This window comes from Tachyglossus aculeatus, chromosome 2 (genome assembly GCF_015852505.1).
Source record: "Tachyglossus aculeatus isolate mTacAcu1 chromosome 2, mTacAcu1.pri, whole genome shotgun sequence".
NCBI classification, from domain to species: Eukaryota; Metazoa; Chordata; class Mammalia; order Monotremata; family Tachyglossidae; genus Tachyglossus; species Tachyglossus aculeatus.
In genome coordinates, this window is record NC_052067.1 from 228,551 (window position 1) to 282,159 (window position 53,609).

At 52.9% G+C, this 53,609-nt stretch overlaps 3 protein-coding genes across 4 annotated transcripts; all 3 read left to right on the forward strand.

The window, feature by feature from the left end:
* Window positions 1-3,519: 3,519 nt before the first annotated feature.
* On the forward strand, window positions 3,520-5,491 carry CLDN12 (claudin 12). Its single transcript, XM_038769214.1, has 2 exons — window positions 3,520-3,554; window positions 3,889-5,491. The coding sequence occupies exon 2, from the start codon at window positions 3,938-3,940 to the stop codon at window positions 4,676-4,678; it is 741 nt and encodes a 246-aa protein (XP_038625142.1). The 5' UTR covers window positions 3,520-3,554; window positions 3,889-3,937; the 3' UTR covers window positions 4,679-5,491.
* Window positions 5,492-11,126: 5,635 nt separating this feature from the next.
* Window positions 11,127-20,372, forward strand: LOC119949047 (pituitary tumor-transforming gene 1 protein-interacting protein-like). Of its 2 annotated transcripts, XM_038770547.1 has the most exons (6): window positions 11,127-11,336; window positions 13,640-13,693; window positions 16,154-16,206; window positions 17,503-17,611; window positions 18,653-18,746; window positions 19,641-20,372. In XM_038770547.1, the coding sequence occupies exons 1-6, from the start codon at window positions 11,159-11,161 to the stop codon at window positions 19,702-19,704; spliced, it is 552 nt and encodes a 183-aa protein (XP_038626475.1). In that variant the 5' UTR covers window positions 11,127-11,158; the 3' UTR covers window positions 19,705-20,372. The 2 variants fall into 2 exon arrangements, with proteins under 2 accessions (XP_038626475.1, XP_038626476.1); XM_038770548.1 differs by lacking the exon at window positions 13,640-13,693.
* Window positions 20,373-21,892: 1,520 nt separating this feature from the next.
* Window positions 21,893-40,782, forward strand: LOC119948132 (pituitary tumor-transforming gene 1 protein-interacting protein-like). Its single transcript, XM_038770040.1, has 7 exons — window positions 21,893-21,950; window positions 24,494-24,546; window positions 27,440-27,548; window positions 29,902-30,010; window positions 30,903-30,968; window positions 36,194-36,240; window positions 40,067-40,782. Exons 1-7 carry the CDS (start codon window positions 21,923-21,925, stop codon window positions 40,114-40,116), a joined length of 462 nt encoding a protein of 153 aa, XP_038625968.1. The 5' UTR covers window positions 21,893-21,922; the 3' UTR covers window positions 40,117-40,782.
* The last annotated feature ends 12,827 nt before the right edge of the window (window positions 40,783-53,609 follow it).

Genomic DNA, 53,609 nt, shown 5'->3' on the forward strand with positions numbered 1-53,609 from the left:
CCAGAGAAGTGAAGTGACTTGCCCAAGGTCCCACAGCAGACAAGTGGCGGAGCTGGGATTAGAACCCACAACCTCTGACTCCCAAGCCCAGGCTCTTTCCACTGAACCACACTGCTTCTTTATATATAGTTGGTACAGCATTGAAATTATTCAGAAGGGAACAATACAGGATAAATAGTATAGGCAGCAATAAGCCAATCAATCAATCAATCAATCGTATTTATTGAGCACTTACTTTGTGCAGAGCACTGTACTAAGCGCTTGGGAAGTACAAGTCGGCAACACATAGAGACAGTCCCTACCCAACAGCGGGCTCACAGTCTAGAAGGGGGAGACAGAGAACAAAACCAAACATACCAACAAAATAAAATAAATAGAATAGATATGTACAAGTAAGATAAATAAATAAATAAATAGAGTAATAAATATGTACAAACATATATACATATATACAGGTGCTGTGGGGAAGGGAAGGAGGTAATCAATCAATCAATCAATCGTATTTATTGAGCGCTTACTATGTGCAGAGCACTGTACTAAGCGCTTGGGAAGTACAAATTGGCATCACATAGAGACAGTCCCTACCCAACAGTGGGCTCACAGTCTAAAAGGGGGAGACAGAGAACAGAACCAAACATACCAACAAAATAAAATAAGTAGGATAGAAATGTACAAGTAAAATAAATAAATAAATAAATAAATAGAGTAATAAATATGTACAACCATATATACATATATACAGGTGCTGTGGGGAAGGGAAGGAGGTAAGACGGGGATGGAGAGGGGGACGACGGGGAGAGGAAAGAAGGGGCTCAGTCTGGGAAGGCCTCCTGGAGGAGGTGAGCTCTCAGCAGGGCCTTGAAGGGAGGAAGAGAGCTAGCTTGGCGGATGGGCAGAGGGATTGGGGGCATTCCAGGCCCGGGGGATGACGTGGGCCGGGGGTCGATGGCGGGACAGGCGAGAGCGAGGTACAGTGAGGAGATTAGTGGTGGAGGAGCGGAGGGTGCGGGCTGGGCAGTAGAAGGAGAGAAGGGAGGTGAGGTAGGAGGGGGCGAGGTGATGGACAGCCTTGAAGCCCAGGGTGAGGAGTTTCTGCCTGATGCGCAGATTGATCGGTAGCCATTGGAGGTTTTTGAGGAGGGGAGTGATATGTCCAGAGCGTTTCTGGACAAAGATAATCCGGGCAGCAGCATGAAGTATGGATTGAAGTGGAGAGAGACACGAGGATGGGAGATCAGAGAGAAGGCTAGTGCAGTAGTCCAGACGGGATAGGATGAGAGCTTGAATGAGCAGGGTAGCGGTTTGGATGGAGAGGAAAGGGCGGATCTTGGCAATGTTGCGGAGCTGAGACCGGCAGGTTTTGGTGACGGCTTGGATGTGAGGGGTGAATGAGAGAGCGGAGTCGAGGATGACACCAAGGTTGCGGGCTTGTGAGACGGGAAGGATGGTAGTGCCGTCAACAGAGATGGGAAAGTCAGGGAGAGGACAAGGTTTGGGAGGGAAGACAAGGAGCTCAGTCTTCGACATGTTGAGCTTTAGGTGGCGGGCGGACATCCAGATGGAGATGTCCTGAAGGCAGGAGGAGATGCGAGCCTGGAGGGAGGGGGAGAGAGCAGGGGCAGAGATGTAGATCTGGGTGTCATCAGCGTAGAGGTGATAGTTGAAGCCGTGGGAGCGAATGAGGTCACCAAGGGAGTGAGTGTAGATTGAGAACAGAAGGGGACCAAGCACTGAACCTTGGGGAACCCCCACAGTAAGAGGATGGGAGGGGGAGGAGGAGCCTGCAAAAGAGACTGAGAAAGAACGACCTGAGAGATAAGAGGAGAACCAGGAGAGGACGGAGTCTGTGAAGCCAAGGTCAGATAACGTGTTGAGGAGAAGGGGGTTAGGGGAAGGGAAGGAGGTAAGATGGGGGGGATTGAGAGGGGGACGAGGGGGAGAGGAAGGAAGGGGCTCAGTCTGGGAAGGCCTCCTGGAGGAGGTGAGCTCTCAGTAGGGCCTTGAAGGGAGGAAGAGAGCTAGCTTGGCAGATGGGCAGAGGGAGGGCATTCCAGGCCCGGGGCATTTCCCTAGATCCCTCCTTGTGGGCAGGAAATGTGTCTGTTTTTTATTATATTGTACTCTCCCAAGTGCTTAGTACAGTGCTGTACACACAGTAAGTGCTCAATAAATATCAATGAATGAATGAATGAATGAATTCTCTGGGTGATTAAATCCCACTGAACAGTAGGGCCAGGGGGCCTGATTAGATCAGTAGCTTCATCTTGTCTTCGGGTTATATGCTGCTCCTTTCAGAAGACCAAAGAATAGGAAGAAGTTGTGTTAGTGAAGTGCTTGCCTTGAGTTAATCAAGCACACCCAGAGGTGATCAAGCAGGCTTAGAGAGAAGGGGCAAATCAATCAATCAATCATATTTATTGAGCGCTTACTGTGTGCAGAGCGCTGTACTAAGTGCTTGGGAAGTACAAGTTGGCAACATATAGAGACAGCCCCTACCCAACAGTGGGCTCACAGTCTAGAAGGGGGAGACAGAGAACAAAACCAAACCTTGACCATTGTGCTTCCGCACCCTAAGCGGTTCAGGAGGCCTTGGGGTTGGGCTCCCTTCCCCATTTGCCTGACCTTTACTCTGTTTTTCCCAGTGGGCTAGTGCTGTGTTTTGGCCCAGACTGCATCCAGGAACAATAATAGTCATTCAGTCATATTTCTTGAGCGCTTACTGTGCAGAGCACTGTACTAAGTGCTTGGGAGAGTAGAAGCAGCGTGGCTCAGGGGAAGGAGCCCGGGCTTTGGAGTCAGAGGTCATGGGTTCAAATCCCGGCTCCACCACTTGTCAGCTGTGTGACTTCGAGCAAGTTACTTCACTTCTCTGGGCACCAGTTCCCTCATCTGTTAAATGGGGATTGACTGTGAGCCCCCCGTGGGAAAACCTCATCACCTCGTAACCTCCCCAGCGCTTAGAACAGTGTTTTGCACATAGTAAGTGCTTAATAAATGCCATTATTATTATTATTACTACAGTGTAACAATAGATACATAATAATAACAACAGTTACGTGACCCCCGAGGAGACTAAGCCCCACTTTTCCTCATCTCCCACTCCCTTCTGCATCTCTCTGACTTGCTCCCTTTGCTCTTCCTCTTCTCCCAGCCCCCCAGCACTTATGTATGTATTTGTCATTTCATATATTTATATTGATGTCTGCCCCCGCCCCAAACTTTGAGCTCATTGTGGGCAGAGATTGTCCTTCTTTATTGTTGTACTGTACTTTCCCAAGTACATAGTACAATGCTCTGCACACAGTGTTTAATCAGATTGAGTGAATGAACAATTATAATAATACCTATTAATCGTAGTAATAATAATAATAAATTGTGGAATTTGTTAAGCCCTTACCAGGTGCCAAACACTGTACTAAGTGCTGGGAGAGAGACAAGATCTTCAGGTCGGATACAGTCCCTGTCCCCCGTGGGGCTCAGGAGGGAGAACGTTTTACAGATGAGGAAACTGAAGCCCAGGGAAGTGAAGTGACTTGCCCAAGGTCACCCAGCAGGTAAGTCAGTCCTGGGGATGCTGAGAGGGTCCTTGTGGCCGAAAGCCGGTAGAGTGGGGACGGAGCGGGGAATTGGGCGTAGGCCCTTGGGACCAGAAGGACGCTATAAGGGATGACTCTGCTCCCCAGCCTCCCGGCCATCACCCCTTAGAGATGAGGGGCGGACATTTGCATTCTTCAGCGAGGGAGTGGATTAACACCAAACCCGAGTGGTCGGGCACCCGTCTCAGGGAGGCGGCCGGCATGTGTCGGGGTAGAACGTCGGTCTCCACGGGGCCCCTCTGACCAGAAGCTGCTCACGACCCTGAGCTTGACGTCCGTGTTTTGTCCACAGCTCTCCGGCCCAGCTTCTGTCGACGGCCCGCCCACCCTCCCTGTCCGCCATGGGATGTCGGGACGTCCATGCGGCCACAGTGCTCTCCTTCCTCTGCGGCGTGGCCTCGCTGGCCGGGCTGTTTGCCGCCATGCTGCTGCCCAACTGGAGGCGGCTGAGGCTGATCACCTTCAACAGGAACGAGCGCAACCTGACTGTGTACACGGGGCTGTGGGTGAAATGCGCGCGCCAGGACGGCGCCCGCGACTGCCTCATGTATGATCCGTCCTGGTACGTGTCCGTGGACCAGCTGGACCTGCGCGTGCTGCAGCTGGCCCTCCCCACCAGCGGGCTGGTGGCCATGGGAGCGCTCCTGCTGGGGCTGGTAGGGATGGGCGGCACGGCCTTCCGCCCCAGTCCGCCCAGCATCCAGCGGGCCCGCTGCCTCATCAACAGCGCGGGCTGCCACTTGGTGGCCGGTCTGCTCTTCCTGCTGGCAGGCGCCCTGAGCCTCGCCCCATCCATCTGGGTGGTCTTCCACACGGCCCGACTGAACCGGCAGTACGAGCCCGTGTTCTCTTTCGACTACGCCGTGTACGTGGCGGTGGCCAGCGCGGGCGGCCTGTTCCTCACCGCCCTTCTGCTGCTCGTGTGGTATTGTGCCTGCAGGGTGCCACCCCCGTCCTTGTGGCAGCCACTGTACCCGCACCCGCACGCGCCCGGCGCCCACACCTATGCCCAGCCCTACTCGTCCCGGTCCCGGCTGTCAGCCATCGAGATCGACATTCCCGTGGTCTCACGTGCAACCTAAGCCCGGCTTGGAGCGAGGGTTCCCGGGCTCTGGACTCTCCCGGACATCCCGTTCGACTCCCTCCCGCCCAGCTCCGACCCTACCTGCGCCGGTTCTCTTTCCCTAGCCCCGGAGAGGCAGCTTCCACCTCCATGCAGATCCGATTGGCTGAGTCTGGAAGGGTCAGGCTGGGCTGACTGGGAGCAGTCGCTGAGGCCGGTTTGGGAGGTGGTCCTTGACTGACCCCAAGCCACCCACTCCCTGCCCCCTTTCACGCCCTGCCCCCTGGGACTCCTCATCCCCTTCCCGCCAGACCCCTGGCCCCTGAAACCTGACTCTCTTTGGAGCCGGTGGTTTCCTCCTCGCCACCATCTCCCCTTGCCGCTGGCAGAGCCCAAGGATCAGCCCAAACGTGCCCACCTACTTGGCTCCAGGTCTGCCGGGGAGGTGGAGCTGGCTCCAGAACAGCAGGGGAGGAGGGCCTGGCTCCGGCTGTGCTGGACCCTATGGTGTGCGTGTCTGTGCTTGTGTGCATGTGTGTGTACATGTAGGTGTGTGACTGTGTCAGTGTACCATGGTGCATTTGAGTGTGTATGTGAGACAGTCCAGCATTCAGTATGGTGTTTGGCACGTAGTAAGCATTTAACAAATACCATTTTTAGAAAAGTGAGAGACGGAGCAAGTATGCCCGAGTGTGTGAATGTGAAGGAGGGATTTTTGCAAACTTGTTGGCTCTCTGATCCACTTTAGGCTCCACTTTGTGCACTGTTTGCTGATGGATCTTTTCTTGTGAGAGTTTTTTTTTGGTTCAATAAAAGTGTTTTCTCCCGAGAATGCTTTTCTTCAAACTAAATGTATTCCACAGGTGGGGGTTTATGTTCTGGAGGCGGCAGCAGTGCCATATGGGAAGTGGGTCACTGCTTTAAAATCCTCCATCACCTTGCCCCCTCCTACCTCACCTCGCTTCTCTCCTACAACACAACCCATATACGTCGCTCCTCCTGTGCTAACCCCACTGTGCCTTGAGAAGCAGCGTGACTCAGTGGAAAGAGCACGGGCCTTGGAATCAGAGGTCGTGGGTTCAGATCCCGGCTCCGCCACTTGTCAGCTGTGTGACTTTGGGCAAGTCACTTCACTTCTCTGGGCCTCAGTTCCCTCATCTGTAAAATGGGGATTAAGACTGTGAGCCCCCCCGTGGGACAGCCTCATCACCTTGTAACCTCCCCAGCGCTTAGAACAGTGCTTGGCCCATAGTAAGCGCTTAATAAATGCTATCATTGTTATTATTGATCTCGCCTGTCTCACTGCCGACCCCTGGCCCATGTCCTGCCTCTGGCCTGGAGTGCCTTCCCCCCTCAAATCCCCCCCACCCCAGCCCCACAGCACTTATGTATAGATCAGTAATTCTGTTTATTTGTTTTGATGTCTGTCTCCCCGCAGCTAGACTGTGTGCTGGTTGTGGGCGGACATCAAAACAAGTAAACAGGCATCAATATAAATAACTACAATTATAGATATACACATAAGTGCTGTGGTGGGGGGAGCAAAGGGAGCGAGTCGAGGTTATGCAGTAGGGAGGGGGGAAGAGTGGACTGAATCTGGGAAGGCCTCTTGGAGGAGATGCACCTTCAGTAAGGCTTTGAAAGGGGGAAGAGTGATTGGCAGATTTGAGGAGGAAGGGCATTCCAGGACACAGGTAGGATGCGGGCCAGGGTTTGACGGCAAGACAGGTGAGATGGAGGCACAATGGGAAGGTTAGCACCAGAGTGTGCGGGCTGGGTTGTAGAAGGAGACAAGGGAGGTGAGGTAAGAAACGGCAAGGTGATGGAGAGCTTGGAAGCCAATAGTGAGGAGTTTTTGTGTGATATGGAGGTTGATAGGAGATTTGTGAGGAGGGGACTGACATCCCCGGAACATTTCTATAGAAAGATAATCCAGGGTGCAGAGTGAAGTATGGACTGAAGTGGGGAGAGGCAGGAGGTTGGGAGGTCAGAAAGGAGGCTGATGCAGTAATCCAGTCGGGATAGGATGAGAGATTGTACTAACGTGGTAGCGGTTTGGATGGAGAGGAAAGGGTGGATCTTGGGGATGTGAAGGTGAGACTGGCAGGATTTGGTGACGGATTGGATTGAATGAAAGAAGAGTTGGCTGGCTAGTTTGTCTGCTGGCTGGCCGGCCTCTATCAGAACCCAGGGTGGGGCTTTGCCACGCCAAGGGATTTGCTTAGCGGCTCAGCCTCTGGTGGGGCAGGGAATGCAGCGGTCACTGTCTTCAGCACATCAATCAATCAATCAATCAATCAATCAATCAATCGTATTTATTGAGCGCTTACTATGTGCAGAGCACTGTACTAAGCGCTTGGGAAGTACAAATTGGCATCACACAGAGACAGTCCCTACCCAACAGTGGGCTCACAGTCTAAAAGGGGGAGACAGAGAACAGAACCAAACATACCAACAAAATAAAATAAGTAGGATAGAAATGTACAAGTAAAATAAATAAATAAATAAATAAATAGAGTAATAAATATGTACAGCCATATATACATATATACAGGTGCTGTGGGGAAGGGAAGGAGGTAAGACTGGGGGATGGAGAGGGGGACGAGGGGGAGAGGAAAGAAGGGGCTCAGTCTGGGAAGGCCTCCTGGAGGAGGTGAGCTCTCAGCAGGGCCTTGAAGGGAGGAAGAGAGCTAGCTTGGCGGATGGGCAGAGGGAGGGCATTCCAGGCCCGGGGGATGACGTGGGCCGGGGGTCGATGGCGGGACAGGCGAGAGCGAGGTACAGTGAGGAGATTAGTGGTGGAGGAGCGGAGGGTGCGGGCTGGGCAGTAGAAGGAGAGAAGGGAGGTGAGGTAGGAGGGGGCGAGGTGATGGACAGCCTTGAAGCCCAGGGTGAGGAGTTTCTGCTTGATGCGCAGATTGATCGGTAGCCATTGGAGGTTTTTGAGGAGGGGAGTAATATGTCCAGAGCGTTTCTGGACAAAGATAATCCGGGCAGCAGCATGAAGTATGGATTGAAGTGGAGAGAGACACGAGGATGGGAGATCAGAGAGAAGGCTGGTGCAGTAGTCCAGACGGGATAGGATGAGAGCTTGAATGAGCAGGGTAGCGGTTTGGATGGAGAGGAAAGGGCGGATCTTGGCAATGTTGCGGAGCTGAGACCGGCAGGTTTTGGTGACGGCTTGGATGTGAGGGGTGAATGAGAGAGCGGAGTCGAGGATGACACCAAGGTTGCGGGCTTGTGAGACGGGAAGGATGGTAGTGCCGTCAACAGAGATGGGAAAGTCAGGGAGAGGACAAGGTTTGGGAGGGAAGACAAGGAGCTCAGTCTTCGACATGTTGAGCTTTAGGTGGCGGGCGGACATCCAGATGGAGATGTCCTGAAGGCAGGAGGAGATGCGAGCCTGGAGGGAGGGGGAGAGAGCAGGGGCAGAGATGTAGATCTGGGTGTCATCAGCGTAGAGGTGATAGTTGAAGCCGTGGGAGCGAATGAGGTCACCAAGGGAGTGAGTGTAGATTGAGAACAGAAGGGGACCAAGCACTGAACCTTGGGGAACCCCCACAGTAAGAGGATGGGAGGGGGAGGAGGAGCCTGCAAAAGAGACTGAGAAAGAACGACCGGAGAGATAAGAGGAGAACCAGGAGAGGACGGAGTCTGTGAAGCCAAGGTCAGATAATGTGTTGAGGCTCTTACCATGTGCAGAACACTGTACTACGTGCTTGGGAGGGTAAAATATAACAGAAGTGGTAGACACATTCCCTGCCTACAGCGAGCTCACAGTCTAGAGGGGGAGGCAGACAGTAATACAAATAAAAAAATTATGGATTTGTATATAAATGCTGTGGGGCTGAGAAAGGGGTGAATAAAGAGAGCAAGTCAGGTTGAAGCAGAAGGGAGTGGGAAAAGAGGAAATAATTATATTAAGTGCTTCCTAGGTACCAGGCACTATACTAAGCACCGGGGTAGATAATAATAATGATGGTATTTGTTGAGCACTTACTTTGGGCTAAGCACTGTACTAAGCGCTGGGGTGGATATAAGCAAATGGAGTTAATAATAATAATAATGGCATTTATTAAGGGCTTACTATGTGCAAAGCACTGTTCTAAGCGCTGAATTGGACACAGTCCCTGTCCCATGTGGGGCTCACAGTCTCAATCCCCATTTTACAGATGAGGTAATTGAGGCACAGAGAAGTGAAGTGACTTGCCCAAGGTCTCATAGCAGACAAGTGGTGGAGCTGGGATTAGAATCCTTAACAATAATAATAATAATAATAATAATAATAATGGTGGCATTTATTAAGCGCTTACTACGTGCATAGCACCATTCTAAACGATGGGAAGGTTACAAGGTGATCAGGTTGTCCCACCAGGGCCTTACAGCCTTAATCGCCATTTTGCAGATGAGGGAATTGAGGCACAGAGAAGCTAAGTGACTTGCCCAAAGTCACACAGCTGACAAGTGGCGGAGACAGGATTTGAACCCCTGACCTCAGACTCCAAAGCCCATGCTCTTTCCACTGAGTCACGCTGCTTCTCACTTCTCACCCTTGACCTTCTGACTCTCAGACCTGTGCGCTCTGTCCACTAGGCTCTTGGAGGAGATGTGCCTTCAATAAGGCTTTAAAGGTGGAGCGATTAATTGGCGGCTACGATGACATTGGGTCCCTACCCTGAGCTGGGTGTTGTGCTGGGCGGCTACCCTGTGCGGAGCTGGGGGGGATGGGGGACGGGGGAGGGAGGGACTAGCTGTAAGGGAGCTAGTGAGATACAGGTGGGTGTCATCGGCGAAAAAATCAATCCATGGTATTTACTGAGTGCTTCCTGTTTGCAGAGTGCGGTACTAAGTGCTTGAGAGAGTACAATCAATCGTATTTATTGAGCGCTTACTGTGTGCAGAGCACTGTACTAAGCGCTTGGGAAGTACAAGTTGGCAACATATAGAGACGGTCCCTACCCAACAGTGGGCTCACAGTCTAGAATGGGGAGACAGAGAACAAAACAAAACATATTAACAAAATAAAATAAATAGAATATGTACAAGTAAAATAGATAGAGTAATAAATACGTGCAAACATATATACATATATACAGGTGCTGTGGGGAAGGGAAGGAGGTAAGGCGGGGGGGAGGGGGAGGAGGGGGAGAGGAAGGAGGGGGCTCAGTCTGGGAAGGCCTCCTGGAGGAGGTGTGCTCTCAGCAGGGCCTTGAAGGGAGGAAGAGAGCTAGAGGGCATTCCAGGCCCGGGGGATGACGTGGGCCGGGGGTCGGCGGCGGGACAGGCGAGAACGAGGCCTAACGGTGAGGAGATGAGCGGTGGCAGAGGAGCGGAGGGTGCGGGCTGGGCTGGAGAAGGACAGAAGGGACGGGAGGTAGGAGGGGGCGAGGGGATGGAGGGACAGCCTGGAAGCCCAGGGGGAGGAGTTTCTGCCTGATGCGTAGGTTGATATTTATTGAGTGCTTACTGTGTGCAGAGCACTGTACTAAGCACTTGTGAAGTACAAGTTGGCAACATCTAGAGACGGTCCCTACCCAACAGCGGGCTCACAGTCTAGAAGGGGGAGACGACAGACAACAAAACATTAACAAAATAAAATAAATAGAATCGTAAATGCGCCTGCGCGTTGTGTCTGGACGGGCGCGTGCCCGCCCTCTCAGGGCTCCTTCAGTCCCCCCCCCGCCCCGCCCCTCATTCATTCATTCAATCGTATTTATTGAGCGCTTACTGTGTGCAGAGCACTGGACTAAGCGCTTGGGAAGTCCAAGTCGGCAACATCTAGAGACGGTCCCTACCCAACGGCGGGCTCACGGTCTAGAAGGGGGAGACGACAGACAACAAAACAAAACATTACTTCCCAAGCGCTTAGTCCAGTGCTCTGCACACAGTAAGCGTTCAATAAATACGATTGATTGATTAACCAAATAAAATAAATAGGATAGTAAATGCGCCTGCGCGTTGTGTCTGGACGGGCGCGTCCCCCCCGCCCCTCGTTCATTCATTCAGTCGTATTTATTGAGCGCTTACTGTGTGCAGAGCACTGGACTAAGCGCTTGGGAAGTCCAAGTTGGCAACATAGAGAGACGGCCCCTACCCAACAGCGGGCTCCCAGTCTAGAAGGGGGAGACGACAGACAACAAAACAAAACATTAACCAAATAAAATAAATAAAATAGTAAATGCGCCTGCGCGTTGTGTCGGGACGGGCGCGTCCCCCCCGCCCGTCAGTCATTCATTAATCGTTACCTACTGAGCGCTCACTGTGTGCAGAGCACTGGACTAAGCGCTTGGGAAGTCCAAGTCGGCAACATCTAGAGACGGTCCCTCCCCAACGGCGGGCTCACGGTCGAGAAGGGGGAGACGACAGACAGCAAAACCAAAGCCATTTACAAAATAAACGGAATGCTCGCGCCGTCCCCTCCCCCGCCCCGCCCCGCCCCGCCCCGCCCTCGCTGCGCCGCTCCGGGAATCGAAACTGGCCGCCCAAGCCACGGGCCGCCATGCAGCGGGGGGCCCGAGCCGCCCGGAGCCGCCTCCACACCTTCTCCTTCTTCCTTCCCCTTGTCCTCCTCCTCCTCCTCCTCGTCGGGGCCAGGGCCGGGGCAGGACCCGCGCGGCCCACCCAGGCCAAGGGCCTTCAGGCACCGGGACAGGAGGTCGTCGGGGCCGGGGGGCAGGGTAAGGGGGTCGTCGGGGCCCGGGGGGCAGGGTAAGGGGGTCGTCGGGGCCCGGGGTCAGGGTCAGGGGGTCGTCAGGGGTCAGGGTTAGGGGGTCGTCAGGGCCGGGGGTCAGGCTTAGGGGGTCGTCGGGCCGGGGGTCAGGGTTAGGGGGCTGTCGGGGGCGGGGGTCAGGGTTAGGGGGTCGTCGGGGCCGGGGGTCAGGCTTCGGGGGTCGTCAGGGGTCAGGCTTAGGGGGTCGTCGGGGCCGGGGGTCAGGCTTAGGGGGTCGTCAGGCCGGGGGTCAGGGTCAGGGTTAAGGGGTCGTCGGGGCCGGGGGTCAGGGTTAGGGGGGGTCGTCGGGGCCGGGGGTCAGGCTTAGGGGGTCGTCGGGGGTCAGGGTCAGGGGTCGTCGGGGCCGGGGGTCAGGGTTAGGGGGGTTGTCGGGGCCGGGGGTCAGGCTTAGGGGGTCGTCGGGGGTCAGGGTCAGGGGTCGTCGGGGCCGGGGGTCAGGCTTAGGGGGTCGTCGGGGCCGGGGGTCAGGGTTAGGGGGTTGTCGGGGCCGGGGGTCAGGGTTAGGGGGCCGCCGGGCGTCAGGGTTAGGGGGTCGTCGGGGACGGGGGTCAGGCTTAGGGGGTCGTCGGGGACGGGGGTCAGGCTTAGGGGGTCGTCAGGGCCCTCATTCGGGAACGCACGAAGCCGGCGCCCCCGAATGATAGTAATTATGGTATTGGCCTAAGCGCTTACTATGTGCCACTTCCTATGTAGCAGTACTATGTACTACTTCTCTAATAATAATAATGATGGCATTTGTTAAGCGCTTACTATGCGCAAAGCACTGTTCTAAGCGCTGGGGGGGAATACAAGGTGATCAGGTTGTCCCACGTGGGGCTCACGGTCTTAATCCCCGTTTTACGGATATGAGGGAACTGAGGCTCAGAGAAGTTAAGTGACTTGCCCAAGGTCACACAGCAGACATGTGGCAGAGCTGGGATTCGAACCCATGACCCCTGACTCCACAGCCCGGGCTCTTTCCACTGAGCCACGCTGCTTCTTTTAGACTGTGAGCCCACTGTTGGGTAGGGACTGTCTCTATATGTTGCCAACTTGTACTTCCCAAGCGCTTAGTACAGTGCTCTGCACACAGTAAGTGCTCAATGAATACGATTGATTGATTCTCTACTTACCAGAGGAGCAGCGTGGCTCAGTGGTAAGAGCCCGGGCTTTGGAGTCGGATGGGTTCAAATCCCGGCCCTGCTACTTGTCAGCTGTGTGACTTTGGGCAAGTCACTTAACCTCTCTCTAAACTCTCGGAAAGTGTAATTCGGCAAGAAATAGAGACAGTCCCTACCCAGCAGCGGGCTCACAGTCTAGAAGGGAAGAGACAAGCAGCGTGGCTCAGTGAAAAGAGCATGGGCTTTGGAGTCGGAAGTCATGGGTTCAAATCCCGGCTCCGCCACTTGTCGGCCGTGTGACTTTGGACAAATCACTTCGCTTCTCTGGGCCTCAGTTACCACCTCTGTAAAATGGGGATTGAGACTGTGAACCCCCCGTGGGACAAACTGATTACCTTGTAACCTCCCCAGCGCTTAGAACAGTGCTTTGCACATAGTAAGCGCTTAACAAATGCCATTATTATTATCTCTGGGCCTCAGTTCCCTCATCTGTAAAATGGCGATTAAGACTGTGAGCCCCCCGTGGGACAACCTGATTACCTTGTATCTACCCATCGCTTAGAACAGTGTTTGGCACATTAGTAAGCGCTTATCAAATACCAACATTATTATTATTATTATGTGCCAGGCACTGTGCTAAACGCTACCAAACCCTCGGCACCGCCTTTGGTTCCCTGGCAGCGGCTGCTGCTGTCTGTGTATCGGTATGGAGGTCTCTCTCCCCTCCCTCTAGGCTGTGAGCTTGTTGTGGGGCAGAGATCGTCTCTCTTTATTTCTGTATTGTACTTTCCCAAGCGCTTAGTACAGTGCTCTGCACACAGTAGATGCTCAATAAATACGATTAAGTGAATGAATGACTGTAATAAAACTTTTTTAAATGGCATTTTTTAAAAAAGTTTTATTACAGTCATTCATTCACTCAGTCGTATTTATTGATTGATTTCTTGATAGGCACTTACCATGTGACAAGTGCTGAGGTCTTGGCTTGTCTTATGCTGTGGAGTTGTCTACGATCCATAGCGACTCCGTGGACACCTCTCTCCCAGAACGCCCCACTTCCATCTCCAGTCGTTCTCGTAGTGGTGGTGTATCCGTAGAGTTTTCTTGATAAAAATCCAGAAGGGTTTTACCATTGCCTTCTTCCACACAGTAAACTTGAGTCTCCACCCTGGAATCTCTCCCATGCTGCTGCTGCCCAGAACAAGTGAGTTTTGACTTGTAGCGGATGGCCTGCCACTCGCTAGCCACTGCCCAAGCTAGGAATGGAATGGGAAGGCCCCTGCCGGACTCTACCTCCCGTAACCGAGACTGATAGAGTACTGGAAACTCTCCAGGTGTGATGCTGAGAGGGGAAGCGCTGGGGTAGGTGCAAATTAATCAGGTTGGGCACAATCCCTACCCTATGTAGGGCTCATAATCTTAATCCCCATTTTACAGATGAGGTAACTGAAGCACAGAGAAGTGAAGTGAGTTGCCCAGGGTCCCAGGTCCTCTGACTCCCAGGCGTCTGGCTCTATCCAATAGGGAACACTGCTTCCCGTGGAGAACAACAACAATAGTAATCAATTAATCTTTCTTAATGAGCACTTACTGTGTGTGGAGTGCTGCACTAAGCAGGGCATTCCAGGCCAGGGGAAGGACATGGGCCGGGGGTCGATGGCGGGACAGGCGAGAATGAGGTACAGTGAGGAGGTTAGTGGCAGAGGAGCACAGGGTGCGGGCTGGGCTGTAGAAGGAGTGAAGGGAGGTGAGGTAGGAGGGGGCGAGGTGATGGACAGCCTTGAAGCCCAGGGGGAGGAGTTTTTGCTTGATGCATAGGTTGACAGGCGGCCCCTGGAGATTTTTGAGGAGGGGAGTGACATGCCCAGAGCGTTTCTGCACAGAGATGATCCGGGCAGCATAGTGAAGTATAGACTGAAGTGGGGAGAGACAGGAGGATGGGCGATCAGAGAGGAGGCCGATGCAGTAATCCAGTTGGGATAGGATGAGAGATTGAACCAGCAAGGTAGCGGTTTGGATGGAAAGGAAAGGGCGGATCTTAGCGATGTTGTGGAGGTGAGACCGGCAGGTTTTGGTGACGGATTGAATGTGTGGGGTGAACGAGAGAGCGGAGTCGAGGATGACGCCAAGGTTACGGGCTTGTGAGACGGGAAGGATGGTAGTGCCGTCTACAGTGACGGGAAAGTCAGGGAAAGGGCAGGGTTTGGGAGAGAAGATAAGGAGTTCAGTCTTGGACATACTGAGTTTTAGATGGCAGGCAGACATCCAGATGGAGATGTCCTGAAGGCAGGAGGAGAGCCTGAAGGGAGGGAGAGAGAGCAAGGGCCGAGATGTAGATTTGGTTGTCATCAGCATAGAGATAATAATAACGATGGCATTTATTAAGTGCTTACTATGTGTAAAGCACTGTACTAAGCGCTGGGGAGGTTACAAGGTGATCAGGTTGTCCCATGCAGGGGCTCACAGTCTTAATCCCCATTTTACAGATGCGGTAACTGAGGCCCAGAGAAGGGAAGTGACTTGCCCAAAGTCACACAGCTGACAATTGGTGGAGTCGGGATTTGAACCCATGACCTCTGACTCCAAAGCCCAAGCTCTTTCCATTGCGCCACGCTGCTTCTCTTCTAGACTGTGAGCCCACTCTTCTAGACTGTGAGCCCACTGTTGGGTAGGGACCGTCTCTGTATGTTGCCAACTTGTACTTCCCAAGCGCTTAGCTTAGTGCTCTGCACACAGTAAGCGCTCAATAAATACGATTGAATGAATGAATGGAGAGGATAGTTGAAGCCGTGGGAGCGAATGAGTTTACCAAGGGAGTGAGTGTAGATAGAGAACAGAAGGGGACCAAGAACTGACTCTTTAGGAACCCCTACGGTAAGGGGGTGGGAGGGGGAGGAGGAGTCCGCAAAGGAGACTGAGAATGAACACCGGAGAGATAAGAGGAGAACCAGGAGAGGACAGAGTCTGTGAAGCCAAGGTTGGATAGCGTGTTGAGGAGAAGTGGGTGGTCCACCGTGTCGAAGGCAGCTGAGAGGTCGAGGAGCATTAGGATAGAGTAGGAGCCGTTGGACTTGGCAAGAAGGAGAGGCCGGGAGGGGGAATGAATAAAGGGAGCAAGTCAGAGGACGCAGAAGGGAGTGGGAGAAGAGTTTCCTCAACTGTAAAGTGGGGATTAAATCTTCCTCTCTCCTACTTAGACTGTGAGCCCCATGTGGGACAGGGACTGTCTAACCTGATAAATTTGTATCTGCTTGGGCTTGACATAAAGTAAGTGCTTAACAGATATCATTAAAAATATTACATTAAAAAAGGGTGACAAATCAGGCTGAACAAAGCCCCGACCCACACTGTAAGTGGAGGGAGAACAGGAATTGAATCCCCATTTTAAAGATGATGATGAAACAGGCCCAGAGAAGTGAAATGATTTGCCCCATTTCTTCCAGCAGACAAGTAGCAGAGGTGGGATTAGAACCCAGGTCCTCTGTTTCCCAGGCCTGTGCTCTTTCCACGCTGCTCCAGTACTAGGAGGGTATTTACTGTGCACCTGCTGTTCATTGCGCAGGGCCCTGTGCTAAGTGCTGGGACAGGCGTCCACAGGTTAGGTGCAGATATCCTTCCTCATCACCTCTGTAACCACCTTTCTGCCCCTTCTCCCTGTTCCCAGCCTGTGCTGACTTCTCCAACACCTCCTGCTACCAGTGCCTGAGCAGCTCCTCGGTCAGTGCCCGTGTCTGGAGCCGGGGCTGGGGCTGGGAGCGGGGCTTGGGGGTGGGGTTGGGCCTCGGGGTTGGGACCAGGGCTCGGGGCTGGGCCGGGTGGGACTTTGGAGGCCTGAGGACAGACGGAGAGAGACAGTCCGGGGGATAGACTGAATGAGAGGAGAGTGGACACCAAGCTAGGTGGACAGACGTCCCCTCACCCCCCAGCCCAAGCCATCCTCCACCTCTGTGGATTCTGGGCACCGGCTGTTCCTGCCACAAGCTAGCCCACCCCTGGACATCCTCCTCTGCCCCCCGAACGCCGTTGGCCCCCCTCACCCCAGCACGGCCTGGCCGTGGGCCCCCACACTGGCCGGCACTGTGAATGCTGCTGGTGGAAATCCAGGCCCGGGGCCATCTTCTAGACTGTGAGCCCGCTGTTGGGTAGGGACCGTCTCTATATGTTGCAAATTTGTACTTCCCAAGTGCTTAGTACAGTGCTCTGCACACAGTAAGCGCTCAATAAATACGATTGAATGAATGAATGAATGACTCCTACAGCTCCGTGCCACGCTGTGCCCCTCCATGCCGCTCCATGCCGCTCCATGTGCTCTGCCCAGCCAGAGCTCAGCCTTTAGGGTCTGCGGCTTAACCTACCGCCTCTGCCCAGACGGCTCACAAATCTGCCCCTTCTAGACTATGAGGCCGTTGTTGGGTAGGGATCGTCTCTATATAAGCATCACAGTAAGCGCTCAATAAATATGATTGAATAAATGATTGACTGAATGCCTCCCCAGCTCTACCTCTTTCTTAACCTCTAACATCATGTGCCCGCCCACCCACCCCCAACATGGTGCCACCTCCACCAGGAGGTCCTCCCTGGCTGAGCTTCTCTGGTGAAAGTGTACCCTGCTCGAGGGCAGGGACCAATTATTGGACTTTATTCTGTGCTCCCAGAGCCCCGAGGACAGCACTCTGCCTACATTAGAGGGGCTCAGCCAGCAGGGATGATGACTACGGTGCCGGACAGGCGGACAGATCATTTTGCTCTGAGGAGGAGGTGGGGCGGGCCATGCTCGCTCGGAGAATGTTGGGTCTGGGCTCTGATGGGTAGGAGGGGATGGGGCTGCCTGGGGTTACCGAGCCAGGGTCTAGCAGTGGACCTGGGCCGGAGAGGAGGAAGCCGAGCCTGCCCCCAGCCAGTCTCCTCGGATCCCAGCTCCACCCCGGGCCGCAGGGGGCTTGGGCTCGATGATGTGAATGAACCCCGTCTTTCCCTCCCCTCCCTGCCCCGCCTCTCTCCTTCCCTCTGCAGTGCCTGTGGTGCAGCTCGAACCGCAAGTGTCTGGACCACCCCGTGACGGCCTTCATCTCACCATCCTCCACCTGTGCCCTCCCCAAGTCCTACTGGAGTGTCTGCTGGGGTGAGTCCCCATGGGCCTAGGGTCTGGTCTGGTCAGGTCCGGTCCTCCCTGGGGTGCCAGGCTGATGGATCCGGCTCATTTTCAAGGCCCTCCCTGGGCCTGGGAACCCCATTGCCTACTTCAATCAATCAATCAATCAATCGTATTTATTGAGCGCTTACTGTGTGCAGAGCACTGTACTAAGCACTTGGGAAGTACAAGTTGGCAACATATAGAGACAGTCCCTACCCAACAGTGGGCTCACAGTCTTCAAGCCCCCCACCCAACTCTGCCTCATCCTCTGCCCTTCCCCTCCCACCCACCCCGATTCCCACTGCGATATTGGGCCGTGACCCAGGCTGTAGTCAATCAATCAATCCTATTTATTGAGCGCTTTCCCTCTTCTAGACTGTGAGCCCGTTGTTGGGTAGGGACCGTCTGTATATGTTGCTGACTTGTACTTCCCAAGCGCTTAGTACAGTGCTCTGCACACAGTAAGCGCTCAATAAATACGATTGATTGATTGATTAGTACAGTGCTCTGCACAAAGTAAGCGCTCAATCAATACGATTGAATGAATGTGTACAGCACTGTACTAAGCAGTTGAGAAAGTGCAAGATAACAGAGTTGATAGACACGTTCCCTGTCCATAGTGACCTTACAGTCTATAGGACCCTGAGGATTTCATTCAATGGTGAAGGCTGCCAGAGGGGCTGAGCAGGCCCTGCCTAGGGGGAGGGGGAGAAGGAAAGCCCCTCTCCCTTATGCCAATGCCCCACTCCACTCATTCATTCATTCATTCGTATTTACTGAGCACCTACTGTGTGCAGAGCACTGTACTAAGTGGTGGGGAGAGTACAGTACAACAATAAACAGACACATTCCCTACCCCTAACGAGCTTAAGGTCTAGAGCGGGGTCTTTGGGTGGTTGTGTGGACATTTTCTCTCTGCCTGCTCCTCCCCCAAAGGGGCAGCAATTCCTAAAGCAGAATCGCCCTGCGCTCGCTAGCCTGGTCACTCAGTTTCCCGGTGTCCAGTGTCTCTCTGGTTTTCTCTAACAGTTAGCTTGGGAGTGTTGGTCATCATTGCGGCCTGTGTCGGAGGAACCCTCCTGCTGGCCCTGCTCCTGTGCTGTTTCTGCCTGTGCTGTAGAAAGTGAGTGGCCAACTCCAGGAGCTCCTCCTGCCCACCCTGCCCCTCCTGTCCTGCGCCCCTCCACCCCAGCTCGTTTTTCCTGTTTCCTCTAAACCCACCTCCCAGCTGTATCGCACTGTCCACTCCACTCACCATTGTCACCACTTGTAGCTGGAAGTCTTCTTTTATTCCCACTCTATGTAATTATCTAAGGTCTCCCTGCCACCCCCACCTCCTCCCTGACTCAAATCCGGGGATGCTGGCCTCCGTTTCTTGCCCCGCCACCCGGATCTGGGGCTCCAGGCCTCCGTTTCCTGCCCCTGGATGGCAGTTGGAAGATGTGGGGGCGGGTGGGGTGGGGGTGCTTCCAGGAGGAGGACCGTGGCGGCATGGTGCCGGTGGCTGGGATTCTCAGTTCCAGTCTCCTGGCTCAGAGACTGATTATCCAGTTTGTGGATTATTCAAGACCTTTCTTTCTCCTCCTGCACTTCCCCCTCCTTCCTCCCTAGGCCCAGCGGAGCTAGAGAAGGCAGTCAATTTGGCGGCCCAGTTTGCTTCCAGGGAGCAGCTGGATGGTCACATTGGTGGAGGAGGAGGCTAAATGGGGTTATGGACCTCCATGGGGGTGGAACCAGGCTGGTCATTCTAGGGCTGCTGGACTAGGCCTGCACTCTTCTGGCTCCCTGTCCACGGGGCCCTTCCCTGAAGCCCCAGCTGTGCCCTGAGATCCCCAACCATCACTCCCTCCCAATTATCTGTGATCTCTTAATGTGCACTGTACTCACTGCCCCTGTCACTCGAAGCTGTTAGAGGCGCTGGGAAGGGCCCTGATCAGAGCAGTCACACTGGGCGTCCAGGGAGGGAAGTGGGCAAGACATGAGTGGAATCGCGCCTTACTGAGCTGTTTTACTCTAGGTGTAACTGTTCAAACATCATCTTCATCAGGAGCCACTACCAGGGCTTCTCCAGCTTGTCCTAGAGGCGTGCCTTGCGGTGGAGAGGTCATCGAGCAAGTGCTGTCTGCCGAGGCTGCTTCTGGGACAGGAACCTCCCCCCACCCAATTCCCAATGGTCACTCTGCTTTCCTTCCACTTGGGCTTTGGGCTGGTGTGTGGACATTTCCTTTCTACCTGGTCCTCCCCGAAAAGGAAGCCCAAAACCCAGCTGTCTCGTCGAGTCCAATGTAACCATCCCTGGGATGGTCAGCGTGGAGCCACAGTGACGGGCCATTCCGGGGGAAGGGGCAGTCACCACAACTCCAGCCTCTAGTGAAGGGGAGAGGAAGGTGGAGTCCCACAGACCCGCAACACCCCGATGGGACAGGGACCCTTGGGTCTGGCTGCTCTCCAGTGTCCTTGAGGAAAGCACAGATTCCCCCCTTATCCCCACAGCTCAGCTCCCCCGATTGCTACAGCCCTGCCAGTCATCCCCAGCCCAGTCCTCTTCCCCCTGCACCCCAGATCTGAGGGCAGGACTCAGCCATCCCCTAGAAACTGATCTGGCTTGTGAAATTTTTCCTGGAAGCCTCCTCTTCTCCTGAGCAACCCTTCCCACCGTCTGCTCATTAGCAGCCCAGGGAGGGAAGCAGAGAGGGCAGTGGATAATAATATAATACTAATAATGGCTTTTGTTAAGTGCTTACCATGTGCCAAGCACTGGGGGGTGGATACAAGGTAATCAGGTTGTCCCATGTGGGGCTCACAGTCTTTATCCCCATTTTCCAGATGAGGTAACTGAGGCCCAGAGAAGTGAAGTGACTCGCCCAAAGTCACACAGCTGAGAAGCGGCGGAGCCGGGATTAGAACCCGTGACCTCTGACTCCCAAGCCTGGGCTCTTTGCCCTGAGCCACGCTGCTTCTCCATTAAACTCCTGGCCGACCTCCCTGCCTCCCGTCTCTTCCCTCCTCCAATCGCTACTTCCCTCTCCAGCCCGGCTGACTTTCCTACAAAGTTAGTCCACATCTCCACTCCTTGAAACCCTGCGGTGGCTGCCCGTCAGCCTCCGCATCAACCGGAGTCCGTACCCTCGGCTTGAAGACAGTGGCCCAGCCCTGCGCGCCGCCGGCCCGCTCGGGCCCCCAGACGGCCTCGTCCCGCCCGTGGGACCCTGACACTCTCCCTCCCTCCCGTGGCCCCAGGCCTCAATCAATCGTATTTATTGAGTGCTTACTGTGTGCAGAGCACTGTACTAAGCACTTGGGAAGTACAAGTTGGCAACATATAGAGACGGTCCCTACCCAACAGCGGGCTCACAGTCTAAAAGGGGGAGACAGAGAACAAAACCAAACACACTAACAAAATAAAATAAATAGAATAGATATGTACAAGTAAAATAAATAAATAGAGTAATAAACATGTACAAACGTATATACATATATATGGGTGCTGTGGGGAAGGGGAGGAGGTAAGATGTGGGGGATGGAGAGGGGGACGTGGGGGAGAGGAATCAATCGTGTTTATTGAGCGCTTAAAATAGAGTAATAAATATGTACAAACATACATATATACAGGTGCTGTGGGGAAGGGAAGGAGGTAAGATGGGGGAATAGAGAGGGGGATGAGGAGGAGAGGAATCAATCAATCAATTGTATTTATTGAGCGCTTAAAAGAAATAAATAAATAGAGTAATAAGTATGTACAAACATATATACATCTATACAGGTGCTGTGGGGAAGGGAAGGAGGTAAGGCGGGGGGGTGGAGAGGAGGACGAGGGGGAGAGGAAGGAGGGGGCTCAGTGTGGGAAGGCCTCCTGGAGGAGGCGAGCTCTCAGGGAGGAAGAGAGCTAGCTTGGCGGATGGGCAGAGGGCTTGGGGGCATTCCGGGCCCGGGGGAGGAAGTGGGCCCGGGGTCGACGGCGGGACGGGAGAGAAGGAGGCCTAACGGGGAGGGGGTGAGCGGCGGCAGAGGAGCGGAGGGGGCGGGCTGGGCGGGGTGTCCCCTGTCCGCCAGGGGGCGCGCACGCTGCGACTGCGCACAGCGAGGGGGCGCCCGGAGCGCCGGAGCGACGGCGGGGCGGGCCGAGCTGGGCCGGGCCCCGGCGGACGAAGGGCTGCACCAGTGCTGGGCCCCGGAGGGCGGCGTCCGGCCTCCTCCTGCTCTCCTCCTGCCGCCCCTGCCCCTCCTCCTGCCGCCGCTCCGACCCGTGCGGGGCGCCCCCTCCGTCCCTCCCTCCGCCCTCCGCCCTCCGCCCCCACCATGGGCGCCACCGCTGCCCCGGCCCCAGGTAGGAAGGGGCCCCAGGGCCCGGGCCCGACCCGGCCGCCTCCGCCCGGACCAACTCTCCCACCCCGTCTTCCCGATGCCCCCCCATCACACACACACACACACACACACACACACACACACACACGCACACACACACTTCCCGCCCCCGCGGCGCCGGGATCGGGGAGGAAGCACCCAAGCGGCCCGGACTCCAACAAGGAAAATGAAGCCAAGTCGGGCCCGTGCCTCTCCTTCCTCTCCCCCCCGCCCCCACTTCTCCCCTTCTCCTCCACTCCTCCACACTTCCCCTTCTCCCCTCAATCAATCAATCAATCGTATTTATTGAGCAATTACTGTGTGCAGAGCACTGTAGTAAGCGCTTGGGAAGTACAAGTTGGCAACATATAGAGACAGTCCCTACCCAACGGTGGGCTCACAGTCTAAAAGGGGGAGACAGAGAACAAAACCAAACATACTAACAAAATAAAATAAATAGAATAGATATGTACAAGTTAAATAGAGTAATAAATATGTACAAACGTATATACAGGTGCTGTGGGGAAGGGAAGGAGGTAAGATGGGGGGGTGGAGAGGAGGACGAAGGGGAGAGGAAGGGGCTCAGTCTGGGAAGGCCTCGTGGAGGAGGTGAGCTCTCAGTAGGGCCTTGAAGGGAGGAAGAGAGCTAGCTTGGCGGATGGGCGGAGGGAGGGCATTCCGGGCCCGGGGGAGGACGTGGGCCGGGGGTCGATGGCAAGACAGGCGAGAACGAGGCCTAACGGTGAGATTAGTGGCAGGGGAGCGGAGGGTGCGGGCTGGGCTGGAGAAGGAGAGAGCCTCCCCTCCTCTTCTTCTTCTCCACTTCTCCCCGCTCCCTTCTTCTCAATCAATCAATCATATTTATTGAGCGCTTACTGTGTGCAGAGCACTGTACTAAGCGCTTGGGAAGTGCAAGTTGGCAACATATACCCAACAATGGGAAGCAGCGTGGCTTAGTGGAAAGAGCACGGGCTTTGGAGTCAGAGGTCATGGGTTCGAATCCTGACCCCACCACATGTCTGCTGTGTGACCTTGGGTAAGTCACTTAACTTCTCTGAGCCTCAGTTACTTCATCTGTGAAATGGGGATTAAGACTGTGAGCCCCACATGGGACAACCTCATTACCTTGTGTCCCCTCCCCAGCACTTAGAACAGCGCTTTGCACATAGTAAGCACTTAACAAATGCCATCATTTCTTTCTTTCTCCTCTTCTCCCCTTCTCCTCCCCCCTCCTTCTCCCCTTCTCCCTTCTCTCCTCTTCCCGCCCCTCTCCGGAGATTGGGGCTGACTGATCCACGGTGCTCCTGGTTAGGAAGGGGCTGGGGGGGCCGGGGAGAGGGAGGGCCGAGACTCCATCAGCCGGTGGTATTTATTGAGGGTTCAGTGTGTGCACAGCACTGGGCCGAGCGCTGGGTCGGACTGGATTTAACCGGATTCCGGGGCCGCCAGAACCGCTTGGGCAGGGTTCCCGCGGCCTGACCCAGAGCCGCACCGACCCCCTTCCCCCAACCCCCCCCTCCCACCCGGTTGCTCTCCTCCTGCCTCACCTCCCGCTCCCCTGGGGACCGGGCAGTACACGGGGGGCCAAGGGAGGCAGGGCACAGACAAGGAAAGAAGACCGGCCCCTTGCCCGCACCCAAGGTCACTCCTGCCTCTCCCCTCCCTTCCCCCAGACCCCACGATGCAGGGTTCTTCATCGGCGTGCGGGGGGGTCCCCAGGACTGCCGGTCCCTGTGGGGTATGGAGCTGGGGCCACATGCACATTCACAACACTTATGACCACGCCTGTATCTTCCGACTTGGCACCGCACCGGATAACCCCCACGCTACCCATAGGCATGGGAGCCTGGCGCCCGGTCAGACCCACTTCTGACAGGAAGGTGGGCACCAGCTTCCCAGCACCAGGTGCAGGCAGAGCCACACAGGGGTCAGTTGACCCGTTGGGGGCAAAGAGAACACAGCCGAGGGCTGCCCTGGGGGCCTGAGGACTGGGGGGCTGGAGTTCCCCCCAGGGGGACGCTGTGGCTGCTGATGTGGTGAGCCCTGACATCTGTGTGACATAGTGGTGTGGTCAGAGTGGTCATACGCCTGGCATCCCACAGCCCTATGGTCCCTCTTCCTTAATTTCCCGGTGAGCAGGTGTGGCATGAGAGTCCTAACTTCAGACTTCCCCACGAACCGCGGGGGCCCTGGCCTCAGTCACTCTTCCGATGCAAGAGGATTTGGCCAAAGCCATCCCATGGTCACCCTGTCCACCTGCTCAACATTCTGGGTACTTCAGCCGTCTCTCCCACATCCCTTTCCAGTGGGTGACTGGCGGCCTCAGGCCACCGTCCCTTGCGGAGCCCTGGTGTGGCCAGGGTTTGGAGCCCTGGCCTGGCAGGCTCCTGAAGCCTTGGTGTGGCTAGTGTCCGGAACCCAGGTCTAGCCGATGTCCCTAGGGGCTTTGCCTAGCTGGGAAGGACCCAGTAGGGGGTGAGTTGTGCTGATACTGGGGGTCAGGCCGGGTCCTGTGTTTTTTTGTAGCTTGTGCCGAGTTCTCCAAGATGTCCTGTGAAGACTGTCTAAGAAACATCTCCGTAAGTTACCTTTTGTTTGCAGCAAGCTGTTTTTCAACACGATTGTTTCACAACAGGCACAGTGGTTCATCATTAACCCGTCAGTAAGCAGTACTTGTTGAGGGCAAAGAACCGTACTGACCACTAGGGCTTAGAGTGTCAGCTCCTTGAGGGCAGGGATCACGTCAACTTAATCTCTGGTATACTCTCCCCAGTGTTTGGGACAGTGCCTTGGGCACAGCGAGCGCTCAGTAAATACCATTGACTGATGAGGCTAGTAAAGCCGAACCAAGACAAGACAGAGCTCACTGTCTAATGGAGGAGAAGGTGGACAGACTGAATTTACAAAGATTGAAGGCAGGGGGAAGAACAGGGTAAATGTCATCCTCTTCCATTTTTGAGCAGGGCTCCCTCTCCTTCTCCCCACTGCCCCCTCCATCCCTGTGCTTCACTGCCCACTTCTGAGATGAGAAAAAGAGGAAAGAATGAGACCAAACAGTAAGGCTGTTTGGCAGCACTGAACAGAAAGTGGGATTCAATTTATGTGCTCATTTCCTCTGAACCCATGCTTCCCTAGAATATAAACATCCAGCACACATTTTCAAAGAGAATGGAACATCTCGTGGGATTCAGAGATTTCCTTCTTTGGCCTCTATTTACTGCTGCATTGATGGTTTGGATTTCCTACGTCCTGTGATAATTTACTCACTTTTCGAAGGCCTCAATGGGTTCAGTCCCCAACCCTGACTACTGGTGACTTTCCCCCAATGCCAGCTAGTTTCCCAACCCCTCCCCCACAACCCCCACCACCTCCATCATCTCCCCCTCCGTCACCTCCTCCATCATCCCCCCCACCCCCACTTCCATACTAGAATCCTTTGTTCCATTGGGGAGTGGGGCAGGACTGTGGTGAGGGATTGGTACAAGGAATGTCTGGGGCAGTGCAGAGGGTTTTAGTTATTAACAAACCATGGAAGCAGGAAAAAAACCAAATACAATTGGTAAGAATTGGTCAGAGTTTGGAAAGATGCAAAAATGAATAAGAAGGATACTTGGAGAATCAATCGAGAAGTGCTGGGGTAGGGGAGGGTGCTCTCCTGGGCAGGGGCAGAGGGTCTGGTCAATCAATCAGTGGTATTTATTGAGCCTTTACTGTGGGCAGGGCACTGCACCAAGTGCTTGGAAGAGTACAGCGTATCAGAGTTGGTAGCTGCAATCCCTGCCCATGAGGACCTTAAAGCCTAGACAGCAAGGCAGATATGAAAATAAATTAAGGAGGTTTATGAAAGTTCTGCGGGGCAAGAACTTAGATCCAAGTGTATAGGTGACACAAAAGGAAGAGGGAGTAGGGGAAGTCAAGGCTTAAGTTAGAGAAGTCTTCTTGGAGGAGATGTGATGTTAATAAGGCTTTGAAGGTGGAAGAAGTGGTGGTCTTTTATATATGAAGGGGGTGGGACTTCCAGGCCTGAGGGAGGATGTGGGCAAGGAGTCAGTGGTGAGATAGATGAGATCGAGGTACAGTGAGAACGTTGACATTAGAAGAGCAGAGTGTGTGGGCTTGGTTGTAGTAGGAGATCAGCAAGCTACGGTAGGAGAGGGTGAGCTGATTGAGTGCTTTAAAGCTGATGGTAAGGAATTTCTGTTTGATGCAGAAGTGGATGGGCAACCACTGGAGGCTTTTGAGGAGTGTGGAGATGTGGGCTGAACGTGTTTTTAGGAAAATGACCCAGGCAGCAGAGTGAAGTATGGATTGGACTGGGAAAAGATAGGAGGCAGGGAGGTCAGTTTGGAGACTGATGCAGTGACCAAGGTGGGAATGACCCATGCTTGGATTATCATGCTAGCTATTTGGATAGAGAGGAAAGAGCAGATTCTAGATCTGTAAACCAGGTACCAAGGAGCAGTCAGTCATTTGTATTTTTTGGGCACTTACCATGTGCAGAGCGCTCTACTAAGTGCTTGGGAGAGTACAGTATAACAGTAGACACATTCTCTGCCCATAGCGAGTTTACAGTCTAGAGGGAAGTCTATAGCCACACTAGATGCCCTCGGGTGACACCCTGCCCTAGAGGCCCCAGTCTCAGGATCCTCTTTGTCCCCTCAGGGTCTGCTCCCTGCCCCCTGCCCCCCCGGTGACTGCTGGCGAGGGGACTGTTGTGATCAGCCTGTTTGTGGACAGAATGAGTGTCGCAGGGGTTGGGTTGTTTACAGTAGGGCCCTCCGGCCAACATGATACACTGGGCGGCCCTTAGCCAGCGGGAGCCTAGAGCCGCATCCCCCCACAACAAGCTGTGGCCAGAGCCAAGAGGGCAGGGAAGTTGCGGACAGCGGGGCACGGGGGTGGATAGATGGGTTGGGGTTATCGGTACGATCGGCTCCTCGAACCGGGAGAGTGAAGCTCCATGGGCTAGAGCTGCCTGCCCCTTGTGAGCATGGAAAAAACCCCACCAAAAGGGAAGTGGAGTCACTGCTGGTCTCCCTCACCCCCAGTGGAGCCAGTATTGCTTCTGGGCTGTCCTCACGCAAAGCTTCACTTGGACTGGACAGTGGAGGGGGTGAGGGGGAAGGGGCAGGTGTCCGTGGTGACAGCAAAGGATGTCTGTGTTCATTCTGGCCTCTCAGTGATGGCAATGTATGTATGTGCACTTGCGTGTGTGTGTGTGTGTGTGTCTATGGTAATGGTGAGGGTTGTGTGTTTATTTTGACCTTGCAGAGATCGTGGTGTGTATGTGTGTGTTTTTGGTAATGGCAAGTGTTGTGTGTTCATTCTAGCCTTGCAGTGACGGCGGGGTGTATTTGTGTGTGTGTGCGTGTATTTATGTCTATGGTACCGACAAGCGTTGAGTGTTCATTCTGGCCTCACTGTGATGACGGTGTGTGTATGTGTGTGTGTGTGTTTGTTTCCTCTCCACAGTGCCTGTGGTGCAGCACCAAGGAGACCTGCCTGGATTACCCCGTCAGCAGCCTCCTCCCTTCCTCGTCCTTGTGTCCGCTGGCGGACACTCGCTGGGCCGCCTGCTGGAGTGAGTTCTCGTCTGTTCTTCAGCCGGCATGTTGGGGCTGGCACATTGGGGCACTTTGGGATTGGCACATCGGGGCTGGCATGCCAGGGCCACCACACCAGGGCACACTGGGGCACGTCAGGGCACAGCAGGGCCGGCTCACTCTGGCCGGCAGCTGCTTCCCACTACTATGCCCCACAGAAGCAGAGACGCTCCTCTTTCTGGATTCAACTGTAGATTAGTACAGTGTTAAGCACTTAGTACAGTGCTCTGCATACAGTAAGTGCTTAATAAATATGATTGAATGAATTCCCACAGTTCCCGGAGTCAATGTTCTGAGCCCCTGCAGGCCCATGCCTTTGCCTTTGTTAAAGCCCTTGTGTCCATTCCTTTTCCCTCCCTGACTGCCTGCCCTCTTCTTCCACTTTCTTTCTGCTGGCTCCTTTCTCTCTGCTTTCAATATCTCCCATCATCCCACTGTGTCATCCAGATATCAGTCCATATCCCTTTCCCCATTCCTGTCCTCCACTTTCCCCAGCCCTTCTTTGTCCCTCTGCAATTCAGCTTCCGCAGCCTCTGCTCCACCGAAACTGACCTCCTCTTGGCCAAATCTAAGGGTATCCGCTCCTTGACCTCTCAGCTACCTCTGACATGGTGGACCAGCCCCTTGTGCTGGAAACACTATTGCACCTTGGTCTTTCTGACCTAGTCTCTGCAATCTTCTTTGTATTTCCTCCTGCCTCCAGGACATCTCTTCTTCACGGATGGCCGCCAGCACCTCAAACTGAACAGGTCCAATATCGAATTCCTCCTCTTCCCCTCCCAAATCCTCTCTTGCATCTAGCTTTCCCATCCCAGTTGACAACACCTCAGCATTATCCTTGACTCCTGTCTCTCTCTCTCGCTTTCTCTTTCTCTCCCCACATTCTTCCCCTTCCCCTATCCCTGCCAAGTATTCAGTCAATCACTAAATCCTGTGGGTTCTCTCTTCACATCTCTAGAATCCACTCCTTCCTCACCATCCAAACTGCCACCATATTGGTTCCTAGCACATGACATATCTGACTCCACTACTGCATCAGCCTTCTCACACACCATCTCTGTGCCTCCAGCCTCGACATTCTTCTGCCCATACCTCACTCGGCAATTTTTTTGAAACATCATCTTGTGCTTGTCTCCCCGATCTGCAGAAACCTCTCTCCCTCACAGTCATCCTCGAGGTCCTGCTGCCACATCCCAACTCGCAAACTTTGTTCCTCCTACTGGGCTTCATTGTCATCTCTCCCACCATCTCCCTCATGCTCATATGCTTCCCCCTCAAATCTGGCAGATAACTGCTCTCCTCACCTTCAGAACCCTTTTGAAATCACGTTTCCAGGCGGCCTTCACTTATTAGTCTGCTATCACCCTCACTGCCACTTCGGCACTTCCACCTCCCCTAGGCATCCCCTCCCACCTCAGTCATTGCCCTTATGTACATATCTTTATATTCTGTTGCTTTCTTCCACCTGTAAGTGATTTTAACATCTGTCTTCCATGGCCAAATTGTAAGCTTCTCAAAGGCAGGAATCATTTTTACTTCTCATTTTATATTCTCTCACATTCTTAGTAAGTCCTTTCCCCAGTGTAAGGGCTCAGTGATTAATTCTAATTGATGTATTGAGAAGAGGTATCTTGTCCCCCTTTTACAGGGGGTGACTTGAGGTCCAGAGAGGTAAAGTGACTTTCCCAAGGTCACCCAGCAGTGAAATTGCAAAGTTGGGCCTAGAACCTGGATCTCCTGACTCCTAGGCCTATGTTTTCCTACTGGGCCAAGCTGCCTATGATCAAATAAATACACATTCATGAGTTTCGAAGGCAGGAGTAGCCCAGGGATACTGAGAGTGGGTGTTGGGTTGAAACGATGAGGTTGTAGGGAATTAATCAGGGTGGGGGTTCCTGAAGGAGGTGGGATTTTGAAGTCAGATAGATTTGGTCAGGAAGGAAGGGAGTTCCGGGTGGTGGGGTGGTGGGCTGGAGAGGCAAGAGGGCAGTTTGGGGAGGTGAGCTGGGGGTGGGCGGAGGGTAGAGAGTGAAGGGTGTGGAGCAATGTGTGCTGAATGACAGTCTGAGCAACAACAAGGGGACTGATACAGCAGTGGGATCATGTTATGACCAGCGTTTGGGTCCTGGTGGGCAGGCATTTGGAAATGGGAGCCGTGTAGGAAGAGTCAGTAGGATTTTGCTCTTGTTTGAAGGTAAGAGCTGAATGCCTGCGAGGGGTTCAGGAATTCCCTGAGCTTGGGGATGGAGTGAGGAGGAGTGGAAAGGAACCATGGGTCACCAGGGAAGATGAGCTGACATTCTGAAGGAAGTGCACTTGGCTATTTTGCAGTCAACCTGGAAGCACTGGTCATTGCCATGTCTGTGATCGTGGGGATCCTTCTGTTGTCCGTGACCATATGTTGCTGCTACTGCTGCTACTGCAGAAAGCGGGCAAGGAGGTGAGTCCTGTCTCTCGCTGCCAACTGGCTGAGCCAGCCCCTCGACACATTTGGACTCATCCTCGTACTCTGTTGCAACTTATTTTAACGTCAGTCTCTTGGACAAGGTGCAAAGATCCTTGAGGGCAGGGATTGTGTCTACCCACTCTATTGTCTTCTCTCCCAAGCACTCAGTACAGTGCTCTAAACACTCAGTAAATACCCTCAATTGCTTGTGCATGCATGATCTCTGTCCCTGAGGAAGACATCCCTGTTGGTTAAGCTCACCCATGGGTATGTGTGGCTGAAGAGGCTGGGTAGAACCGGGGCTTGTCCAATCTGTCTTTCAGGTGGGGAGCCCAGGACAGTCCCAGTGCCTAGTGCCCACAGCTCCTTCCAGCTGTGAAGGGACTTCTGGGAGTCCATACCAGAGTCTGTCCTGAAGCTCTTAGATTTGGGACCCCAGAAGACTCGGGCATCATCTGGGTGCAGCTAGGCAGTCTCGCCTCTCCATGGATTGTCTGTCGAAGTTCAGAGTGGCGAGTCGTCCTATCCCGTCTTTCCTCACCAACCCCGTGAGAGTGAGTTTGAATTTGCAGGTTTGCCATTTAGGGACCACTCAGACCTTCTCTTTGGATCGAACCAGATAAATAATATTTTCACCAGCTGTAGTTGCATCACAGGATTTTTAATCTAGGTCTGCAGAGAACCTTGTTTTCCAGTCCCCAGTTTGTTGAACCCAGGGACTTCCAGTCCACCGCTCCCCCCGGGGACTTGCTGGCCGCTCCCCTGGCCGAGCCTCAGGGCTCCAGCCAATCCCAGCTCCCCTCGTCCGTTCCCTCCACGCCCCGTACAGGGCTTCCTGTGTGGCTCTGGAGGCTGGAGTGAGCTGGGTTCTCACTTCTCTCCCCAGGCTGGATGACGACGAAGACAGACTGGTCAGACAGCGAGAGGAGCGAAGAATGCAGTCCCTTCAGCGGTAAGATCTGAAACTCTGCAGTGCCCCTCGCCCTCATTCGGATTGCAGAGTAGGTATGCGCAAAGTGTTTTGGAGGAAGGGGCTGTCTAACGTGGAGCCAGGGGGCCCTGCTCCAGTGGGGGAATTCTCCAGTTGGCGCATCCTGATCATCTGTCTGCCTGTGTGTGTTCCATTCCTCTCCATTCCTCCCGGCCTGCAAGTTGACCTGAGGGAAGTTGACAGTTGGTCTCGTTAGAGCCCCCTCAGATGTCGTTCAGAACACCCCAGCCCCATCATCACACCAGGTGCCCCTCAAGCCCCTTCCTCACACCTTACTGCTACCACACAGGCAGTCATTTTGACCAACTGAGGCCTGATATGATATGACAGTTTTCAGGGTCCTTAACTCTTCTCTGTGGGTCCAGGTCTGCACCCCTTCCATGTGGACTGGCCACTGAAACAGCCGACCTGGCAACCTTTGATCCCTACCCTGACACATTTCTTTGACAATCTCTGTTCTTTGACCTTGGACATATTTCTTTCTCTGAGACAGAAAAGTAGTGGCCATTTTGCCCAGAATCTGCATTTTGGGTGGCCATTCTATCCCTTCCCCATTGTAGGGCACCCCTGTGTCCTCCACTTTGCCAAACTGTGTCACCACATTTCCTTTAAAACCCTACTGAACCTCCTCTCTTCCTCCATCCGTTCTGCCCTCCTCCCTTCTTCCCTTGCAGCCCTCCTTATTCCCCCCTTCCTGTGGCCCTTGGGCCCACATCCAGGAGAGGGCTGGGAGCTTGTTCTGGGCTTTCTGACCATTTCTGTCAGGTGCTGGTACCCTGTGCCCCAAAGGGGCTAACTCGGCCGAATTCTCAACCTTGCTCACTCCAGGTCTCTGATGAGGCCGGGGAGTTTCCCGTCTGGGCTGGAACGACTCAGAAGAGTGACTTTTTGGCCTGAGAGTTCTGGGAAGCTTTGCCCCCAGCCCCGAGCCCCCTATTCCCTCAACCCCTCAGCCCTGGGGCCCCCGTGAGCACCATTCAGCTCTCTGCCCTTTCTCCTCCGTCCTCCCATCTAACTTATTTTAGTGTCTGTCTTCCCCCAGTAGGTGTCAAACTCTATGAGGGCAGGGACCGTGTCTACCAATTCTGTGGTATTGTACTCTCCCCAGTGCTTAGACCAGTGCTGTGCATGCAGTAGGCGCTCAGTAAAGTTCACTGACTGTCTGACTGCCTACCTGATGGTCTAGGGCGAGCCTATCCCTCAGAGTTCCTGTGGCAATAGGATGCATATTCTGACCTACTCTGGGCAAGCCATCGTCTCAGTGCTTCAGGGGCCTGTGGGGGATGGAGTCATTTTGAGCCTTGTGGAGAGAAAGCAGGGAGGTGCCAGGTTGGCAGGGAGGGCAGGGAGGGCTTGAGTCACCACCCTGAGGGCCCTGGTCAGGCTAGGAGAGGGCAGAGAAGGGGCAGAGTCCTGCTTTGGCCCGGGGCAGAGAGGAGGGAGGCTTTTCGGTGGAAACAGTGTGACTTGGGGAGGGAGCTGTTCAGTCAGGGAACGGGAAACCCTATCTCGGATGCTGACTGGGGCCTGGGAGTGATGTAGGCCTGGGCTTGGGGATGCCTGCTCACTCACTTGGGACATGGCTTTCAGGAGCCAGTCAATCATTAACCAGTCAGTCAGTCAGTCAGTGGTATATACTGAGCGCTCACTCTGTGCTGAGGGCCGGCTCTTCATTCTCATTCACAGTGAGTGAGCCAGATGCCCGGGCCAAGTCTGACCAAGTCTGCCCAATCAGGACAATGAGTGAGTGTTACTACGGCAGGGGCAGGGAATAGAGAAGCTGAGTCCTTTTGGGAGCAGATCACTGGTTCTGGGAAGCTCTCACTCTGCCGCCTTTACTGTTTCTCTGATTCCTGTTCCTCCTCCTCGTCTTTTAGACTGTAAGCGCGTCCTCTAGACTGTAAGCTTGTTGTGGGCAGGGAATGTGTCTTTATTGTTATATTGTACTCTCCCAAGTGCTTAGTACAGTGCTGTGCACACAGTAAGCGCTCAATAAATACGATGGACTGACTCCTTCCCGCCCTACCTCCTTTCCCTCTCTCTTCCCCCATGTGTTCCCCCCAGTCCCACCAGAGGGCGCCCATTACCTGTCTGTGGTTTGATTTCCCCAAACTGTTTGGGCCACCCTCCCGATCTTGGGATCGCAGCTTTTGGTTTATTCATTCATTCATTCATTCAATCGTATTTATAGAGCGCTTACTATATGCAGAGCACTGTACTAAGCGCTTGGGAAGTACAAGTCGGCAACATATAGAGACGGTCCCTACCCAACAACGGGCTCACAGTCTAGAAAGGGGAGACAGACAACAAAACAAAACATGGAGACAGGTGTCAAAATCGTCAGAATAAACAGAATTATAGCTATATGCACATCAATGTTTATTCATTGAATGGAGCTGAGCACACTGTCTTCCTGGCATGTCCCTTGGAGGGCAGCACAGCACGCATTTCCCTACCCTCTCTGACCGGTCACTTCCTCTGGCAGCACCTCACCCAGAGGGATTCCGGCTTTGTTCAGCAGTCCAAGCTTTTCAGAGAAGAGGCTGACCCCCATCCCGGGAGGAAGCCTCACCTGCCTGTCTTGGGGGCGTCCACACTATCCACTGCACAGTGGCCCCAGCCCCCCCAGGGGCCCTCCCTGACTGCCCAGGGTCTTCCTGGTCACTGTGGGGGCAGGCAAGTTCCAAACTTCACGGACTGGCAGCAGGGTACCAGTCTTAGGCACCCAGGCTTTCACACTTTCCCTCCCCAGACAGACATACACAAACACACACACCGATGTTATGTGGTGGGCATTCAGTCAATTGCATTTATTGATTGCTTGTTGTGTGCAGAGCACTAAACTAAGCACTTGGCAAGAGTGTAATATAACAGAGTTGGTAGACACATTTCCTGCCCAAAGTGAGCTTCCAGACTAGAACGGGAGTTAGACATTAATATGAATGAATCAATTTTAAATATGTACATAAGGGTTGTAGGGCTGAGGGAGGGGTGAATAAAGGGTGCAAATCCAAGTGCGAGGGTGACACACTCGGGAGTGGGAGAAGAGGAAATGAGAGCCTAGTCAGAAAAGACCTTTTGGAAGAGATGTGCCTTCAGTAAGGCTTTGAAGCTGGGGAGAGGGGTTGTCTGTTGGATATGAGGAGGGTGGGCGTTCCGGACCAGAGGCAGGACTTGGGCTAGAGGCTGGCAGTGAGACAGATGAGATTGAGGTACAGTGAGAAGTTTGGAATTAGAGGAGTGAGGTGTGCAGGGTGGGTTATAGTAGAAGAGTAGCAAGGTGAGGTAGGAGGGGGCAAGGTATTTGAGCGCTTTAAAGCCGATGGTTAGTAGTTTCTGTTTGATGTGGTGGTGGATGAGCACCAGTGGAGGTTCTTGGGAGTGGAGAAGCATGGACTGAAAGTTTTTGTGGGAAAATGAAGTAGGCGGCAGAGTGAAGTATGGACTAGAGTGGGGAGAGACAGGAGGAGGCGAGTAGGTCAGCAAGGAGGCTGATGCAGTTGTGAAAACGGGATAGGATAAGTGCTTAGATTAATGTGGTAGCAGTCTGGATGGAGAAGGGCAGATTTTAGCAATGTTGTGAAGATTGAACCAACAGGATTTGGTGACAGATTGAATATGTGGGTTGAATGTAAGAAATGAGTCGAGGATAACACCAAGGTTATGGGCTTGTGAGACAGGGATGATAGTGGTGCTGTCTACAATGATGGGAAAATCACGGGGAGGATAGGGTTTGGGTGGGAAGATATGTTCTGTTTTGAACATGTTAAGTGCGGGGTGTTGGTGAGACATCCAAGTAGAGATATCTTGAAGGCAGAAAGAAATGTGATCCTGCGGAAAAGGAGAGAAGTCAGGGCTGGAGATGTAGATTTGGGACTCATCTGCATGGAGATTGTAGTTGAAGCTGTGGGAACAAATGAGTTCTCCAAGGGAGTGGATGTAGATGGGGAATAGAAGAAGACCTAGAATTGAGCCTTGAGGGACTCCCACCGTTAGGGGGTGGGAGGCAAAAGAAGAGTCCGCCAAAGAGAACGAGAATGAGTGGTCAGAGAAATAGGAGGAGAACCAGGAGAGGATGGTGTCAGGGAAGCCAAGCCTGGAAAATGTTTCCAGGAGAAAGGGGTGGTCGACAGTGTCAAAGGCATCTGAGACATCCAGGAGGATTACTATAGAGTAGAGGCCACCCATGGGCTTTCTCAAGAAGGAGATCATTGGTGACCTTTGAGAAGGCATTCATTAAGTCACCTTCCTAAAACCTGCAAGGTACTTTGTCCACAGATGTGGACAAAATGCTCTCTAAAATCAAGAGGGCTCTTCACCCTTATGCACATAAACCACTCCTTAAAACAGGCAGTGTCCCTCACACATGCCCACACAGCAATCCCTAAAATCATTAGGGATTTTCTACACATGTGCTCTTGGTTCCTCTTTCCCCCCTCTCCATACCCACACACATACACGCAGAAACACACATGAACTGGAGTGACTTTTTCCCCAGGGTAATGTGTACATTCCATCACTTGGGTTTCAGGGACAAAACTGAAAAATACACCAGTGAGGCTGAAATGGAATCTTTCTCCTTGTGTGAATTTGTGGAGTTGAGTAAGATTTCCCGCCACATGTTGGCTGTAGAGAGGAGGGTTTTTCTGCTGTGCTTCCAGTGGGATGGACTCCCTGGCAGCGGGGACTGCCGGGAGGAGACTGATAAGGCCCCTCCTGCCTCGCCGGTATTTCTGCTCATCAGTATGACCCCGATGAGCAGCCGGGCTGCTCAAAGGCAGCGATTCCAGCCGTGCAGAATAATAATGTTGGTATTTGTTAAGCACTTACTATGTGCCAAGCACTGTTCTAAGCGCTGGGGGGGGAGACAAGGTAATCAGGTTGTCCCACGTGGGGTTCACAGTCTTAATCCTCATTTACAGATGAGGGAACTGAGGCCCAGAAAAGTAAAGTGACTTGCCCAAGTCACACAGCAGACAAGTGGTGGAGCCGGGATTAGAGCCCACGACCTCCTGCCTGCTGCGTGGACTTGGGTCATCAGATTGTGGGAGGGGTGGCCGGATGGACAGCTGGCCAACCGGCCCCAGCCTGGGCCCAGAGGGTGTAGGCCCGGGCCCAGTTGTATGGTTGGGGGTTTGTATGGGGGAAACTTCAAAGGTGATGGGCCCTCCCCTTTGTCTCCCCAGGAAACACGAGAGGAAGAAACAGCACGATGAGATCCGCAAGAAATATGGTACGTCCAAGCCCGGGCACTGATCGTTTTAACTGGAGTTTCCCCCGCCCCCTCGTACCACCTCCCACCCTGCCATCCTGGATGCTGCCCACCTAGCATTGGCCCCTGCCTGCCCAGCACAGGCTCACACCTACTAGGGGGCCGGGGAGACCCGTCCTTTCCCCACTGTGCTTATGCTGACCTGCTTTAGCCAACGGGCTTAGGAGGGTCCTGCTGCCTGAAGCCTCGAGGCCATGGGCTGGGGGGGGCTTTAGGATGTCCTGAGGACCACCACCCTCTCCTCAGAGTCAAGGGCTGACCAAAACCACCCCATTAATAGTAATTTTTTTGCCAGTTTTCATCCTCCTTTCAGATCTGACTGTCAGAGTAACTGAAAGATTAGGAATTTAAGGCCTCCTGACTCCTGTCCTGACTCCCGTCATATCTGGCTGCGTGGTTGTGGGTCAGCGTAGCAGACAGCCTCACTCCCACCCCTGATCTGGGTATCCCTGCCAATCAAACCTCTCTGAGTCGCATTTGAAAATGGTCACAAAATGTTAGGGCTCAGACAAAATGTAGAAGCAGCGGGGCTTTGTGGCAAGAGCACGGGATTGGGAGTCAGAGGTCGTGGGTTCTAATCCTGGCTCCGCCACTTATCAGCTATGTGACTTTCGGCAAGTCATTTTCCTGTGCCTCAGGTACCCCATCTGTAAAATGGGGATTAAGACTGAGCCCCACATGGAACAACCTGGTTACCTTGTATCTACCACAGGGCTTAGATCAGTGCTTGGCATGAAGTAAGCGCTTAACAAATACCATTATTATCATTATTATTATTATTACCCTGCTGTTGCCCGGGGTGGGTGGGGGGGCAAGGAAGTAGGCAGTGTTGGGGAGCAAAGTGGCAGGAGCTTTGTTAACACACTGCTGCTGCCGGTGGCAGGAGACAGGTAAGTGGTGCCAGCCACCCTCTGACCAGGGGTTTAAGGAAATCTCTTTCCCACCAGCTGCCAGCCCTCCTCTCCATTGAAATGCTAATGATGTGTTTATTATTCGCCACTAGTGTCTCTCTCCTCCACCCAGGGTCCTCTGGGAGCCTGTAGGCTGGTTCTTAAGCCATCCATGGATGTTGTCTTTGTTTGGAGAGTATTGCTGGCATTTTCCTTTCCCTGAGAGAGGAGGGGAGTGGGCAAGAATGGGAGCAAGCAGTAGTAGTCAAGTGGGGTCCTAGCCCACTTAAAACCCCCAAGGAGCTCAGAAGAACTCAACTGTCCCCTTGGCCTAGCCTCACCCTTGCCATGGCTGCTAAGGTGCTGCGATTCGTCTTGTTGCTTAATGACAGTGCTGCGCAGCCACGCTGGACCAGAGCCTCTTGTCTAGTAGTTAACTCAACTGTCCTCTTGGCCTAGCCTCACCCTTGCCATGGCTGCTAAGGTGCTGCGATTCGTCTTGTTGCCTAATGACAGTGCTGTGCAGCCGCGCTGGACCAGAGCCTCTTGTCTAGTGGTTATAATAATAATAATAATAATGAGGGCATTTTTTAAGCACTTACTATGTGCAAAGCACTGTTCTAAGCGCTGGGGGTGATACAAGGTAATCAGGTTGCCCCACGTGGGGCTCACAGTCTTAATCCCCATTTTACAGATGAGGTAACTGAGGCTCAGAGAAGTTAAGTGACTTGCCCAAGGTCACACAGCAGATGTGTGGCGGAGCCGGGATTCGAACCCATGACCTCTGACTCCAAAGCCCGGGCTCTTTCCACTGAGCTATGCTGCTTGGCATCTCCACCCCTATTCCTACCCACCTCCTACTCCCACCCCACAGCTGGGCCCAGGCATTGTCCGGTTAGGGGTGTGACAAGGAGGACTGAGGTGTTTTTGTTTTTGGGGAAAATCCTTTGGAGCTGTTCTAGCTGGGGGAGACCGGTTTGGGTTCCTGCCCTCTAGAACCCCCACCTCCTCATGGCCTGTAGAGACAGGTGTTCATTCATTCATTCATTCAGTCGTATTTATTTAGCACTTACTGTGTGCAGAGCACAGTACTAAGCACTTGGGAAGTACAAGTCGGCAGCAGAGATGGTCCCTACCCAACAACGGGTTCACAGCCTAGAAGTGCTCACCCACTCACCCCACAAAGCACCCCAGAAACCAGACTGGGCTCTTGTAAGGCACCAGTCCGGGGCTTTCTTTGTGGGGCTAAAATAGTACCTACCACCTGCCCAGCACTGTATTGGACACCTGCTGCTTGCCCAGTGCTGTATAGGTGCCTGCCACCTTCACGGCACTGTATGGGGCACCTGCTGCCTGTCCGGCATTGTATGGGGTGCCTGCTGCCTGCCCAGTGCTTTATGGGGTGTATGCTACCTCCTCAGTGCTGTACAGAGTGCCTGCTATCTGCCCGGTGCTGTAAAGGGCTCCTGCTATCTGCCCAGCATTGTACGAGGCACCTGCTCCCCTGCCCAGCAGTGGAAAGGGCACCTGCCGCCTGCCCGGCACTGGACAGGGCACTTGACAGCACACAATAGGAGCACAGGGTCACGGTTTGTGTATTTTTCTGGGAAGACAAGGAGGCACTTGTGCCATGCATTTAGTTGGCAAAGAATAAGTGAGAGCAACTAAATAGCTTTCAGCCGTTCCCCCTGCCAGGGTGGCCCCTGGGAGAGTTTTCCCATGGGCTTGGAGCAGGGGTGGAACTGGCCAGAACAGAGGTTCTGTAGTCATCATTATCATCATCATCATCCTAATGGTGCTAATTATAAGGACTCCTGCTGTGCCAAGCACTGTACTAAACCCTGGCATAGATATATAATGATGGTATTTGTTAAGCACTTACTATGTACCAAGCATACTGCTGGGGTAGATACAAGGTAATCAGGTTGTCCCATATGGGGCTCACAGCCTTAGTCCTCATTTTACAGATGAGGGAACTGAGGCACAGAAAAGTTAAGTGACTTGCCCAAGGTCACACAGCAGACAAGTGGTAGAGCTGGGATTAGAACCCACGACCTCTGACACCCTAGCCCATGCTCTTTCCACGCTGCATGGGGCAGAGTCCTTGACAATCAGTCAATTGTATTTATAGAGAGCTTACTGTGTGCAGAACACTGTACTAAGAGCTTGAGAGAGTACAACATAACAATGTAACAAACACATTCCCTGCCCCTCCGTTATAGTCTAGAGGAGGAGACAGGCATTAATATAAAGAAACAAATTACAGATATGGACATACCTGTCTCACTCAAGGCTCTCAGGTCCGGCTTGGCAGCTCCTGGAGGATGGGGCAGATGTCCAAGGCTCTGGGCCACAGGCCTGCTAGGGAGAACTTAAGTCACAGCAGGGTGACCCTCTCAGGAGGAGCTGGCAACAGTAACACTCCCCTGGCTTTCATCTGGGGGGCACCCGGTGGGCAGAGCAATCGTGGCAAGAAGCCAGGTGAAGGTGCAGGGACTCCCACGGGGTGTTTGAGAGCATGCCAAAGGTTTTGGGCATCCAGCCCTGGGGCACCTGGTGGGGAGGCCCCAGTCTGTTTTCACCTCAGTGGCCACCTGGCCTGCCCCTTATCCCCCAACCCTGGGCCCGGGATTATGGCCCCGAACCCCCTCCCAGCTTTCTAGGTGCCAGTCTCACCCAGGCCCCGGAGCTTGTTGGGGTCGGAGGATGCAGTCTGCAGCTGTCGGGGCTCCGAGCTCCCAGTGCGGGGAGCCAGGGGATTGGCAGTAACAGCATCATGCCCCCCGCATACCCAGTCCCCGGGGACTGGCCCCGGCAGCACCAAGCCCCCTCACAAACTCAACGGGGGCAAGCCAGGGGACCGGTGGTGAGATCACTGTGCTCCCTTGCACCCCCAGGTCTTCTCCAGGACTCAGACCACCCTTACAGCCGCTTGGAGAACGACTAAGCCGGGAGGAGACCCATCTGGGGAGCTCACGTTCCCGTTCCAGATCCCGTTCCGCTGTCCCCGTTCTCCTGCTTTCTGGCTGGGCAACCGGCCCGCTGCAGCACACTGGGCCGGTGGGGAGGAGATTGGTGCCCAGAGAGCTTGTGTCATAAGGCACTTTAAATTGGTCATTTTAAAAATCAAGTTTCGGGGCTGGCACGTCCCTGAAAGTTTGGGTTCCTTTATCCTGCCTGTGGGTGGAGAGAATGAGTGAGAGTGTGTATGTGTGTGTGCATGTGTGTAAGTCTGAGTTTGGGCTGAGGACAACCTCCTGCCAAAATAAGCCCAACCATCCAGATGCTGGTAATCAGGAAGATTTCCCAGCTCTGAGAAGATTGCTCCTCCCTGCATCCTCCAGTTCTGGGAAATCCCTCTTGAGGGGCCCAGGGGTCCAACCACTGGGAGACCAACTCACTGCTCACAAAGGGTGTGTGCCCCCTCATCAAATCACATTTCCGAGGGATGTATGGCCCTAAAAGACGACAAGCGGAACGCTAACTCGGGGGTCCCCCTGCCGAGGAGTTGGGGGTGGGAAATGCTGACCCTGCAGCTGGATGCTCACGTCAATGCCTTTGACCTGGTTTTACTAAAAGCTGCTGCACAATAAAGCTAATTTTCCCTGAAGAGTTGTCTGCAGGATCTGTGTCTTCCCCCTGAGGCCCCAGGAAAGCTGGTATCTCAGTTCAAAACTTATTTCAGAATAAGTAGTCACAGTAGCAATATTTCCACTGCATTTTGGCTTTCAGTGAACATTCGGTCACTAGGCCAGCCCCCCACACCCCTGGTATCCTTATATCCATCCCTCCTGCTTTCCTGCAGGGAGCGTTCTTTGCCCTGAGGACCACCCTGCCCTCTCCCGCCCCCCCCCCCCCCCAAGGCCCTGTTTGGGACGGACTCTGGCATGGGAGCAGGTAGGGAGCTCAGTCCACCTGAGTCAGTCATTTGTACTTACTGAAAGCTTACCATGTACAGAGTACTGTGTTAAGTGCTTGGGAGAGTTTAGTATGAATGAGTGGAGAGTACAATATAACACACATTCCCTGCCCACAGTGAGCTTGGTGTCACCCTGCCCCTCCGCTGGCCCAGGCATAGAGCTGAGGACAAGAAGGAGGGTTGATGCTGCCCAGCGGGGTGTCCAAGGGTCAAGACTCTGCAAGGTTACACTCTACAGCAAGGCCACTGCTTGAGGATTGCTGTCCTCAGTTCCCATGGAACAAGATCTCCTGGGCCCCACCCAGCTTGGCCAATCCAGCTTGGCCCAAGCCAGTAGCCGGACTGGCTAGAGATCCCGAGTGCTTGGAAAATTGGTTGCTGAGTGGCCGGGTGTTGCCATCATGCATGGCACTCACTGGGTGCCTGTGGTGTGCAGGGCTCTGGACTGGGTTTCTGCTCCCCATCTCTCCCTTCCCATCCGAGGTTGGTGCCGGCTTTGGTGTGCTGCAGAGCACTGTTTTGGGTATTTGGAAGCAGGCGACCAGACCAGGACCACCCACCCCTGCCCCCAAGAGACTTATGACCTAATGTGGGAGATGGGAAGACACAAACTGTCTGCACAATTCTTAAGGCTTTCTCTCACTGGCCTGCCATTCTCTGTGTCTGGTAGAGGGGAAGAGGGCTTAAGCAAGGCAAGAGGGAGAGTGGAGGGATGCAATGAAAAACTTTCCACCTGTTGGGGCCGCACCTCATGGAACATGCCACCCAGGAGTAATTGAGTCCTGGGATCAATACGGTGAGAACCATCTCAGTCTGCCTTGGGTGAGTTCACCAATTCAACTACCTGGAGGCAACGAATGGGCTGGACCAGTGGGCCTCTTGACCCTACCTTCTGTCTCCTTGATTCCAACACTGCAAACTTGGTGTCATCCTCGACTCCACTCTGTCGTTCACCCCTCACATCCAGTCTATCACCAAAACCTGCTGGTCTCACCTTCACAACATCGCCAAGATCCGCCCTTTCCTCCCCATCCAAACCGCTACCTTGGTGGTTCAATCTCTCATCCTATCCCAACTGGATTACTGCATCAGCTCCTCTTTGATCTCCCATCCTTCTGTCTCTCCCCACTTCAGTCTATACTTCACTCTGCTGCCCGGATCATCTTTGTGCAGAAACACTCTGGGCATGTTACTCCCTTCTTCAAAAATCTCCAGTGGCTACCAGTCAACCTATACATCAAGCAAAAACTCCTCACTCTCGGCTTCAAAGCTCTCCATCACCTCGCCCCCTCCTACCTCACCTCCCTCCTCTCCTTCTCCAGCCCAGCCTGCACCCTCCGCTCCTCTGCCACTAACCTGTGCCTCGTTCTCACCTGTCCCGTCGTCAACCCCCGGCCCACATCTTCCCCCTGGCCCAGAATGCCCTCCCTCCACACATCTGCCAAGCTAGCTCTTTTCCTCCCTTCAAAGCTCTACTGAGAGCTCACCTCCTCCAAGAGGCCTTCCCAGACTGAGCCCCCTTTTTCCTCTCCTCCTCCCCATCCCCCCTGCCCTACCTCCTTCCCCTCCCCACAGCACCTTGTATATGTTTGTACAGATTTACTACTCTATTTTACTTGTACATATTTACTATTCTATTTATTTTGTTAATGATCAATCAATCGTATTTATTGAGCACTTACTGTGTGCAGAGCACTGTACTAAGCGCTTGGGAAGTACAAGTTGGCAACAACTTGTGCCAAAGCTAGATGATGTGCATCTAGCTTTATTTCTATTTATTCTGATGACTTGACACCTGTCCACGTGTTGACACCTGTCCACGTGTTTTGTTTTGTTGTCTGTCTCCTCCTTCTAGACTGTGAGCCGGTTGTTGGGTAGGGACCGTCTCTATATGTTGCCAATTTGTACTTCCCAAGCGCTTAGTTCAGTGCTCTGCACACAGTAAGTGCTCAATAAATACTATTGAATGAATGAATGAATGAATGAATGAATGAATCCCTAACCCCTTCCGGAGCCTGGTGGCAGATCAGCAAAGCCCAAGGAATCAAGACTGGACCTAGCTCACCCCCGCAGTGCCCTCAACAGGAGCCTTCCTGGGTGGCCCCGGCCTGGATGGTGTTTGGCGGGGCCAGCGGGGGTTGGGGGCAGACAGTGGAAAGCATGGAGAAAGCATGAGAGACTGAGATCCAAGGGGACCAGGCTCAAACTGGCCAGGAGTCGGGCTGAGGTGGAGTGCAAGGCCCCTGGTTCCAGGCATTGGGCACTGTGCCAGGCATTAGCCCAGTTAGGCTAACGGGACCTGATGCCCTCCTGGTACTGGGACTTGAAGGCCAGTGTGACAGGCCAGATTGTGCCCCAGTGGGGCCGCCCAGACCCTGGCTGATCTGGCACCTGTACTTTTGCAATTTCACTGTGGGCAGGGAATGTGTTTATTTATTATCGTACTATACTCTCCCAAGTGCTTAGCACAGTGCTCCACACACAGTAAGCATTCAATAAATATAATTGAATGAGTGAATAAATGAATTATTATTATCATCAGCACCAGGCCTCCCTCTGCCGCCGAGTCCTGGGACTTGGAAGCAGCATCCATGTAAACAAGACCCCTGTTGGGGAACTTGGTGGCTCCGGGTGGGTAGGAGGCAGGGAGTGGGGCGGTGAGGCCTCTGGGGACACCTCAACGGCCGTCAAGTTCCTGTGGACCACTGTGCAGAACCTTTATGTGCTTGGCCTTAATTCGCCACGATGCAATCCACAGTGTTTTATTATGGAATGAACAACGGGGGCTTCCCAGTGGGCAGAGGGAAGCCCACCAGTACTCCCGAGGCACAGAGCAGTGGTATGCACTGATTATAACTGTGGGATTTTTTTAAGTGCTTACTATGTGCCAAACACTGTACCAAGCATTGGGATAGATACAAGATCATTAGGGTGGATACAGTCCCTGTCCCACATGGGTCTCACATTTAAGTGGGAGGGAGAATAGGCATTTTACAGACGAGGGAGACTGAATCACAGAGGAGCGAAGTGACTTCCCCAAGGTCAGACAGCAGGCAGGTGGCAGAGTCAGAGTTACAACACAGGTCCTCTGACCCCCCCAGGCCTCTACCCTTTCCATTAACGCCATGCTGCTTCCCAAGTGAGTCCAAAACATTGAACCAAGCACTTGGGAATTCCGCCAGAAGCCCAGTGCACGTTCCCGGCCCAAAGTGGCTAATGAGGAAGATTTCATAAGCATTAGATACAATCAATAGTATTTATGGAGTGCTTACTGTGTACAGAGCACTGCACTTGGGCGAGTACAATAGAGTTAGGAAGCATGATTCCTGTCCATGAGAAGTTTACAATGCAGTAGGGGAAACAGACAGAAACAGAGAAAGCAAACATGCTTGTGGAGGTGTGCTTAAATAGTAGGCTATGTAAAGAGGTGGTATGGTCTAGTGAAGAGATCATGGACCTGGGAATCAGGAAACCTAGGTCTCAGCAAGAGTATTAGCTCTATCCCTTATCTGCAAGTATTTAGTACAGTGCTCTGCACACAGTAAGCACCAATAAATACGACTGAATAAATCTGCTGGATGACCTTGGGCAAGTCCCCCAATTTCTCTGTGCCTTAGTTTCCTCATATGTAAAATGGGGATAAAATGCCTCTTCTCCCTCTTCGAGCCCTGTGTTGGATATGATTGTATCCAAACGGATGAAATTGTATCTGGTACAGTGCATGTCATGAAATAATAATGATAAGCGCTTACGATGGAAATAAATCAGATTAAATTGAATGTTCGCTCGAATATACATCTCCGTCCATGTGCTGAGGATGGGCGGCCAGCCGGGAGCGCAGGAGGCCGGCGAAGGGTTGAAGGGTTGTGGCTTAGTGAAGTGTGGCGCAGGGAAGCAGCATGGTTTAGTGGATAGAGCCCGGGCCTGGGAGTCAGAAGGTCTTGGGTTCTAATCCCGGTCCCGCCACTTGTGTGCTGTGTGATGTTGGGCAAGTCACTTCACTTCTCTGGGCCTCAGTTCCCTCATCTGTAAAATGGGGATGGAGATGGTGAGCCCCACGGGGAACAGGGACTTTGTCCAACCCGATTTGCTTATATCCACCCCAGCGTTTAGGACCTGGTAAGTGCTGAACTCATAATTATTATTAGTGAGTGAAGGTTAGCCGGGAGGGGCTGCTGCTGGGATGAGGGGGATTCTGTGCCTCTTTCTGGCCTGTCCCGCCGTCGACCCCCGCTCCACGTCCTACCCCTGGCCTGGAATGCCCTCCCTCCGCACATCCGCCAAGTTAGCTCTCTTCCTCCCTTCAAAGCCCTACTGAGAGCTCACCTCCTCCAGGAGGCCTTCCCACCCTGAGCCCCCCCATTCCTCTCCCCATCCCCACCCCCCGGCCCCGGCCCGGCCCGGCCCGACTCGGCTGGGCCCGGCTCAGCCCGAGCCCTGTCCTGGAGTCGGATCCCGGGGGCGGGATGATGGGTGCGGCCGCTGAGCCCCCAGCCCCGCAACGAGGAAACTCCGCCTCCTTCCCCACAGTGGACCAGGAAATCTTGCCCCTGCCCCAGCCCCGGGGGTGAGTGAGGTAACCCCGACCCCAGGCCCATGGGAATCAATCAATCGTATTTATTGAGTGCTTACTGTGTGCAGAGCACTGTACTAAGCGCTTGGGAAGTACAAGTTGGCAACATATAGAGACAGTCCCTACCCAACAGCGGGCTCACAGTCTAAAAACGGGGAGAAACCCCCCCCCCCCGCTCCACCCCCACGTAGCGAAGCAGTGTGTCTCAGTGGAAAGAGCCCGGGTTTGAGAGTCAGAAGGTCGTGGGTTCTAATCCCGACCCCACCGCTTGTCAACTGTGTGACTTTGGGCAAGTCACATAACTTCCCTGGGCCTCAGTTCCCTCATCTGTAAAATCGGGATGAAGACTGTGAGCCCCATATGGGACAACCTGATCCCCTTGTATCCTCCCCACTGCTTAGAACAGCGCTTGGCACATAGTAAGCGCTTAACAAATACAAAAATTATTATTATTATTATTAACTGTGTGACTTTGGGCAAGTCACTTAACTTCTCTGGGCCTCATCTGTAAAATGGGGATTAAGAACGAGGAGACTACCCTTTCTCACCCCCTCGCGCCTCTCCTTTCCCACGTGAACAAGTATTGTATTTTCCCAAGCGCTTAGTACAGTGCTCTGCACACAGTAAGCAATCAATAAATACGATTGATGATTAAGACTGTGGGCCGCACGTGGGACAACCTGATCACTTTATATCCCCCCCAGCGCTTAGAACAGTGTGATTCACACATAGTAAGTGCTTAACAAATGCCATTATTATTATTATATTATTAATAAACAAGGACACTCGGCTCCCGCCCCGGTGAGCGAGGTAACCCCACCCTCAGACCCATGTGAATGAGGACACCGCCAGCCTCCACCCCATCTCCACGTGAACAAGGACACCCCGACTCCTCCCCAGGTGAGCGACATAACCCCGCCCCGGACCCACGTGAACGAGGAGATTACCCCTTCTCACCCCCTCCCGCCTCTCCTTTCCCACGTGAGCAAGTATTGTATTTTCCCAAGTGCGTAGTACAGTGCTCTGCACACAGCAAGCGCTCAATAAGTACGACTGAACGAACGAACCAGGACCCTCCGCCCCGCCAGGTGACCGAGTAACCCTGCTCACCGGTTGCACCTGAGGGTAAGGTAGTTCCAACCCAAACCCTCGGGAAGAAGGAGAACCCGCCCCTGAGCCTACTTGGGTGTGGAAAGCCCACCCGTGCCTCCAGTCCCACGGGAACGAACAGTGATCCGGCCCCGGCCCCGGCCCCCCAGGGAGTGAGGAAGCCCCGTCCCCGAATAATAATAATAATGGCATTTTTTAAGCGCTTACTATGTGCAAAGCACTGTTCTAAGCGCTGGGGAGGTTACAAGGTGATCAGGTTGTCCCCCGGGGGGCTCACAGTCTTAACCCCCATTTTACAGATGAGGGAACTGAGGCCCAAAGTCAGTCACACAGCTGACAATTGACGGAGTTGGGATTTGAACCCATGACCTCTGACTCCAAAGCCCGTGCTCTTTCCACTGAGCCGCGCTGCTTCTCTGATTTCACAGGAGGGTTGTAAACCCGCCTTCCAGGCCCACCTGAACGAGGAGTTCTGTCACATACTGCCCTGTGGACACCAGCCCCCAACTCTGCCCACTCTGGGGCTCCACCCTGACCCGCCCTCTCCCACTGCCTGCCTGCAACCCGCCTTCCCAATCCATCAATCGATCAATCAATAAATTGTATTTATTGAGTGCTTACTGTATGCAGAACACTGTACAAAGAGCTTGGGAGAGTACAATACAACCATATAACAGACACATTCCCAACGAACAATGAGTTTACAGTTCAGTGGGGGAGACAGACATTAATATGAATGAATAAATTACAGATATATACAAGAGATGTACAGATATATAAGTGATGTGGGGCTGGTGGGAGTGATGAGTAAAGGGAGAAAGGCAGGGCAGCACAGAAGGGAGTGGGAAAAGAGGAAATGAGGGCTTAGGGACAACCTCTAGGAGGAGAAGCTCTTTCAGTAAGGCTTTGAAGGGGGGGAAGAGTAATTGTCTGTCAGGTATGAGGAGGGAGGGTGTTCATGGTTGAGAGGTCGGCAGCAAGATATACGAGTTTGAGGTACAGTGAGAAGGTTAGTAATAGAAGAGTGAAGTGTGCGGACTGGGTTGTAGTAGAGGAGTAGTGAAGTGAGGTTGGAGGGAGCAAAGTAATTGAGTGCTCTAATAGCAGTGGTAAGGATTTTCTGTTTGATGTGAAGGTGGATGGACAACCACTGGAGGTTCTTGATTGAGGAAACATGAACTGAACGTTTTTATTGGAGAATGATCTGGACAGCAGAATGAAGTATGGACTGGCGTGGGGAAAGATAGGAGACTGGGAGGTCAGCAAGGAGACTTATGCAATAATCCAGGTGGGGAAAGGTCAAGTGATTGTATTAATGTGGTAGCCGTTTGGATGGAGAGGAAAGGGCAGATTTTAGCAATGTTATGAAGGTCGAACCGACAGGATTTAAAGATGGCTTGAATATGTGGGTTAAATGAGAGAGAGGAATCAAGGATAACGCCAAGGTTATGGGCTTGTGAGACAGGAAGGATTGTAGTGCCCTCTCCAGTGATGAGAAAGTCAGAGGGAGGATGGGGTTTGGGTATGAAGATAAAGAGTTCTCTTTTGGACATGTTAAGTTTGACATGATGGCAGGACATCCAAGTAGAGATATCGTGAAGGCAGGAGAAATGCAAGACTGCCGAGAGGGAGAGAGATCAGGGTTGGAGATGTAGATTTGGGAATCATCTTCATAGAGGTGGTAGTTGAAGCAAAGGGAGCGAATTGGCAGAGCTGGGATACGAACCCATGGCCCCTGACTCCAAAGCCTGTGCTCTTTCCACTGAGCCACGCTGCCATACCTCTTTCCCCTCCCCACAGCACCTGTATATATGTATATATGTTTGTGCAGATTTATTCCTCTATTTATTTTATTTGTACATATTTATTCTATTTATTTTATTTTGTTGATATGTTTTGTTTTGTTCTCTGTCTCTCCCTTCTAGACTGTGAGCCCGCCGTTGGTTAGGGACCATCTCTATATGTTGCCAACTTGTACTTCCCAAGTGCTTAGTACAGTGCTCTGCACACAGTAAGCGCTCAATAAATACGATTGAATGAATGAATGAATGAGATTTCCAAGGTTGTGAGTGTAGATGGAGAATAGAAGGGGACCAAAACTGAACCTTGAGGGACACCCAGAGTTAGGGGGTGGGAAGCAGAAGAAGAGCCCTTTCCTCTCCATCCAAACAGGTATGAAGGGGGAGGAAGTTCCAGGTCCGAAGGAGGACATGGGTGAGGGGTTGGTGAAGCGATAGATGAGACTGAGGCACTGTGAGTAGGTAGGCATTGGAGAAGTGAAATGTGTAGGCTGGGTTGTAGGAGACCGAGGACGAGGAGGGGGAGAGGAGGACCCGGGAAGAGGGAGAGGAGGAGGAGTCCTCGTCTCCATCCCATCTTCTGCCCTCAACCTGTAAGACCGGTTTGATCCCCATGCAAATTACTGAAGCCTGCCCTGCCCCTGATAAGAAAGCCATTTCTGGTAATCCGAGCCCTCTTTTGGTGACCACATTGCAGTGGGCACTCAGGAATAGCACAGAGCTGACCCAGACTCGGAGTGTGGAAGTGTCAGAAATGGAGATGAGGAGCCTCAAGGATGTGGGATGGCCCATTCTGGGTCACTGGCGAGAGTCAGATAGGAAGAGGGGAGAAACGGTGGTATTGAATTAATTCATTCAATCGTGTTTATTGAGAGCTTACTGTGTGCAGAGCACTGTACTAAGCGCTTGGAAAGTACAAATCGGTAACATATAGAGACGGTCCCTACCCAACAGCAGGGACACAGTCTAGAAGGGGGAGAAATGGAGTTGGACACAGTTCCTGTCCCATGAGGGGATCACAATCTCAGTCCATATAGATGAGGTAAGAAAAGTGAAGTGACTTGCCCAAGGTTACACAGCAGACAAGTGGCAGAGCCAGGATTAGAACCCATGACCTTCTGACTCCCAGGCCTGTTCTCTATCCACTACGCCATGCTGCTCCTTATGGTCTGCCCTGAATCACTGGGGAAAAATAAAGGTTAGAGAGGGGAGAGTCAGGGGTATTGGGTGATCTGTACTGGGTCACTGATGGGGATTAGTCAGGGAATGAAGAGGGCAGAATATATAAATAAATATTAAATATATATGATTATTGTATAATAATTATGGTATTTAAGTGCTTACTATGTGCTAAGTACTGTTCTAAGTGCTGGGGTAGGTACAAGGTAATCAGGTTGTCTCAGGTAGAGCTCACAGTCATAATCCCCATTTTACCGATGAGGTAACTGAGGCACAGAGCAGTCAAGTGGCTTGCCCAGGGTCACACAGCAGACAAGTGACGGAGCCGGGATTAGAACCCACGTCCTCTGACTCCCAAGGCCGGGCTCCATCCAGTAAGCCACACTGCTTCTCGGCACTTCTCTTCTCTTGAACCAGCATCAGCTCTGCACACGGTAAGTGCTCAATAAATACAATTGAATGAATCAGCCTCAGGTGTCAGGATCTCACCAAGCCCTTTGGAGAGGAAGTGGGTGGGAGAGGAGGCAAGGATTAATGTCCCCAGACTACAGGTAAGGAAACTGAGGCCCATTCCTGTCCAAACTGAAAGAATTGTTTATATAGCGTGCTGCCTTTATTTCCTCTCCAATTCTTAACCCACTACAATCAGGCTTTTGACCTCTTCACTCTACCAAACCTGCACTTCCTAAAGTCATCAACGAGCTCCAGAGGGCTCTGCTCTGTCCTAATCCTCCTTGACCGCTCAGCCACCTTTGAAACTTGTGGATCACTCTCTTCTCTTTGAAACACTATCAGGCCGTCCTCGGTTTTGCTGACACTGAACTAGCCTGGCTCTCCTCCTATCTCTCTGACCGCTCCTTCTCAGTTTCATTCAGTGTCCCCTCCTCTGCTTCTCCTCTTACTGTGGAAGATGAATGGCCTGTCCTTGCTTCTCACTGTAGACAACACTACCACCCTCCCTTTTTCACCAGCCCATAACCTTGGCTTTATCCTTGACTCATGTCTCTCATTCAATCCACAGATTCCACCTGTCACCAAATCCTGTTGGTTCTACCTTCACAATATTGTTAAAATCTGCCATTTCCTGTCCATCAAACTGCTAGTGTGTTAATAATAATCATAATGTTGGGTTGTCAAGCACTTACTGTGTGCAAAGCACTGTTCTAAGCGCTGGGGAGGTTACAAGGTGATCAGGTTGTCCCATGGGGGGCTCACAGGTTTAATCCCCATTTTACAGATGAGGTAACTGAGGCACAGAGAAGTTACGTGACTTGCCCGAAGTCACACAGGTGACAGTTGGTGGAGCCGGGATTTTAACACATGACCTCTGACTCCAAAGCCCGTGCTCTTTCCACTGAGCCACGCTGCTTCTCAATCCAAGCATTTTCCAATATTTTCCATTTTCCATAATCCAAGCATTTACCCAATCCCACCCTGATCACTGCATCTGCCTCCTGTCTCTCCCCACTCCAGTCCATACTTCACTCTGCTGCTTGGATCATTTTTCTAAGAAAAGTTCAGTCCACATCCACCCACTACTCAAGAACCTCCATCAGTTGCCCTCCTCTTCTGCGTTGAACAGAAACTCCTTTCTATAAACTTTAAAGCCATTCAATCACCCTGACCCCTCCTATCTTACCTCACTGATTTCCTACTACACCCCAGCCTGCTCACTTTGCTCCTCTAACTCCAACGTCCTCACTGTTCCTCATCTTTTTTGCTACCATCCTCCTGCTCATGTCCTACCTCTAGCCTGAACCCCCCCCCTTCATATTCAACAGACCACCATTGTCTCCATCTTCAAAACCTTATTAAAATCACTTGTCCTCCAAGAGGCCTTTTCCAACTCTGATCTCATTTCCCCTGCTCCCTCCCTTTCTGCATCTCCCTGCTCTTGGATTTGTACCCTTTATTTACCTCACCCTCAATGTTGCAGCATTTTGTATACATATACATAATTTATTTAACTGTTTGTTTCCCTGCTGTAGATTGTAAGCCCCATGTGGGTAGGTTGCCGACTTGTACTTCCCAAGCGCTTAGTACAGTGCTTCAATTGTATTAATTGAGCGCTTACTGTGTGCAGAGCACTGTACTAAGCGCTTGGGAAGTACAAGTCAGCAACATAAAGAGATGGTCCCTACCCAACAACGGGCTCACAGTCTAGAAGGGGGAGACAGACAACAAAACAAAACAAGTTTTGTACTCTCCCAAGCGCTTAGTACAGTGCTCTGCACAGATTAGTTAAAGACATGGGACAGTCTTTTAGACTGTGAGCCCACTGTTGGGTAGGGACTGTCTCTATATGTTGCCCACTTGTACTTCCCAAGCGCTTAGTACAGTGCTCTGCACACAGTAAGCGCTCAATAAATACGATTGATGATGATGATGACATGGGAGTGAGTTCTCAAGGGAGTGGATAAGATGGAGAATAGAAGGGGACTCAGAACTGAACATTGAAGAACTCGGAGTTAGAGATTGGGAGGCAGAGCCGGAGAACTCCCCTGGAGAATTCATTCACTCCCAAGGTTTCAACTACCATCTTTGTGCAGATGATACCCAAATCTACATCTCCAGCCCTGATCTCTCGCTTTACCTCTCTCCAGTCTCGCATTTCCTTGTGCCTTCAAGATGTCTCTACTTGGATGTCCTCCTGTCACCTCAAGCTTACCATGTCCAAAACAGAACTCCTTATCTTCCTACCCAAATCCTGTCCTTCCCCCGATTTTCCCATCACTGGAGACAGCACCACCATCCTTCCTGTCTCATAAACCCATAATCTTGGTGTTATCCTTGATTCCTCTCTCTCATTCAACCCACATATTCAATCCATCACTAAATCCTGTCGATCCCACCTTCACAACATCACTAAAATACAGCCTTTCCTCTCCATCCAAACTACTACCATGTTAATACAATCATTCATTCATTCATTCAATCGTATTTATTGAACGCTTACTGTGTGCAGAGCACTCTACTAAGTGCTTGGGAAGTACAAGTCGGCGACATATAGAGACGGTCCCTACCCAACAATGGGCTCACAGTCTAGAAGAGGGAGACATACAACAAAACAAAACATGTAGACAGGTGTCAAAGTCGTGAGAACAAATAGAATTAAAGCTATATGCACAGCATTAACAAAATAAATAGAATAGTAACTATGTACAAGTAAAATAGAGTAATAAATCTGTACAAATATATATACAAGTGCTGTGGGGAGGGGAAGGAGGTAGGGCAGGGGGGATGGGGAGGAGGAGAGGAAAAAGGGGGCTCAGTCTGGGAAGGCCTTCTGGAGGAGGTGAGCTCTCAGTAGGGCTTTGAAGGGAGGAAGAGAGCTAGCTTGGCGGATGTGCGGAGGGAGGGCGTTCCAGGCCAGGGGGAGGACGTGGGCTGGGGGTCGACGGTGGGACGGGCGAGAACGAGGCACAGTGAGGAGGTTAGCGGCAGAGGCGGAGGGTGCGGGCTGGGCTGGAGAAGGAGAGAAGGGAGGTGAGGTAGGAGGGGGCGAGGTGCTGTAGAGCCTTGAAGCCGAGAGTGAGGAGCTTTTGCTTGATGCGTAGGTTGACTGGCAGCCACTGGAGATTTTTAAGGAGGAGAGTAACATGCCCAGAGCGTTTCTGCACAAAGATGATCCGGGCAGCAGAGTGAAGTATAGACTGAAGTGGGGAGAGACGGGAGGATGGGAGATCAGAGAGGAGGCTGATGCAGTAATCCAGTCGGGATAGGATGAGAGATTGAACTAGCAAGGTAGCGGTTTGGATCCTATCCCACCTGGATTACTACTGCATCAGCCTCCTTGCTGACCTCCCAGCCTCCTGTCTGTCCCCACTTCAGTCCATACTTCACTCTGCTGCCCGGGTCAT

Bases quoted from the DNA above. Each gene is read 5' to 3' on its own strand.
- CLDN12 (XM_038769214.1), top strand. From the start codon at position 3,938: ATGGGATGTCGGGACGTCCATGCGGCCACAGTGCTCTCCTTCCTCTGC.
- LOC119949047 (XM_038770547.1), top strand. From the start codon at position 11,159: ATGCAGCGGGGGGCCCGAGCCGCCCGGAGCCGCCTCCACACCTTCTCC. The intron at 13,694-16,153 runs GTGAGTTTTGAC...CCCTGTTCCCAG, and splicing joins GCTGCTGCTGCCCAGAACAA to CCTGTGCTGACTTCTCCAAC. The intron at 16,207-17,502 runs GTCAGTGCCCGT...TTCCCTCTGCAG, and splicing joins AGTGCCTGAGCAGCTCCTCG to TGCCTGTGGTGCAGCTCGAA.
- LOC119948132 (XM_038770040.1), top strand. From the start codon at position 21,923: ATGGGCGCCACCGCTGCCCCGGCCCCAG. The intron at 30,011-30,902 runs GTGAGTCCTGTC...TTCTCTCCCCAG, and splicing joins TGCAGAAAGCGGGCAAGGAG to GCTGGATGACGACGAAGACA. The intron at 36,241-40,066 runs GTACGTCCAAGC...TTGCACCCCCAG, and splicing joins TGAGATCCGCAAGAAATATG to GTCTTCTCCAGGACTCAGAC.